The sequence below is a fragment of the Tamandua tetradactyla genome, chromosome 11, assembly GCF_023851605.1.
Source record: "Tamandua tetradactyla isolate mTamTet1 chromosome 11, mTamTet1.pri, whole genome shotgun sequence".
NCBI classification, from domain to species: domain Eukaryota; kingdom Metazoa; phylum Chordata; class Mammalia; order Pilosa; family Myrmecophagidae; genus Tamandua; species Tamandua tetradactyla.
The window spans coordinates 16,959,187-17,031,275 of record NC_135337.1 but is presented as its reverse complement, the minus strand read 5'-3'; the positions used below and the strand labels follow the sequence as shown (position 1 = coordinate 17,031,275).

The following is a 72,089-nucleotide window of genomic DNA, read 5'->3' as shown; positions in this document are numbered from 1 at the left end:
CTGTAAAGAACTCAGGTAATCTGAATTAAAGCTTCCCCTGATTTAATTGAACCACACGTTAACTGAAGTGACACCTCAAAGAACTCTTGTTTCCAGTGGATCCGCTCTCAGCAGAACACTTACCAAGATCAAGAACATGCGTAAAATCCAGCGTGCAACTCAATCCACATCAATTTGGAAACATGCAAATCTAAATGGATTCATCTCCATGATCAATTTGTTTTTGTTCATTTTTAAGGAACCACAGTCAATAACAACAATCTCGCCTCCCCAGTGTCAGACCCTAATTCCAATATTCATAAGCATCTTCATCACCCAATTCATTCATTGGAAATTTCATGAAAACCACCACCCAATTCTAAATATTTTTGCATATTCTGACTTTTTAAACTAACTTCAGGCATCTTTTTGACAAGAATTAAAGTAATTACTTATTCTTTTCTTTCATATTTCTATAGCTTAGCACCTAGCACACAATTTTAAAATGTATGTATTTTAAATACTCTGCAATTCAAATCACTAGGGATTTAGGTATAACATTCTCACCCCTTATCCAAAATTAGTGATGAAAGAGTGATGTCATCAATATGTCAATGTAAGACATATAAAACCTCCCTAGAGATTCAGCAAACAAAACAACAAATTGCATTTGTTTAAATCCCTGGAGGATGGTAGAGATGGAAGAAGGATCTCACAAATTGCTGAGTTGGAGAAAAACTGGGAGCTATTGGAAGGGGAACTTCTGTCCCAGACTACCAGTCCTCTTCCCTCTCCATCAGCTGGTCCTGTGCAGTATGGTAATCACTCAGAAACAGTGGCCCAGATTCCACCCACTTCCCACTAGTTGTACAGATACAATGCCACTCACAGCAGTGAGTTAGAATCCACACATATACAGGCACAGAGGGCCAAGTCAAAAGGGATCCAGAGAGGAAAACAAGCTGCTGAAGAGTGATGCATACACAAGAGCCCCTTGGGGGGATAAAAAGAGAGGTAGAACCTCTGGTAAGGTGAAACTCACCATAGATGGCAGGGTCATCTAAATATAAAATGGACATTCCTATAGTGCCCCACCTTTCTGGGTGGACTCCATCTGCCTCCCCAGGGAGGAATAACCTAATGGGGAAGAAACCATTAGCAGAAAAGCCTCACAGGGTAAAAGGACGTGGGGCTAATCTGAACTGCTCTAAGACAAGAGGGCAACAGAACTGGAAAGTGTGAGGAAAATGGGGTACTGAGTAAGGGAGATAATTTAAATAAATCTTAGCAGCAAGGGAGAAAATTCTGCACAAAAACAAAACAGAACAGATCAAGATTACCAGAGAAGAAACAGAACAAAGGAAGATTACTCCTGGAGGTGAAACAATTGCCCCAAAAGTGCAACCTTAAAAATTGTAACACATATCCAGGGCAAGAATCAAATGAATAAGAACTGAGAAAATCTGATTAAACTTGGGCTATCATAGGATCAAAGAAGAGTCTTAACACAAAGCCAATCAATAATAAACCCTAGGCAAGAAAGATAAACTGATCAGAATATATCTAAAAGAGAATATGCACATCAAGATACCTAGCAAAAATTACAAGCCATACTAAAAGAAAGGATGATATGGCTCAGTCAAGGGAACAAATTAAAAGTGACACAGAATTTTGAAAAGCTAATCAAATAAGTTCAAACAAGTCTCATAAATCAATTCAAGGACATAAAAGGAAAATATGTATGAGATAAAGTATATTAACAAGATAATATGTTAGCATAGAGAAAGTATAAAAAATTTTATACTGCTTTTTAAAAAGTCATATATTTTCATCCTCTCAGCTCCACTTCTTCCCTCACTCTCCTTCCCCCAGCTTCATCATCCTCCTTCCTAAGTTGATAGTGAGTCTTAATAAGTGGTACTGTGTCAGAAACTGTTAAATTGTGCTAGCTGGAAATGGGACATGATTAAGTACATAAAAGAGCCTCAGCCTTGCCTGCCACAACATCATGCAACAGAAGTCTTGGCAATATGCAAGCATGTTTCCTTTGTTTCTTTCCTTCCTGGTGTTCAATGAGACCTGCCTCTCCCTGCCTGTGTGGGTCCTAATGCTGGTTCTTTGGCTGGACTCAGAAAGATACCCAATTTTGTTAAGCAAGGAGGAGGAAGTGGTGGTGGTGGTGGTACTATGGAATATGGTTGGCAGGCATTGAAGCTTTGGCGGCTAGAATAAAATCAGGCCATGGCATGTCTGGTTAGCCATACTCCATAGCACAGAAAAAGGGTTTTATAGGAAAAGTGTCTCCTAAGGCTGACTATAGTTCATATGGGCTTGTGCCTGCAGTTCTCTTCAAGCAGGGACATGTCCTTTTTTGCCCCCAAATACTTCATCAAGCCTGGAACAGCAGGAGGAAAAAAAAAAGAAACATAGAAATTATGGGAATGAAAGGCATAATAGTAGAGATTAAAAGTATACTAGAGGCATACAGCACAGATTTGAACAGGCAGAAGAAAGAATCAGTGAACTAGAAGACAGGACACTCAAAATAATAAAGTCAGAAGAACAGATAGAGAAGAAAACACAGAAAAAATTAAGCGGTGCCTCAAGGATTTAAGTGACAGAATGAAGTGCACAAACATACATGTCATGAGTGTCCCAGAAGGAGAAAAGAAGAAAAAACGGGCAGAAAGATTATCTGAGCAAATAATGGCTGAAAATTTCCCACCACTTATGAAAGACATAAATGTACATGTCTAAGACACATAATTTACTCCAAACAGAATAAATATCAACAGATCCACTCTGAGACACATATTAATAAGAACGTCAAATGCTAAAGCTAAAGAGAGAACCCTGAAAGTAGCAAGAGAAAGTAATCCATTACATACAGAGGATTCTTAATAAGACTAAGTGTGGATTTCTCATCAGAAACCATGGCGGCAAGAAGGCAATGGTATGATATACTTAAGGTACTAAAAGAAAAAAGCTACCAGTCGAGAATTCTTTATCTGACAAAGCTGTCCTTCAAAGGAAGGAAGAGGGAATGGATAGCAATGATGATAGTTCATTTGTGGGTTTATAAGTAATATTGCCATATTAAAGGTGAATATGATTGAAAGGCATTATATAGAGTCACATACCTCACTGATTAACACTACAAATATAAATAAGTTTTATCATGAACCTCTTCAAAGGTATGAGTATTGTACAAAGAGTCAATAACAGATGGGTATATGAGCTAAACTGCAATTGCATGGTATGGCCTATATTTACAGGAAGACATTGCCAGTACCACAGCAATACTAGAGGTATATAATTGTGCAGGTAAGAGGAAATAGATAAGGGGAATTTGGGATTTTTTCTTTGGTGAAGGTGTGTTTATTTGTTTTTTTCTCTTTGGAATAATGAAAAATGTCTAAAATTAAGAGAAATGATTATATAATTAAGTGAGGTTACTGTGAGACATGTATTTGTTTATTTTGAACATTATCCATGATGTCCAAAGGATGGAAGTGGCCAAATGGCAAAATGACTGAGAATCAGAAAGGTGAACCATGGTGTATACATAAGATGGAATGTGGGGTGGCTACAGAAAGGAGTGAAGTCATGAGGCATGCAATGAGGTGAATGAATTTTGAGGACACTACGTTGTGTAAAATAAGTCAGAAACAGAAGGACAAATATTGAGTGGTCTCTTTTAGAAAACACTTATAAGAAAATTGGGGCCTATATTGTAAACTTTTATAGCAGTAACTTTTATTCCTGATCTTATGTATTTCTAGATTCTGAGATATTATGCTATTTATGTACAATCTGGTATTCCCCCTGGAAATTTGGGTACAAAGTCAGCATTGCTGCATACCATAAGGGCTTCCTTAGAAATAAAAAGATATCAGGCTTCAATAAGAGATTAGAATGAAGTGGATCTGGTTGGGACTGAGATAAATCAGAATAAATGGTAAAGGATGGCAGTGTCTGTATTTTAGAACATCATCTACTGTATAAGACCAAAGGAAGAAAGGTTTATTTTGTTCAAATCCCAAATTTTCTGTAGTGCACAATTTAGCTCAACCTGTATGGATAGTTCTTTTAAACATCCCAAACACAAGGAGTTCAAAATGGGAATGGGGGCTTGTACATCATTATAGCTTAATATAATACCCAGATACATCCCAGAGCATGTTGGGAAGATAATTAAAAGGCATCGGTAAAGTCTCTTGGGAACTGAAAAAAAATATATGGAGCTATTAAACTTTCCCGCCTGGGACACCCCTGATACTCTCTCAAACACTAGGAATTCTCAAGTTAATAAACCAAGCCTCAGATCTCGAAGCTCTCTCTTATGAAACTTATTTCTGTAGCAGAGAAGGTAAGCCTACCTATGATTATGCCTAAGAGTTAATTCCAGAGAACCTCTTTTGTTGCTCAGATTTAACCTCTTTCTCTCTAAATCAACTCTGCAAGTAAAATCATTACTCTCCTCCCTATGTGGGACGTGCGGTCCATGGAGGTGAGTCTCCTGGGCAACATGGGACATGACTTCCAGGCATGAACCTGGCCCTAGCACTGTGGAATTGGCAACACCTTCTTGACCAAAAGGGGGAAATGTAACAAAATAAGGCATCAGTGGCTAGGAGAGTTCAAATACAGTTGAGAGGCTATTCTGAAGCTACTCCTAGGCTAGTTTCACTAGGTATCAGTAATTGACACAGTTTGTCAAATCCCAACCAGGGTTTATAGTTCCTATTAATCCTAAAAAATACTCAGGGGTCTGTCTGAGATTCTACAAAAATTGCATGCACTAAGTTTACTTTTCAGAAACCTAAAACTTTCAGGTTGTTTCTAGGCCAAATAAGTCCTGAAACTCACAAGTTCCAGTCTTTCCAAGAATATTAACAAATTCCATGCCCCTATCCTGTTTTGTTGGCACCCCTTTTATAACACGAAAAAGTTAGAATGGGCATAGCCCAAATATCCTTAAAGATTGGGAAAAAGACCAAAGGAGAAAGAGGAGTTATAAAAGAGCAGTTAGATTTAGCAAACGAGTATGACTACTGAATCATTTTATTTATATTCCTCTTTATTCTCCAAAGTCTTGGAGCAGCTAGCAGAAAAAACTGAGAATATTGAACTGTAACCCATAGCAAACATTGAAATCTGTTCTAGACCTGCTTGGTAAATAACACTTTGGAATTTAGTGTTTTATTTTGAATATGTTATATTTCACAATTTAAAAATATTTAAAAATGAAAAAAAATGAGAGTTTAAAATAGTCACAGATAAACAAGAACTGAGAGCTATCATCAATAAGAGACACCCTGCAAAGTAGTTCTGCAGGTTAAAGGACAAGGGAGCACAAGCAGCTTGGAGTAGTGTGAGAAAAGGAAGATAATCATTAAGGACAACTAAAATGGTAAATGTAAACCCCAATATTACTGTAACCTCAATATAGAACTCTATTCTTTAATTCCCATAATAGAATACAACTGACCAAGAAAAAGGCATATTCTTTAATAAATGGTTTACAAAATGCAAAGTAGTAAAATGAGACAAAAGCAACATAAAGAAGAGAAATAGAGGGATATGGCACCAGAGAACACACATCCTATTGAACTTAAACTGGTATCTTTTCAAATTCATAGGTTATAGATACAGGCTATGAAATATAAACCCCAGGGTAACCAACCACAAAGAAGGTATTTTAAAAATACACTGAACCAGAAGTAAGAAAGAGATCAGTTCAAAACATCACAAAAGATCAACCATATAGAAAATGAGGTTGCAATAAGGGAAAGAGAGACAAAAATAATAAACATATGGCATTTAAATACCACAGCACAAAGTTCTGGGGAATAAGTCAGAGATACATTATGGATTAATACACATTGATTTTATATTCCACCACCTTACTGAATTTGTTTATTGGTCAATTGACATTTGGCAAGTTTCTCAAATCCATTCAATTGGAACAAAACAATCTCATCAATAAATGGTGTTGGAAGAACTGGATATCTGCAACCAATAGAATGAAAGAGGATCCTTATCTCTCATTATATATAAAAATTAACTCAAAATAAATTAAATAAAGTTAAATATAAGAATCAGTATCATAAAATTCCTAGAAGAAAATGTAGGGAAACTTTCAAGATCTAGTGATAGGCAGTAATTTCATAGATTTTCTTCCCAAGGCACAAGCACAAAAGAAAAAATAGATAAGTGAGAACTCCTCAAAATCAAATACTTTAGAAAGGGTGCATGGGTAGTTCAGTGGTAGAATTCTCACCTGCCATCCTAACTATTTGACAATTATATTTTATTTGCTAATCACTTGACTTAACATACATTGTTTCTCTATCCCTTTGTTCAAGTACATTTTTATGTACTTGCTTCAAATTATATCTTTGTGCTTTGAATATCAAAACTATAGACTCATTATTACACTTTATGCATTTGCATTTTAATACTGTAGGAAGTAAAAAGTGAGCTTACATACCAAAAACTACAATATAGAAAAAATGTCCTCAAAGGCAAAAGTGCCTACGGTCCATGAAAGTCTAAATGGGGTCCTGGATGCAATTACCATAATTAGCCTAGATTAATTAGCATGTAATCCTGAATCACTTGAAAGTGGGATAGACATCCCTCAAAACTGATATTCTGGTAATATGGAAAAAATGGAGAATGCCTTTACCACAGGAACACAACATAGATTTTGAGAGTCAGTTAAATAAGACCATTCACAACTTAGTCCTAAGGAAGTATACTTATTTTTTACTTTTTCACCTCTAAGCGGCTCACACTGGTTGTGTGAATTGGAGAGGAAGGTCTGTTTCTCTAAGGAGGAAATAAGTTACCTTTTGGAAGGATAGGGAGGAGAGACAGTACAGATTTTTAGAAAGCATTTAATGTAATATATAATATAATTTATTTTGTATTATAAATTATAGAATATAAGGCCTGACAAATTATTTTCTGTTAATGAGCACACATAGTAAATACACCTATTTAAAAGGAGAGTTAATAGAAAAATGGATTATGCTTTATTAAATTTTGGTCTATAGTTGAGTGATGTTCATAATTCAAACATGCCTGATATTAAGGCATGTTTGCATTTGAATGCACAGAACTATAGATACTTCCTAAGAAAATTATTTTTGCACTTTACTGGAAAATTAACTGGATTCAATTCCCAGGCCATGCACCTCACCAAAACAAACAAACAAAGAAGAAAACAAACAAACAAAAATATCAACATTTGACATTCCCACCAACAGTGGATAAGTGTGCCTCTTTCACCGCATCCTCTCCAGCACTTGTCATTTTCTGTTTTGTTGATAATGGCCATTCTGGTGGGTGTGAGATGATATCTCATCTCATTAAAAGACAAATACTGTATGGTCCCAATGATGTGAATCGACATTTGAGAATAAACTTGGAATGTGTCATTGGTGGCAGAGTCCAGCAGGAGTTAGAAACAGGGTAAGATGGTGGGTAGTTGGAGCTGGGGGGATGCAGACTGTGCAACAGGACTGGATACAAAAACTCAAAAATGGACAGCACAATAATACCTAATTGTAAAGTAATCATGTTAAAACACTGAATGAAGCTGCATCCGAGCTATAGGTTTTTGTTTTGTTTTGTTTTGTTTTGTTTTGTTTTGTTTTTACTACTATTACTTTTATTTTTTTCTCTATATTAACATTCTATATCTTTTTTGGTTGTGTTGCTAGTTCTTCTAAACCAATGCAAAAGTACTAAGAAACAATGATCATGCATCTATGTGATGATGTTAAGAATTACTGATTGCATATGTAGAATGGTATGATTTCTAAATGTTGGGTTAATTTCTTTTTTTCCGTTAACTAATAAAACAAAAATATCAACAAATGGTGCTGCAATAACAGAATACTCACATGGGAAAACCCTTCAGACACACCAAATAACTTTCTTTTAAAAATTGCGGTATGTAGTGTCTTTAATTATTTTTTTAATTTCCCACATTATGCATGTTCCTGGATCATCCATATATATATGATCCAGAAGCATGCATATTGAATAATAAAACAACACATAACATTTGGGTGGTAAAGTCACTTTTCAATGATTAAAGCACAGTAGATAGTATTTAACGTAGATTGAATCTGGGGACTGTCTTTCGAATCTAGGCGATCCCTAAAGTATCAACCTGTTTGGGCGACTGTCATTTACACTCCTCAGTTTCCTCTTTTATAAAATGAAGAATGTTTTAAAGTTCCCTTCCATTTCTGGTAGTCAGAAATCAATAAAAATAGAAACCAACTAAATAGATGGGGAAATTATAAAATGAAGTATTTTTTCCTTTTAATAACGTTTTCTTAAACCCTTTTTCTTCCTCATGTTCACATTTCTTTAACTTTGTCATATTTCAGATAGTTCCTGCACTTAACGTCAATTGTTTAATAAGGTTGTCTTTAATCTATGTAAAGCAAAAATGGATTTTTTAAAATAAAGTATCCTATCTAACAACTTTTATCTATCATTTAATGGACATGCAGTCTGTTACAGACCAGTGACTTATTTCTGGCCATTTTTGCAGCCCTTACCAGGAGTTAGCATCTTCCATCTCTTTGTATCATTCAATTATGCAGACTATGGCGGTTTCAATTCTCTCTCCTCCTAGGAGCAGCACTGTCTCTAGCACATCAGCGTGACAGGTTTCACATTTCTAAGAGCCATGTTCTTTGTGACTGTGGTGTAGACCACAGCATGAGGAAGTTAACTTATTTAAGATTGATTGGACAAATAAAATGCTTTTCAATCTGTGTTGCTTATTGCAACAATAAAGAATGTTAAATCATCAGAGCACCTATAGTTTTATCAATACCTGTTTTCAAAAGGCAAGGGTTTGGATTTTTTTAAAGAAGTTATGGGATATGATTTGAGGAGTTCCTTTTCTCTCTCTGGGAATAAGCTAGCTTGACACAATTCTTGAATAATTCATGAGACAAGAATAAAAATTTTATCAATAAAAACAGGGTCAAGTTCCTACTGCAGAGCCTTAGAATATAAGTACATGCTGAAGGAGCATCAGTGGAAAGTTATACACGTGAATGGTCAATTTATGCTTTCATCTAGTACATGTCTTTGTTAATAACTTAATATAGGAAATGCCCACCCCACCCACAGCCTATGATAGTTCAGAATCAATGATTTTTGAATATCACTCTTGAGAAAAATCCTCTCATGCCTCTGAAATCATTTTCAGTCTTCGGTTTTTAATGACCCCTTAAGCATCCTTAATGTAATATGAGAAACATTTCTCTCTCTACAGAAGTACTTGTATAGCCTGATGTAGTTTGATGCTTCAAAGACACTGTCACATTAATGTCTTCTGTCTACGTGCAATGTGCTGTTTGAGTCATATGTATGTATGCAAATAATATATGTATGCTACATATTCTCATATTTGATGAGCTGTAGGCAAATGAGGGCTAATGCAAGCCAGTGTGGGTGTCATGAAACTGCGGACTTAGGTTTACCAGGAAGAAGAACTGTCAGATAATACCTCTGCATGCAGCAGTCATAACGGTCTTGACAGGCTGCTGCCAAGCAGGCAGGGACAGTCCAGAGATAGCATAACTGCCAAAAGCAAGACGAATGCTTTCAGAATTCCTAATAAATCATATCAGCTGTCTCAAACTTCTCCTTGGTGTATTGATTCTAATTAAAATGAACTAATTAGCTAGAATTATAATCATGATGCACATAAGTGTTGAGCTCACAAATGAGAGGGAAATGACACTGTGGATTGTCAGGGTGATGTTTAACAATGATAGTGATGGACTGAATTCAGAAAACCTTACCTGTTAAGCTTGTATAAAAATTATTCTGACCATAACAATGTCCTACTTACAGGCTTCTATTTTTTTTTTTTTTTTTGGCCTTAAATTCTTCCCTCAGGAAGTCATGATATGATGTTTATTAGTTAGTTACTTTTCATTATATTGTGTCATAAAATGCCATAGAAGAAATTATTTAAATCTTACAAACTTTTAGCAATAATAGTTGACACACATGTAGGGATTCCAAAGGAAAATACTTCATAAGCCATATAAAAAAGAATTATAAATGATTATAAAAGATATAAATGATAATTTTCCTCACATATTTTGTACTTTATTGCTCGTGGACTGTAATGATGAAAGAACATCCCTTGAGAGTAGGATTTATTGAAGTCCCTAAAACAATTTGCTACTAGTCTTAGTCATGGCATCATGACTGAAAAAATTTCAGGACTCTTTAGGCATTGTGCAATTCACTAAATAAAAACCCATTTAATAGGAGCAGGATATAATGATCAATACTCATTTAGACTTGGATTTCAGTAAATATCAAATTAAAATAGAAACACAATATCATTATGAGTGGATAATTTTTAAAAACTGGATCTTTTTCTTCTTGGGGAATGTTTTCATGAAGTTATAACTGATTAGGAATGCCACACATAAAAAAGAAATATCAAATGAAAAAGAAATTCCAGTCTACCTTGCAGAAAATTTTTTTTTACGGACAGGGGATTGAAAGACAATGAGCTAGATACTTACCATAAATAGTATTTCATGAGTTATACCTACAAAATTTGAGAGATCTGTTCTTAGAACTTTATTGTAGAGCTGATACATTGTCAGCAATGGAAGAAAAGTGTGGTGGCGTGTGTACTTACGTAAAGCATGTTCTTATATCTAATCCATTTCTATGGGTGTGAACTCAATGTGAGCAGGAACTTCTGATGAGGTTACTTCTGTTATGGTGTGACCCAACTGAATCAAGATGAGTCTTAATCCTAATACTGGAGTCCTTTATAAGCAGAGTGAAATTCAGATGGAGAGAAAGTCACAGGAAATATGAAGCTGAACATCAGTGGAACTCAGAGAAGGGAGAGACTGGGAGACACTGTCATTGCCTTGCCATGTGACAGAGAGCCAAGGATCTCCAGCAGCCAGCACCAGAATGCAAGATATCAGAAGAAAGTATTGTCTAGATGAGGCCTTGATTTAGACTTTCTTTTTGCCACAAAACTGTGAGCAAATACATTCCCATTGTTTAACATCACCCATTTGCCAGGATTTGTTTGAGCAGCCCAAGAAACAAAAACAAATAGCAATTTTAAATTGACTAATTTGTAGGCAGAATTGATTTCTTAATTCAGTAAAATCAAGTAACAAGATACGAAAAATTCATAACTTCAAATGAGCAATGAAATTTTTCTAACATCCCAGTATGTATATCACCATTGAATTAAAATATGAAGCTTTATAAGCACCCATAAAATGCTATTACATTCAGTTTTCTTAAAATATCTTCCAATAATAATAATATCTGATACTCATTATGTGCTAAAGACTGTGTTAAGGGATTTACCTACATATTATCCTTTTAATCCTTGCAATAATCTTGTACAAAACATAGATATTATCTCTGATACACTTGGAGAGGTTGTGACAGAGAGTGGCAGTGGCTGGTCAGAATGTGGATGCAGCACAAAGCAGGCATTGAAAGCAGTCTGGTTTAAGTATTAAAACAAGGATTATGAAAGATTAAGGATTACAGGATGATTTAGCCTATTATATCATTAATCCCCAAATGTAGCCAAGAACAAAGCTGCAGCCCTTGAATGATGAAAGCAGTGATTCACAGATGGTTTAGGTGTGAAAATAGTCTTTATTAAATACATTAGCAATTGACCTAAGGGCTTCCTTATAATTAAACATCTGCTCACCTTACTGCTATTACATATATGAGCCCTTGAGGATAACAGCATTAATACTTTTAGACTTCCTTGGAATACTTTACTTTAGAAAATAGATTCTTGGAAATGTTTAAGTAACCACATGTTTGTAAAGTGACTCATTCAATTCAGCATGCATATATTGTGTCATTAATGTATAAGGCTCACCAATAGTCTATTGCAATGGAAAGATAAATACAATAAAACCCATACTCTCACATTACTCCCAGGGCAATAGAGAAACAAACAAAGACTTACAAGACAATTTGATCAATGTCAAGATAGAGTTATGGCTAGTTTATCACTGAAGTAGAAAAAATGGCTCAAATAGGAGCCATATGCCTGTTTCACTTCAGGTTGATCAGAAACAGAAACACCAGGAGTTAAACAAGATGAGGTGGTCTGAAGGAAAGATAGACATGAAGGGTGGAGAGCAAGGAGAACTTAGAACCTTCAAGAGTGTGGGGGAACCCACCAGAATGGACAGAGATTCCAGTATCTGACCATCTAGCTTCAAACCCCGATGATGGGAATGATCTACAAGCGAAGCTGGTGCTTCCATGGCCAACATTTTCAGCAAAGTTGGAGAAAGAAGTTCAGCCAGAGCTGGCAAAGCTATGATCCTGGTTGTTACCCCAAACCAACAAAGTGAACAGTTGATGAGAAACAATGTGTGTGAACTGCGGTAGGGCCCTGCTCCCCTGAAACAGTGATCTCTATCAGAAAGAATACGCAACTGCTTCTTTTCCACTCTCTAATTCCCTCATAAAGGCTCTCTGAGTCCCACTGAAAATGGAAACAAAAGAAAGGGAGTTCTGGAAAAGGTAATGCCAACTGAGCTTAATTGGTACAAATCCACAGCACTGCCTGTATATTCAGCAAATTTACATATCAGAGATGGTAAATCTGAATGAGTATGACACTCGCAAGCTGACAAGGACTTAACTTATTTGAACGGTTTAACATTTTTATAGAAACGTATCAGGCACACATACAGGTATACAAAATATCTCAATTTATCTGAGAATTTTCATTTTTATTTTGTGCAATATGTTTTTAATGTGAAACCTTACCAAGTGAACTATTCAAGGAGTGCCTACTTTGCAAATATAAAATGGAACGTATGATTTGAGGTTTGTGTGGATTTTAAACAGATGGATAAATGCTTAATCTGAAGGTGGCAAGATGCTGGTCAGATACTAGAAGGTATTGAATATTTAAAAATTATAATACAAATAAACTCTTTAAAAATATTTTTGAAGGGGGTACAATGTAGTTCAGCGGTAGAATTCTAGCCTGCCATACAGGAGACCTGGATTCAATTCCCAGGCCATGCACTTCCTAAAAACAAGCAAAGAAGAAAACAAACAAAAAAATCAACAAATGGTGCTGCAATAACAGAATAGTCACATGGGAAAAGAATGAAATGTCACCCCCGGCACAGAGCATACAAAAATACATATACTTCTTGAAAAACTGCCCATGTCAGAATATGTTTTTATAGTGAAAATTATAACAAAAGGACATTGCTTTTGCATATATGTTTCTTATCAATATGCTAGTCATGGGGTACAGGGTGGTCCAGTGGTAGAATGCTCCCCTTTCATGCAGAAGACCTGGGTTCAATTTCTGGACCATGCACCCTCCCCCCCCCAAAAAAAATGCTAGTCAGGAAATTTTACACTCACAAGTCATCTTATTTCAGTTATAATAAAAAATAAATAAATAATGATTCTTGAGAGAAAGCTCTCCCACTTAGGTAGGGGAACGTTATTGCAAAAAAGCTCAGACCAAGAATTTGAACAGATTTGCATTCACGCCCTGACTTTGCCACCTACATATTTTTAGCTTGTTGTTAAGTCCTACTTGATGTTACTAAGTCTCAATTTTATTTCATCTATAAATAGGAGCAATAATACAACCTAGGACACATAGCTTTGTAAATATAGTGGCTAAAATACTTCAAGTAAATGGAATCTGTTGAGTATTTACTAAAGTTTATGTAGGGAGGGGAGCCTAGGGCACATTAGTTGGGCTTCAATCATTATGCTTCTACCATCACTCCAACCACTTCTCCATTATAAATCTTGCATAATCTGTTCCTTCAACTTCATTTCATGCTGTAGACCAATTACCTTAAATATAGTACGCTTTGTTTTAGATTGCTACTTACCTTGATGTGAAAATCGCCTTAATAATTTAAAACACCCACTCCCTATGATCACATCATTATATTCTGCCCTTCCTTCTTCATAGCATTAGCACCTGCTTTGCATTTACCTCTGTGTACTTCTCTTTATCACCAGTCTTCCATTTTGTTCATTTTGCTTTTTCTATAAACTCCAGAGAACTGCACATTCCCCAAGACACTGTTGTTGCCACTCATTCCTTACATCCTTTAGCACTGCATGTTCTTATCTGCACTCTTGTGCTCTACAACATATACTTGTTGCTAACTGCTAAATCTATATCTTGCAACTTATATAAACAAATAGATATATGATAAATGACATAAGTATATATTAAGCATATATTTACTTTAGAGTCTATAATTGTATCTATATCTATAATCATATCTATATATAAATGCATTATCTTTTCTATAATCAAAGATCTGCCTTTCCAAATATCTACTGTTTCCTAAAGTTTACATTCACAAAACTAACTTGCTTATTTTGGCCTGTCTACCAGAAAAGTCTCATTGGGAGTAGTTTTATAAGCTTGAAGATATGAGTCCCAGAGGAAAGAAAAAATCTGTATGAAACACATTAAATATTAATCTATATATTCCATACCTATCATTGATATTGCCATTGCTGTCATTGATTATAAATTTTATTTTTGATTTTATAATCTCTTTAAAGATATTTTTCATTCAAAGAGGTATTAAGAAGATCTCAGATGATTAAATATGATGAAGCACCAGAGTGAGAAGATTTGTGATTCATGTTTTTTTAGGGCTGTCTTATTTTATAAATGTGAAATGACACATTTAGAGGTTCACAGGATAATGTCATAAATTAGGTTTTATTTCTTTGTTTATAATATATCATAGAAAATATTTTCCAAACAATCAATAGGTTTTCATTTCAGAGGTACTGAAAGATGGTAAACAAGGTTCCTCCATGATGGAAATGTCCTAAGCAAAACTATGGGGGAAGAATGTTCTTTTTTTTTCTTTTCATATGGCAGGCACCAGGAATTGAACCCAGGTCTCTGGCATAGCAGGTGAGATCTCTGCCCCTGAGACCCTGTTACCTTCCCATGCTGTTCCTAATGTGAAAAAATCCCAATCTCTCAGAACACTAATATCCCCCTCCTGAAACCAGGTTTCCCTTGGTAACACATTGTTAATGCTCTCACAGGATTTCTACCATGAAAATTAGCTAAAGAAGGAGGAAATGGAAAATGGGAATCTTATGGGAAAACAAATCCAGTAGATGTTTTTTCCACCTGTAACTTCCATTTCTTAAAATTCCTTCAGGAACTGTTTACTCTAAAGATCCCCGTGAGCGCAAATACCACAAAAATGACTGCTAAGACTTAGCAACTGTGTTTTCCAAAAGTGTTTTGCAAAACTTTCAAATGTTAAATATTTCTTTTCACAGTGCTTGCTTAATCAAAATAAATGTGGGAAGCTCTGTATATGATGCCTCTCATGGCTATTCAAAATTAATTTTAATATTTTGAAGTGTCGTGTTTAATTGATTTGGCTCCGTTAAAGCTAATGTTTCTCAAGTTGATTTGAGCAAAAACTGCATATTTAAGGCAGTATAGATAATGATTAAAATCACAGTCATGGAGTCATACCGCCTGACTTTGAATCCTACCTTGACTGCCCACTAACTCTGTGAAATAGGACAAATAGTTTAAGCACATTTTAGATCAATTTCTTCATTTATAAAATGAAATAATAGCAATGCCTACCTTCCAGAGTTTTGTGATTGTTCTGGGAGAATAATGTCTATACATATTAAGCTCTCACAAAGCATTAGTTATTACAAAGAGGAAAACAATCTTCCATAAGAAGACATTTGGGAAACTTTTTAAAAGGATATTCAGTGCTTTTAATACATCCTTATAGTTTAAATTTCATCCACAACTGAATTACATAAATTTCGTTCTGAACCATAGATACCATTTCCCTTTGTGGATGAAGAAAGTGATCCCTGGAAAGACCAAATGACTCGCCCAAGGTCACTGTCACTCATTTGTAGTGAAATTGGGTTAAGAAAAGAGGTCTTCTAATTACTAAATTGAACTGTACTTTTTTTCTGCACTTGGCTGCCTCTCATATACTCAGAATTTCACGTATTGATTATCTCTCAATCTAAGGGAAATGACACTATGTGAAGGAAAAGGAGTTAGGAAATCAATTTCCTATTACATCGGTTGTTAATGCTATCGAGTATCATGCTTTTTCATCACCAGTCATGCCTTATCATTGAAGCACTTCAAGGTTATGATCAACTATGATGCAAAGATTATTTTCTCCTCGAAAAACTTGGCTAACAAACTTTACATTCTGGCTTTTAGATTGTATTTGTTTCACTAGTATACTATTCATTAATTATTTTTTTAAATTATTTTCTTAGCATATTATTATTTTCCTTTTTGAATATGATCTAAGATTCAATTTTAAACTTATTTAACCAGGTTAAGCATGTATCTACTATTTTTAACATCTGTGTTTTGCAATCCCTTCAAATATTTGGGTAAACAATAAGCTATGTAATACTGATATTCATTAGATTATTGCAGGCTAATATTAATATCCATAGCAGTAGGTTTCATATAAGATTCAAGTCACTTTTATATGACTAATTCTTCTTCAAGAACTTAAATCTGATTAATTCAATATGAAATATGTCACATTGCCCAGGATGAAAAATTTTCCAGAAATTAATATTTATTTTAATATATAAAGGACAGCTAAAAATTCATTAAAACACTACAAATATGCCAATAGAAATTCACAAAAAAGACATTTATTTTTTAAAATCCAGTAAGCATACTTCAAGGCTCCACTTTAAAAATAAGAAATGCAAATTAAAGCAAAATCATTTTTAATAGGATAATGAATGCATGCAAGCAAATAGACACTTACATGAATTGCTCAGCACAAATTTTCTGAAGTCCAAATGGCAATTATGTCAGAGACTTTACAAAATATGGAAGGAAAGCTGTGCTGAAATGATTTATCTAACAAAGTTGTTAATAAAAATTCAGATTTAGAAGTTATTGACACTTTCAACATTAGGATTTTGATGAAATACATTTTTGCACATAGGACACATAACATAAAACATTAAAAACACAATGGAAGAAGATATATTACAGAAATTTCTGATAGAGTTCTATCAGAACCTATCAGAAGGACCTATAAAAATGTTTAGATTAGGTTGTATCGAGTCTTATGTTAACAATGCTGGCCTCTGGGTACTGAAATTATGAATATGTTTTATTGTCTTAAAGTATTATTTTACTAAAGAAATACAAGAGAAAGAGAGGGCATATGCTCCTTTAAATCTGCTGTGTACCCCAGAAAAGCCATTTCCTTTCATCTTATTTCAGTATTGCTGGGTGGTATCTTTTTATCGTTTCCATAGAGATATGACCCTCCCAATTGTGGGTGGTAACTTTTGATTAGACGGTTTCCATGGAGGTTATGTCTCTACCTATTCAAGGTGGGATTGCTTACTGGAGCCCTTTAAAAGGGAAGCATTTTGGAAAAAGCTTCAGAGCCACCAGAACCAACAAAGCCCACAGTGCCAGAGACTGTTGAAAATGAAGAAAGGAAATGCCCCTGGGGCAGCTTGTGGTGAAGCCTGGAGAGAAAGCTAGCAGACGTCACTGTTTCCCATGACACTTTCCAGTCGAGAGAAAAGCCATGAACATCATCGGCCTCCTTAAACCCTGGATGCCTTAATTTGGACACTCATATCTTTGCCTTAATTTGGATATTTTCATGACCTTAAAACTTAAAACTGTAGACTTGCAACTTAGTAAATTCTTTTTAAAAGAATTTTCTGGTACAGTGCATTCTGGCAGCTTTTTCAAACTAAAACAGAAGGTATGTGGACAGAATTTCCTCTTTACTATTTTTTAAATATATAATCATAAAATTAGAATACAGAATAATTTAATCCAAGTCATTATCTTCATTATCAATTTTATACAATATTAAGTGAATAATAAAGACTATATTTATTATTTTGTTTGCAGTCCATGACTGCTTCCAACTATCCAGTTGCTATAAGTATAATCTGTGTTATTTCTTCTTCTTTTTCATTAATTTCCCCTAAACACCATGATGTTAGTGCTGTAGAAGATATTTTTCTTAATAAATGCTGTCTAAAATCAATCGTTGCCCCCACAATAAATTGTTCACTCTGATTCTACATATACAAATGAAATGAGATTGCACCTCATTTTCTATGCCTAATAACTAAATTTTTCTTTGTTATTTTATTTCATGCAAGCCTTACATAAAGAGAAAGTAATGACTTTAGTTTTCATTCGATAAGCCAGCAGATTTTTGCAAATGATGTACTGCTATGGATTCCATAAGCAAAGAACCTTAAAAATGCAGAGGGAGCAATAGCATGACCAATAACCCATAGCAGCATCAACACCTAAGGAAATCAAACATCAAAGATAAAGTCCCTTATTTTCCTTAAAAAGGGACTGATTACTAATTATGAAGTAATTTATAACAGTCTAAAGCAATAAATGGCTAATATACCTATTGTAACCATGATTTTACATCTATAATATAATGGACCCCAGTTACAAATTGAGAAATGACCTTTATACTTCAAGACCTTTCTTCATTTCCAAAAGGGTGTTATTCTACCTAATATTTTTTATAAAATATCTTATTACCTAAAATTAGGAAAGAGAAACATTCTTTGCTTATGAACTATGACAAACACTTTTACCCCAAACAATGAGGTCTCAAATTATTGGGGAAAGGGCAGAAGTAATTCTGCTAGCAGGAATTTAAACATAGAGGCTACTAGATTGTTCTTTCTTTATGTAATCCATCTTCCTGGGAGTTGCTGACCTTTGGAAAGGGCACAGAGTTGCCCAACTTAAAAGAGAAAATTCTGTCTGTAAATACCTGTGCATTACAAAAATTAGAGTTGCCAACATGTTTTCTGTTCTAATCATCAACAAATCTATACATCTTAACATATTAAAAGGCCTTTATTTACCCTTCAAAGTTCTTAATTTCATTCCTATTAGGACATTATACTTAATCCTTTTTCTTAACCATATACACATAAAAAATGCATTAAATCAACATTCTGTTATCTGAATCTATAAAATTTCCCAAATTTATCCTTAAGAATTAGTTAAATCTCCTTCCAATTCACATTTCTTATGCTTGAACATACTTCAGATAGAATGCATTCACAACAACAATAAAAGTTCAAATATGGAATAGATACGTGTTTTACAAAATCTTTAGCCTTTGATTATTTTCAAGAGTATTTTCAGTCTACATGACAATCTCTCACAAAATATTATTTTGCTTCAAAATAATACAGTTTGGGGTTTCGTGGCTTAAATTCAATTTCAAAGGCACAGCAGCAATATATTTGTATAAATAATATTTACTGATATTTCCATCTCAAAATAAATTGTTAGCAGATTTTAAAGACAAGTCAGAACCTAAAGGGCATGGAATTACACTCACCACCTCCACTTCTTATCCTTTGTACTCTCACTTTTCGCTCAGTTCTATAGAATATGCTTCTGTATAGACTATGCATTTGTATTAATGCTCTACAATGCCTCTTTTAACCTTCAAATTTTTCTGCGTTATTTTACATTGATGACCACTTTCTCACTATTAAATTTGCTTTCTGTTTTCCATTTTTTACATGCAGTACTCTCATCTTAATTCTCAGTTTCTGATTCTAGCCTTTTTATATTTTTTACCACCAGAGCAGGTTTAATAAATATTTCTCAACTTTCAGACTGATTGACAGGTGACAGCTGTCTGTTAGGAAGATTTAAGGCTGTATCTATCACTTTCCAGAAGTTTTCTATCACTTCCTCTAACAAAGTTGCCTCTTCCGTATGCACTCCATAACAACTTACATAAACCTTTATTATTATATACATGGCATTGTATTCTGACTTTTAATTTGTATGTCAATCTAACTCACAAGATAAAATCTTTGAGCTAGGGTCTGTATGTCTTCCTATTCCTTGTTCTTGCCAGTACCTAGCAGAGAGAAGCAACTTAAGAAATGCTTTTATATAATTGAATAAAATGAAAAATAAACAAATTTGTGCCAATTTATCTAAGGGCTTTGATTTTTATGCTGAGAACTTTGAGCATTTGGATGAAGGAACTGATTAGCAAAAAGAAAAAAAAATTACTCCATATCATTATATTGATCGACAAGAACTATATTAGTTTGAATTAAAATGAAATAAATTAGAAGGTTCCCCTAAATTTGTAATCATTTCTTCTGAGAAGAAGATAATCATCTAAAAAACAAAAGAGAACAACAAAAACTTCTGCTGGAGGTATTGGTAGCTCCCAATAAAATTTGTAACAAGTTATTTAATCGATTATTATGCTACATATATTCTTAATCATATTTTGAGATGAGAGATTCTATTTTGCCCTTCTGTATATTTCCCATTAAAACTAATGTAGGGTTCTGGGTAGTCTGAAAATTCAGAAGGTGTTTGTTAACTTGCCTCAATACAGCAGACATTCTCCTGATTATTTGCCCCATTTCTCCTTTAAAAAAATAATAATAATCTCCTCTAAGGATTTGATCATTATTGGGAAATAATCATGTGAAAACAAGTGAGTACTGGAAATCTCACACCTTCTTTGTATCTTCCCATAAGAAAAAAAAAGGAAATAATGCATGATACTTATTGATTCTCACATCTATATATGCAACTACAACGCGTCTTGCAAAAGGTTTTTAAAAACCTGAGGCTTTCCAGGAAAAAACAAAAACAAAAAAACCAAAAACAGCTCTAATTATAAAATCTCAATATTTCAGGTTTTGTAATATGAACAAAGTTTCTGGCAAAGTAAAGCTAGTGCCATGAAAAAATGGAGTTAAAAGTTATTCGAATGGTGTCACTGTGAATTTATACACAAACAGGTTTATGAGAAGTGTTTTGGAACATTATCTGCAATTAACAAGCTACTATACCCTTGCCCCATTGCCTTAAAAATGCATCTATCTAAACCAGAAACAAGTAATATTCCAGATTAATTCAAATAATTATTATGAAAATTAAAAATAAAGAGAAAAAGGTGTCCTGTCATTCATTGTCCATTGCATATGTTGCTGCCATGCCTGGGTTATGGGAGGTTGTTATTGGTGTTTTTGATTTTCCTGCTTATGTAATTTAGACTTCTTCAGTTAAATTGCACTTTGTATGCTATCGTTTTTGTTCTGATGATAAATTCCAATCACATTAAATTTTTTATGTTGCTACATAACCATATTCATAATATTTTCTTTATCAGGAAATAAATTGAATTGTTATTTCCTAACTGAAAGTATTTCAAAGTAGTTCAAAGTAGTTTTAAATTATTCAAAATAGCGTATTTGATACTTGTGATCATAAATTTGACAATAAATCTACACCTATCAAACATCATTCACGTAAAAGCAAATTTTGGAACAAATTTCCAGTGATGTGTCTGATTTTAAGATCATCTGAGCTCAATTGTATAAAATAACAACAAATTCAACAAAGTAAATATGTTTTGGCTGTAGAAATGATGAGTATTATAAATAATTATTTTATTTCGTTTAAAAATCTAAAGATGAGAAAAAGGCAATAAAATGCCTGCAGTCTGACACACTTCTTTTTTTAAACGTGTTAAAGAAAAAGAGTGACATTGGTTCCCAGAGACCTTCAGTTGATCAAATGAATGCAACCTTTCAAAACAGCCTAGGGTGACAGCAGGCATTTTATCTGTGATCTCAAAAGACACATTCTGGAAGTTATATTTCTTTTCTTCTTTTTTGAACTTCTTATTTTCAATGTATTCTCTGTGACAAAATATACCTACTCTTTTCTTAAAAGTTAAACAACTTTTATATCTCCTTAAAACAAGAGAAATTTAGAACTTTATGTCAGATAATGAATTTACTATAACACCTAGTTTTTCGACTGAAACCCCAAATCAAAAAGTCATATTAATAAATGCCAAAAGTCACTTGACTGTCTATGCCATAGTTCATTTTGTACTTTAGCATTGTTTTTCAACTTGTATTTTACATACCATGCTGTAGCCCCTCTGAGAAGTTTTAGTGATTTAATCATTTTAATTTCATTCCTGTGCTTGTCTTAAAATAGTAGAAGTTTTAATAGAAGTTGTACATTTAATGCAAATTTCAAATCTCAATTTATGGAGCTTTTGGCTCAATTTTATTTTATCTAATTTTTAAAAATTTTAATTAAGTTTGCCATATTCACCATATTCATTTTTTTAAAGGGTTCTCGATAACTCCCAATGTACACTTGCATGAGAGTAATGAGAGTTTACCTATTGTCCCTTCTGGAAGGCCAATATATTCACTGATTGCTGCATTGTCATTGCCCAGCTATTCCATTTGTCACAGCTTTCCCACCTTCTTAGAATTCTTTTTCATTCCATCCTTACAGCAGGATTTACTGCTCTGGCTTTGCTAACTTTCAAAAATATCTGAGAAATTCTCTCATTCTCTCTTTGAACATGCTCCTTTTTTATATTGTACACACAAGTAGCTCAAAGCATCAATATCAAAATTATATCTTCTCCCCCCCAAAAAAATCCTGTTATATGGTTTATCATCATTTACGTATTTCTCTATTTCTATTTATCATTTTTAATAACATCAATGTAAAATTTTTTGCATACATGATCGTACTTTATCTGCTCAATAAACCTGTGGGTCGTGTTTTGTTGATCCTGTTACACACGTACAGAAACTCTGAGAAGTTGTTTATTCTGCTGGTAATTGATCAAGTCAGAACACAAACCAAATCAAGTCGAGGTTTTGATAGAGTGCCATAGTTGTTGTCTGATTAAGAGAATGTGTATCTCCACTGGTTATAATTTGTATGTTTTACTTGGCTTGCAATGTTCTCAGATCGTCTCATGTGTAGATGAGGACTGTGTTGATACTGAAAACTATAGCTGACACTGACTTCATTGTGTGATTAGTAAGCTGATTAATTGATTGGTAAACAATGGAAAGATCCCACAAAGAATGTTGTCTGTAACATTTCACAAAGGGTACTTGGCATTATTGGCTGAATATGCATTTCACTGATCCAATCACTAGCACACTGCAAGAGCTCATGTCATAAATTTAACTCTAAACTTTTATTTCCAATTATTTATCTACTTATGATGTTACTTCCTCATTCTCAGTTAATAACTTATAGAAATCTATAATTAAAAATAAACCACAAATATCACTTTTACAATGCTGATTATAGCTAAAATATGAAATTATAATACTATGGATATTAGCCAAATAATTAACTTTCTATAAGCCTCAGGAAAAATGTCCATTTTCTTCAGAATTGGAACATTTTTATTCATTTCATCCATTCTACTATGATAGCAACATAGTATTATCTTATTTTTCTAATATTTTCCAAATTCAGTGGAGTGAACAGAAACATTTTTTCTATTCTGTGAACTCTTACATAGAGTGAATTCTAATTGGAACCATCAGTCCTAGTCAAAAAGCATTAAACAGAGTTATCAGAAACACTAATTTTTTCAATTTAGTTTTTATATAAAATTTACACCCTTACTTTCGATTTAATTTGTGAAACGCTGGAGATTAATAAGAAAATTATCCAAATTACATTTTTCTGTTTTGCAAGTTGGGTTGTGATTATTCACTCTGAATCTTTCCACAGTTATTTCATGCACTGCAAACTTGGTAAAATGCCTTTTCAAGTCTTTATCTGAAATTGATATTCTTTATTCAATTTATCCTTATGGAGATCTTTTATACCAGAACTTAATTTATCAAGTTGAATTAGTGATCACTAGTGTCTGCACAGAAGAATCCATCCCATTAATTGCATCCTTAGGATCAAGGATTTTGAAAATAATATGAATATATATCTTATTATATTATATATTATATGCATATATATCATAAGTATAAATTTATAATATATATCTAGATCTTACATATCAAATAATATATATAATAGTATCTTATAAAATGTGTCATTACGGGAACATACATTTAAAAATACCAACGTTGATGAATTTATATTTTTTTAATTCAGTTTCACTGAAAATCAATTAAACAAATTAGAATAATATAATCCCTTATTGGTTACACACACACATATGCAAATACCCCCTCCACATGCACACTCTGAAAAAAAAAGGGGGGAGAAACCCAACTAAAGAGGAACAATATGATAATAGGTAAAAAAAAAGTCTTAGAAAATTAATAAACAAGGATGTCCATCACTGTATTATTTATGATTACGTAAAGGGAATATAAGCTTAATGTCAAACATAAGGGATATATTAGATAAAGTTATCTATGATCAGAGCTTTAGAAATGACATTTTCAAACCGAAGAACGGTGGTGTGAGGCTGGCTTAGCAGCGAAATTCTTGCCTGCTACGCTTTGGAGACCCGGGTTCGGTGCCGGTGCCTGCCCAAGTCAAAAACACAAAACAAAAAAACCTAAGTAGCATACGATATATAGTCAAGAAAAATATATAAATTAAAAAAACAATAAATACAGTCATATAATATAAAACATCAATTTTCTAAATAAATATACATATGAGAAAAAAATTGTTTAAATTGTCTTCTATTCACCCCATTGTCAAGGATGGGGTCTTGCCCTAAAACTCTGCAGATGATGAATACACACCAGTCAACACTGGACAGACGAGACGGCAGCAGGTTGATTGGTCACTATGCTTAAGATCCACTGCGCGCCATCCAGCCCACACCGGAACCACGTGATCAACCAGGGGCTGTGGCAGAAAAACCTCGCTGTATCAGGAGGGCGGTGTGCCTTGTGATTGGCTTGTTTGAATAATTCCACAGGCGGGCGAGGAACGCAGCCGGCTATTCCAGCATACACAGCGACACAGTTGCCCCCTTGATACCCAGGGCTCTTTTAGAAAGCTTTACCTACTGGAATAGATCGGGGAGGGAAACTTGAAGTTAGACCACCCGAAGCCCTCAGATTCTGCCAAATTGTCAAGGCACACATGATATTGGGCCTTATACCACAAAAATATACCTTATTTTTTATAGCTGATGTTGCTGGGCAATAACCACACTTTTTTTCTATTCACTAAATTATATTTCTATGTATCATTTCAAAATCATTCAATGCATATGTATTATATTAATAATTAGAAAAAGGTAGATGTTAGAAAAGAGGTTAAACATATGCATTTTATATGGAATAAAATGAAATGATTTCTAATGTATAAATGAACTAAATCAGATAAGAAATGTTGATAAGCTGCATTTAAATCAATTTTTTATGTTAACTTCTGCATAAATGAGTGCATATTACAATGAATAGAAAAGAAAAAGTGGAGAAGGATAAGAACAGGCAGGCATTCCATCAAAAACTTTAAATAACGAATAAACGTGAAAATTGTTAATAATTGAAGCAATTAAAAATAAATGCAACCATTACAAAATTTACAACTCTGAAATTGACAAATACTAAGTAAAATGCATATGTATGTAACACACAGTGTTGGAGAGATAAGATGAGATGTGTAGTAAGATGTTACAATGTATTTACAGAAACTAAATTTATAGAAAGTAATTTAAAAATGAGTGCTGTAAAGGCAGGCCACAGTGGCTCAGCAGGCAGAGATCTCGCCTGCCATGCCAGACCGGGATTCGATTCCTGGTGCCCGCCCATGTAAAAACAGAAAAAAGAAAAAAATGAGCACTAACAGTTTTCTTCTTGATACGTGCGTGTGCGTGTGTGTGTGTGTGTGTGTGTGTGTGTGTGTGGCGGGGGGTGGGGGTGGGGGGTATGTTTTTCACATATTGAAAGGTAGTTTATTAATATTCGGCAAGAGCATGGGCATGCTTTCTGCAGCCAGACATCTGGAGTTCAAATCCAGCTTTTTTTTTAACTGATCATTATGGTGTTCATAAGTAAGTAATTGAAACATTCTTTGTTTCAGTTATAACTGTAATATAAGAATTATGATCATGCTTACTTCAAAAGTTTGTTTTGAAAATCCGGTGAATTTATATATGTAAAATTCTTAGAACAATTCTGGTAAATGGTAAGCACTCAATAACTGTAAACTATTATTACTATTATTGGTAATATTATTGATGTTATTAAAACATATTTAAAATGTATGAGGAAGGAGGAGAAGGTAGGGCCACTGGAAGTATAGCTTGGCTTCTAGTTTTAATATCTTATTTAAAAACACAATCATCACACACTGGTCTTGAACTGAGCACTGTTTACCTGTAACTTCTCTTGCAAAAACCTGTTGTATGAGCATTCATTGATTTCCCCATGACTGCACTGTTATATTCTAGTGAAAACAATATGAAATAAATGGAGAGTAAGATGGAAATCTGTATTAAGCTTTAATTTATAAAAATTACTTATCTATAGTTTACAAGGACATTTCACTCTCTTGCTTCTGTCTTACCTCCACAAAGTAGGGTACTCCTTTCCTTCAAGTACAACTGTATTCTTTTTGCAGGTTTTATACATTTTATTGAGAAATCTTCACACATATATACAGGGTGTACAATCAAATGGCTCACAATATCATCACATAGTTGTATATTCATCACCATAATCATCTTTTAGAACATTTGCATTACTCAATAAAAAGAATGGAAAAAGGAAAATAGCTCATATATCCCATACCTCTTGCCCCTCCTTCTCATTGACGACCAGAATTTCAAGCTACCCAATTTTTACCCTTTATCCCCCTATTATTTATTTTTTTCTCCTTATTTTTTTTTACTCATCTGTCCATACCCTGGATAACAGGAGCATCAAACAACAAGGTTTTCACAATCATGCTGTCAAATTTTAAAAGTTATATCATTATACAATTATGTTCAAGAATAAGGGCTACTGGAACACAGTTCGTTTCAGGTATTTCCCTCCACTTATTCCAGTACACCATAAACTGAAAAGGAATATCTATATAATGCATAAGAATAACCTCCAGGATAACCTCTTGACTCTTTAAAATCTCTCAGCCACTGGAATTTTATTTGGTCTCATTTCTCTCTTCCTCCTTTTGGTCAAGAAAGCTTTCTCAATCCCATGATGCTGGGTCCTGGCTCATCCCAAGAGTTCTGTCCCATGTTGCCAGGGAGATTTACACCTCTGGGAGTCATGTCCCACATAGAGGGGAGGGCAATGAGTTCACCTGCTGAGTTGGCTTAGAGAAAGAGTCCACATATGGGCAACAAAAGAGGTTCTTTGGAGGTGACTCTTAGGCATAATTATAAGTAGGCTTAGCTTCACCTTTGCAGGAATAAATTTCATAGGGGGGAACCCCAAGATCGTGGGCTCAGCCTATTGATTTGGTTGTCCCCAATGTTTGCAAGAATATCAGAAATTCCCCAAATGGGAAAGTTGAACATCTCCTCCTTTCTCCACAGTCCCCCCAAGAGGACTTTGCAAATATTTTTTTATTCACTGCCCAAATTACTCTGGGATATATCGGGGACATCACACTAACCTGGACAAACAAACAAGATTTCACACCATATTCAAGATTCCATGTACTTAAGGTGTTCACCTAAATTGGCCATACAAGTTAAATGTGCAATTTTGCAATACTCAAAATAGAAATTTTGCAACAAAAAAACACCTCTCCCCTTGGTCTCACACAGAAGTAGAAGTTTTAAAATATGGATGATGTCATCCTTTACACTGTATTCTGATTTACCTCAGTCCTATCCAGATCACCTTTATTCATATCTCGAGCCAAAGTCTGATCATTTTTTCAACTTTTTAAATAATTCTTATATGTTGCTGACATTCAAAGTTTCAGAGCTCTAACTCTGAGTTCCAGGTTTCAGATAAATATCTGAAGTTTCTTGGAATGACAAGTTATATACAAACAGCTCAGTGTCTCAGAATTTAGAAATAGTAATTACAACTCCTGACTATATATGACTCCTTACGAGCTGAAAATCCAGGACGCTTTCCAGTAGGCCCTAACCTGATAACGCATGCTCTTGACTTCAATTCGTTGACTATGTACACTGTAGTTTGACTATATGAGCGAGGCATGATAGCATTTATTTTTGTTTCTGTCAGCTCATTCAACATACAGTCCTTAAGATTCATTCACCTAGTTGCAGGCCTCACAACTTCATTTCTTCTTGCAAATGTTCCGTAGTCCATTGTATGTATAAACAACACAACCCTTTCCTTTCCTCGGTGGGGTTTATATTTGGACTGTGATTTTGTAATGGGAAGTGATTTTTTTCTCTGTTATAATTTCTACATTTTCTAAATTATTATTTTAATGGAATATACTGAAAAATTTTAAATTATCTATTCTCATATTTCTGTTTTATGGTTCAAATGGGCTCTCAAAAACTTATGTGCACATGAATTTTAAAAATGTATTACCCACGAAAATTGTCAGTGTTATTAATAAGTAAGACAATTACAAAAAAGTATAAATAATATAACATATGCATATGTCAGATTGAAAGAATTAAGAATATTTTTATTACCCATTTACATGAGAATGTGGTGAATAGGCTCTCAAACAATTGCTTGGAGTATAAATGGATGCAGCATTTTTGAGGGCAAGCAGATAGAAAAATCAGCATCTGAATATTAATTTTAGGGTTAGGGTTAGGGTTAGTTTTTGCCTAGAATTCCTAATGTTAGGAATTTATAATTTTTCTAATCATGGACAAATGTTCAAATACAAATATATATGGATATTCTCCCGATTTTTTTCCTAATATCCAAAATAGTTCACAATAACAATGTAATACTCTGTGGGCATAAAAATAAACGACCAAAGGTATATAAACAAAGAGTACACCTTCCAAGATATTTTGTTGATGAAAAAATCCGATTTCAGAATTAAGTGAAAAATGTATTTACAACTGCTTATAAAATACAATTTACACATTCTTTGAATCGGCATAGATAATTTAGGATAGAATATATAAAAACCTGTTAATGGTAATTATCTCTGTATAGTGTTAATTGGGATTCCTGGATTTTTTGTTTTCCTTTCTTTTGCTTCATGGATATATACTACTTTTACATATTATTATAGTTAATAATGGTAAGAAAACAACCCTAGCATATACACTGCCTGTAAAGTCAGAGTTGATTTAATTTAGCTTACTTAGTATGCTGAACCTGATATTGTCTTTTGAGACTGTAAAATTATAAATGCCTTTTTTTTTTACCGAGGGAATAAACATTTTCACTTTCAGAATAATGACCTACTTTGTTCAGTCATACTTTATTACTGTTAGGTCAGGTTTCTGTAAATCCTCCCGTGTAATTTGGATATCATGTAGAATCATAAACATTTTATTGCATTTAATTATTTTAACATTTGAAAGTGTACTAATGATTTCCAGTTTTACTGATCTTTGGGTTTTTTTTTTTCCACAAAATCATAATTTTTATCTGTCAGAAGTTATCCTTAATAAGATTAAGGAAAAAAAAACAAAACAAAAAAACCCTACAACGCTGATATTCTATAGGCAATCAGGTACCTCGAAGAAACTGATAATATAGCCACCAAAAACAAAAAGAGGGCGGGCTGTGGTGGCTCAGTGGCAGAGTTCTCCCCTGCCATGGCAGAAAGACCCGGGTTCGATTCCCAGTGTCTGCCCATGCAAAAAAACAAAAAAATAAAATAAAATAAGAGAGAGAGAGCTAAAGGTACTGGGCAAATGTTAATTCTGTAGAAAATAAGCCCAGATATCTATTTCAAGAATGTCCAAAATCTAAATATGTAAATCCTTACATTTCAGTTAAGGGTCATGAAGTAATTATTCTAGTAATAATGAATTAGGTTACATTAATTAAAATATTGAACTCAAATAATAGAAGCGATGCCAAATACAGAGTAACTTTAAAATTGCAACCAGAGCTACTATTTTCTACCACTACTAGTTTCAAAACAGAAAATGTATATCCTCACTGTACACAAATATATTTTTAAGGTATTTTAAGTATTAAAGTACTATTCTATGGATTGTATGATGCATTCCTAAAAAATAGGCAAATGAATAATAATACAGTTCTATACACTAGAAATCCTACAAAGTCTCAAAATAATGCATTAAATTCTCAGATGCTTCACATCTAAATTTCTCCAAAAATGCTATCTGTTAAAAACTAGTGATTGCTTCCCCAAAGTGAAATTTCACTACTTCATATTTCTAAATCTTACCACTAAAGCTGTGTTGAGTGTGTTGTACAGAAGGCATTGCAGATAAAGGATACAACAGGGTGACTGGATTCAATTGTTCAATGAAAGCTTTCTGAGGCATCTAATTCTCTCCCCTTCTTTTCACCGTCTCTCTAGTTCCTTTACTCCCTTACCGTGAAATGTGATTTGCCCTCCACACTTTGAAAATCCCACCCAGGTCTTCAAAATAGCTTTCTTCTTAAGTTAGACCTGATCATTCGATTGTTCTTTTCTAAAATCCTAACTTTTAAGAAGAAGTGGTAAAAGCTAATGATGACTGCTTATGTCTTATTGTTGAGGAAATTCTTAAGACAACAGAAAGATATCTCACTGAATGAGAATCTCTTTTTTTTTTTTACATGGGCAGGCACCAGGAATCAAACCCGGGTACCCTGGCATGGCAGGCGAGCATTCTTGCCTACCCAGCCACCGTGGCCTACCCAGAATCTCATTTTTTAACAAGAGCCCTTGATTACATCAAAGACTCCTCACTGTGTGTGTGTGTGTGTGTGTGTGTGTGTGTGTGTTTCCCTGGAAGTCCTAAACTTTCATTGACTTCAGAAAGCCGTATAGAAATCCCTTCTACAAAAAAGTTACTAGCAGGTTAAACAATCACAAATTATCCATTATTGTTATTTTTTTTCTATACTCAAAGTGGAAACAATGATTGCCAGTCTCCACAGGTAGAAAGAAGTTTTTTTTTTACAGTATTCATCTATATCAAGTATTGATTATTATTATATCTCATTCAATATGGTGTTGCTTAGATTTTTTTCTAATTGACCCAGAAATGCATTATACATTTTAAAGGTTTTCCAGAGTTAAGGAAAATAAAAGAGTTAGGAGTTTACTTCAATATTCAATTAACAAGGCAGGAGGTGATCTAAGATAAGGAATAGTTGCAATCTAAGAGTGGCTTTTTATTCTTCAATTCCATTTTACCAACTGAAAATATTGATTAGAAAATAATAAAGCTAGTAACCAGTGCTTCATCTATCTTATTGCGTTAAAAGGACAGCACAGCAAGAGAAGCTCCTATTAAACAGAAGTGTTATTTTTATTCCTTACACACCTCTTTGAATTCTGCACAATTTCCTGTGGAGTGTGAAAATAAACACACTTAAGAGATTTCACAAGAACTGTAAGTATTGTTTCAAGGTGATATGTTGCAATTTGATCCTTCCTGCTGTCTTTTTCTGCCCTCTAAAATAATTCAGATCTTTTTCATTGTGCCATTTATTTATGTATTGGTCTTTTAATCTGAGATTGTGATTGTATCAAGTGCACAATTACCATAAATAGTATGAAAAGATTCAAATGGATTGGCAACCAGTGTTGGTGAAACCTGAATACTGTTCTGCATGCTACAATGTACATAAGCAGCCTGACATGTAGAAGTCTGAAAAAGCAATAGTGTAGAACCCTAACCACAGACAATAAAGGTATAGATTTGTGATTTAGGGGTCATGCAAAATGCGTGTTTTCAGTTATCACATATAATGTGAAGGAGATTTAGATATTGTTAATTTGGGGCTAATAATTTTATTGCATTATAATTAGAGAATAGAGTTTAAATAAAATTGATTTACCTGGGGTTTTTAAAACATCTTCTGTGACCTAGTACATAGCATGAACAGACTATTATCTGATTTTTAGGGACAGGTATTATCTATCTATCTATCTATCTACACACATTTAAATCAATCATTTTATTTTTTATTCAACTTTTCTATTACTCTACTGATTTTGATTAATCCTTCAGACTCTGAGAGAGATGTGTGAAAATCTTCCACCGTAGTTGTGGATTTGTCAATTTATCCTGTTAATAGCATTGTTTAAAAATATTTTTTAGGATATGTGTTCAGAGGCATTCTAATTAATGATTTAAAGGCTTTTTCATGCATTGGATTTTTGCCTTCATAAACAGTTGTCTTTTTTACTACATCTGCATTCTTTTTTTATAAGTGTTGAAGTCAGAAAGGGTTTATTTTAAAGAACTTACATTGCTGGGTGGTAGAAAAATTAAAAACTAAAATCGATTATTTTATAATATTGGGTAATGACATCTGACATAAAGAAAAAAAACTAGGTAAGAAGATGGTGTGCGATGGCAAGCCTCCTTGAGGAGATGACTTTGGAGCAGAGTCTTGAGAGCACATGATAGAGTAAACCATATCAGTTACTGAGGGGAGGACAGTCTCAGGAAGTAACTGCAAGGTTTGGGGATGGAAACATGAAAGAAAAAAGTTCAAGTATGGGAAGAAGGCTAGTTGGGTAAAATAGATTGAGTAATGGGAATCCTGGGGGAAAATGGTGTCATACAAAAGGCAATGCACTTAGGGAATTATTTTGGGGTTTTATTAATTTTGCTACTGAAAGTTTTAGAGTTTTATATTAATTCTGTTCTAGTAAGTTTCTTTTAGTTGGTATTTAGTAGGTGAATTTTCTTCAATCCTGTTTTAGTTTGTTAGGCTGCAGGAAGGCAATGTACCTGAAATGCAACACCTTTTAAAAAGGGAATTTAATAAGCTCTAAGTTTACAGTTTAAACCTATGAACATGTCCAAAGTAAGACATCCAGAGAAAATACCTTAATTCAAGAAAGGCTTATGGGTCTGGAATCAGCTGGGTAGGCAAGTGACTGGCATCTACTGGCCCTTTGCTCCTGATCTCTGTTGCTTTCAGTCTCAGGTCTTGTGGGCAGTTGGTGTGGGCGGGGGGAGGTCCCTCACTTTGCTTCTCTAGGGCTTGCATTCATCTCTATTTTCCCTTAGCTCTCTCCATGCTCTGGCTTATTTAACATCTCATGGGAAGGCACGTGGCAATGTCAGCTGGTCTCCAAGCATCTCCAAACATCTGTGTCTCTGTTCTCCAAGCGTCACCATCTGTGCCACTTTTGCTCTGAGCTCTTTCCAAAATATTTCCTCTTTGAAAGGACTCCAGTAAACTAATTAAGGCCCACCTTGAATGGGCAAGTCACATATCCCTCTAAAAGGCCACACCCACAGTTGAGTATGTCACATCTCCATAGAGATAATTTAATCAAGGTTTCTGCCCTATGGTGTTGAATTAAGATTAAAAGAAACAGCTGCCCCCACAAGATTGGATCAGGATTAAAACATGAGTTTTCTGGGGTGCATAATATTTTCAAACAGCACAAATCATTTTTTAATATAGCTTAGTTTATTTTTTATATATCTCTTATAAAGAGCAATTGTTCATAGTTGTTGTTTCTATCTATTCTGCGACTTATTTCCTTTAAATTGATGAGATAGAATAGAATAGCAATCAACAGAGTGTTCTGTGGATTCTGGTGTGACCTTGGGCAAATGTACGTAAATTTTCTAGGCTGTAGGTTTCTTTTGGTGAAATAGGCAGAGATTTGCTTAGGGAAGCAAAATATTTAACATATGGGAAGCCTTTAGAGCAAACAGTGACTACTTTGTGGAAAGAGTTTTGACATTAGTGACATATGCACAAGTATATGTGTGTTTGTGTTAAATTATTTGTAAAATCTTATTTTGAGTTTTCTTTTCCTGAGCTCATATTTCTTTATGATGTCTTATATTAAATTAACACATTTCTTGTAGCTATTTTGTTTGCATCTACTCATTTGTATACCTATCCTTTAATGGTCATCCATCCAATGAAGGGCTTCTTAAAGTTCTGTTTTTAGGGATAAGGAGAGAAAAATAAGTAATGACTAATTATGAACTACAAATGTAATGAAAAAAACAAGCAAAATATGTGTTACACAACTCTAACTACTGACACTAATATCTACTACTTATTAATATACTCAATTATTTTCTCACTGGACAAATTAAAGCAACCAAGACAAAAACAATCAGGTTGCTGCTTAATGAGTTAGCTTTAGAGTAAATAAATATTTACTTTTAGAGAAGTAAATTATTGCTTTTGATATAATAACCTTTTGTGATATGGACTATTATAAAATTTCAGAAACAAGAATTAGGGGAACATCACAGATGAAATGGACTTTTAGTTACTGACTTGGAAAAGACTGATGTGTATCTCTTTTATTTGAATAATGTTTTGAGAATAAATAAACTATTTTTGCTGGCAAAAATATATAAAATATAAATTTGGATCCTGTAGATCCAAAACCTGGTCCAAAAGGGGCCATCCAAACAGTACCCATTAAAGGATACCTGTGCCTTGAGAATGTCCTGTCTAGGAATCGTAAGTGGGACTGGCTATTGCTGTTCTCCATAGCACTCATCAGTTAATCCCTTTTTACAAGGGTCGGATTGTGTACTTCATTTACCGGCCCATGTGAACATGGGGAAAGGTGATTGGACCACAGTGCTTCTTCCAGCACTAAGATCTCAGCATCGCTCTCACGAATGTGAGTCAGAAGCCGCATTTATTAAAGAACCCTGGTGCAATGGCATACAAGAATGGCATATTTGGTGCCTCGTCCACCTGCCAGGCCTATTCATAAGTTCTCCTTTACAGTGAGCACCCTGTTAGGTCGGGAAATGGAGAAGCGCACTGCAACTGGAGCTCTGGAGGCTGTATCTCCCCTCCCAACATGGCTTCTGGAACCGCCCCTTCCAGACACCTGACTTTTCGGAACTGAGGAACCGCCCCTTCTGACCACCTGACTTCCGGGGAACCGCCCCTTTTGGCCACCTGACTGCCAGAGACCCGCCCCTTCCAGCCCTCACCTGACCCCCTTGCTTAAAAACTGCCCAGGGCATCACCCAGGCGCTGAGTCAGCTCTCTCCATCTTGGGTTCGGTGAGCTCAGCCCGGGAGCGCAGAAATAACCCTTACCCCCCCCACCCCTACTCCCACTTTAAATTTCCTGGTCTACCGTCCTTTGTTTCCACCCTTTCACCTCCTAAACCTTTCACACCCGGCTATCCCTGTCTTGGTCTGAACTGCGACTAGCAAGCCTCCATATGATTTGTATGGTAAGAGCCACATCTGTTTCTCTGAACAGCCCCTGCACGTCTCTGAATAGTTCCTTGCTGCTTCTAGCTTTTCGTGCCACATAATTTGAAACATCCAGTCCCTGGTATCGGTTTGAAAACCCTACCCTTCCTTTCTGGATCACAATAAAGGCAAGAGCCCAGGACCCACTGTACTTCACCTTCTGACTCTTCCTTGGGCACTCTCAGGAACCTAGGTTAGGTAAGCCCAGTGGGTCTCTCTACAACTTCATTGTCCCCTCTCTCTCTCTCCAGGGCCTGTGATCTAACAAAGCTGTCCTTTCATGCATTCTTGGCTGGCTGACTAGGGTGTTTGTACCTCAGAACCAAGGAACTTCTATATGCAATCCAAAACAGTTAGTACAAATTAGAGAAACCAACTGAAACTAAGCAAAAGAAGTTATATTTATTATGGGGATGCCGGGATCACATGTGAATATAGCGAGATACCTTTTACCATTTTCATTTCTTCTTTTCTCTAAATATTTGATTGATTCTTCTGGCACTCTGTGGACTAGTTTTCTCTCTTTCTAAATTCACATAATGGCAATTTCCAGTCTTTTACATCTTCTCTCTTTAAAATGCAAGCGCATACTGAAACTGAAATATTTTAGTGCCAATTCTAAATTCCCAGAGAAATTAGTATTTGCTGGAAAATACCTTTGGGCCAATTAACTGGTATAAAATAATATTATTTGTGTTCACTGAAAGTGAGTCCTCGAAGGAAAATTTTGATAAAGGAGAACATTTGGCAAAAAAAAAAAAAAAAATAGAAGAGATGCTTACCTTTTAAACATAAAAATGTGTATAAAAGATCACCAGTGAGAGAATAACCCTTATTTCTATATGAGCATATGCTCCTGGCTATTCTAATTATGGGCGACAGTCAAGATCTGATACTTATTTTGCTATTTAATATTAGTGATTAAATAAATTCCCTCCTTATTTTATTGTTCAAGATATGCTTATATGGCTCAACTACAATCCTATGATTGACCTGAACATGATGTCTTTACAGTGGAAATATATAATTTAATATGAGGCGCCTATGGTGTACTTCTTAGTAGGTTATCACCTGCAAATATGTGTGGCTACCTTCAATTAAATATAGAATCTCTATATGCTGAATTATCTATGAAATTTTAGGCTACACTATTATCTAAACTATTTTGTCTTTAAAACAGTTATCAATGTCATGAGAAAGAAGCAAAACCACTAGATGATACATGAACATATTTTTGTCTACCATGGCGTTACTGCTAACTAAAATGAGACTAACAAAAAATTGTTAATAACCTCCTAGGAAAATAAAATTTTAAAATTTTTTCCCCTTATTTCCATCTGATTGTAAAATATCGAAGTTGCCCTTTCTAGATCACTCCCATGTCTTATTTAAACACTGGTCTCCTATAATTCGGCAGCTGAACTGCTTTATGACTGCTGAGACCTGTGCTGGTAGGTAACCATATGTAAGAGAGGTAGATTTTACTCGTTAAAATTTTCCAGTAAAATTCATTTGAGAATATTTCAATAAAAATGAATTCAAATCCCCCTTTCAACATTTGTGAGTAAGAGAGTCAAGCCAAGAAGGTTTAAATTGTCATACTTATTTTTGTTGTTGTTTCTTTGTTTGTTTGTTTGTTTGTTTTGCATGGGCAGGCACCGGAAATCGAATCCACATCTCCCAGTACAGCAGGCGAGAACTCTGTATAATGTTATAGTCTTAGAATTCCATACTTCCGGTTTCTCGAATTATGCAATGTAAAAGTCAAGAGAAACATCAGAGATTTTCTAATAACTGACAAATAGGATAGATGGAAAAAAACGGATGTCCAAAGTGGAAAAGTGATTTTTCCTAGGCCACACCTATAGTTCTGGTAAAACTTCATCTAGAGGTCTCAATGTGTACTCTGAGCCTTTTACACACACTCAACACGTTGGATTTCTGTACTTCATTTTGAGTGAATTACTGGCTTTTCATTTGTTACCTATTTTCAGTAAAATATATTTATTGTTAGTAAAATCGATAATTTATACCAGCTGACTTGGTACTGGGTGAGATGGCAGAATTACTAATTTTTACAGGGCTCCAATCACAGCGCTCTAGACACTTTGGGGTTGAAGAAATTTGGTTAGAAACAAGTTGATCATCTCAAAAATGTGAAATGATAAGTGGGTCATTCAAAGAAATAGCCTACTCTTGCATACTGAGTTGCGTTCTGAAAAGCTCCTTAATTTCGAACATGCGTTTCTCACTTCATTCATGGCAATTACTGAAGACTAAGAATAATCAATCAAACACATTATTTTTTAAAATAGGCAAACACTGAAATATCCATTTGCAATAATACATCATGCTTATTATAAAATTATGAATTAGACCTAAGCTTCCTATAACCTAAAATCCTTTCATGGAAATTACATGTAGTTTTATCATTTAAATCATTTCACTGGCTTCTGTGAATACTGTACCCTATTATTATTATTTGAAGATCAAAACATCTATTTCCTCCACTTATCAAGTAAATTTATATCCAAAAAGATGCTGTGACCCCTCATTGTAAACAAGGCAAGCAGTCAATGAATTTGTTGCTGAGAAGAAAACTATTATTTCCATCAAAATAACACTTTCTAGCAGTTTATGTGGTTCAAGTTGAAAGCTGAGGATGCTCAATGCTTTTTAAAAGGAATGACAGAGGGGAAATTTCATAACTAAAAGCAGACAAATCTCTTTTGTCCAAATGTAAGGAAGTGGCTTCTAAAGAAATTCTACTTTTGGAAGCCACCAGAGCATTTTCATTTTTCCATCTGAAATGACTCTCCCATTTCATTTGGTGATATTCCGCAAGTTCTTAGGAAGTAAAGAAATGCCTTTAAATCATCCCTAAGATAAGCTTTTATATGAACCCTTTCCATTTTATTGGAAAATGAGTTTAACCTTCAGACATTCCAATCATTTGTCTGTATTTTATGACCAGCTGCTTCAAGAAATGCTTAAGATTTATCCCGAGTGCTCGTGGTCATTCACGAAGGCAGTGCATATTTATTGAATATCAAGATAGGTAAAGTTGTTTTAAGCATTTACTTCAAAGCAGAGAACTTAAATTTTAGGACTTTTAAACATATTTACTATGAGTAATATAAATTATTCCGCCTTTACTTTTCTTAGGATAATAACTTTATTAGAAATGCATATGCCTATATATATGTAATGATATTGGTGATAATTATATTTGAGTAATAATCTCTTTCTTGAAACAGTGTTATCTTGGATGTTTAATGTTTACAACATTCCTGGTAGATTTTACAATTAAGTCATTGTTTATTGAACATCTCTGAGATTCAGTTAAATAGAATATCATTAATTATAAACTAGCTGATTATAAATACCCATTTGCAGTTTTTAATTTTTCTTCCGAATTGCTTGTACCTTTCCAATGAAAAACCGCAGGAATTTTTAACTTGGTGACTTTTCTTTGCAAAAATATGCAAGAATGTCTCCTTTTATTCTTACTATTTTGGAAAACCAGGATTTTGTTTTGAAAAATGAAACTTCCTCACAGGCTGTGACCCTGTTTGTACAGTAAAGTGTCAGTAGCCAGACTCAGAAATACATATTGATTCTTCCTGGCCTCGTTAGTGAATAAGGAATATGTCTGTCATAAACCCAGTTGGGCTCCATCAGCAACAGCACATTTAGCAGCAGATACAATTTGCACATTTATGGACTAATATTCTTAGCATTTATGAAGACTCATTTTTCTATTGCCTGAAAAGAAACAATACTAATAGTGAGTGCAATTAAGAGCTCCAAAGAATAATGGAAAAATTGGTGACCTGTAACCAATTTTAGTACCATGTGCTGTCTTGAAAGCATAATGAATTCTTCTCTATTCTCTTCACAGAACATCCATGCAGATTAGATCATCAAAAAAGTGAAGGAATCACCCAAGAGGGGATGAAAGAATGGTGATTAAGGTAGTCTCTAAAGATGCAGCCTTTCTTCCCTGTACATCTCCCATCCCCTAATTTACTGATTCCCCTGATAAGTCAGTTCAATTCTGAAGGCATTTACTAATAATCCCTTTCTCTGATAGGTGCTCTAAACATAAATAGGAGTCCTTAGTCTCCAGGAATAATAAAGCACATTGAGAAGAAGGGACACAAACATTTAAAAGTTCAACAGCTTGATAAGAAAGAAAAGTGTTAAGGAACAAAATAAGTTGTGAAGTTAATATTTTAAGAACTCAACGAATGATGCAATCACAGGGAATGGAGAAATTGGGACAAGTCTTAATAATGCAGTAAGGGCATTGATAAATATTAATGTATGGATGTAAAAGTGATGAGAAACAGAGAGACAGAAAAATATAGAGAGAGATAAAAGATTTTTTAAAATGTCTGAATTTGATAGGTTATATTGACATTACCATAAAGTCATCTTCCATTCTTACTCTGGAAGTGTGGGCCTTTTTGGGAAAACAGTGGTGTATTAGAAGTCACCACTACAGCCATAGGAGAAGACAAAACAGAAACAATAAGTACTCTTGGGTTGTGGTGATGCTTGGAATAACTTTAATTTCATAGGGAACAATACAAGCAGGGGTGTTCTATTTGACAGCTTAAGAAAATGAGTTCTCTGAGAAAGTGTTGGCCCGGGAACTGTACAGGTCTTTCGAGGTCTATAGACACCATTTTCCACATAATTTATTAACTCAAACTCCTCTTTATCTCCCTCCCCTGAAGAGGATATGATTCTAAAATCATCTCAAAATTGTAAGGATTTTTAAAGGTCACTCATTTCAATCCCAATTATTAGAACAAGCTTCATGGTCACATATTGGATATTGTTTTGTCTAGGGATTATCTGATGTCCCAACTTTTTTATTTTTTGTATGCTGTATGGTAGGGTCACATTTCATTCTTTTTCCATGTGCACATCCATTATTGTAGCACCATTTGTTGAAATTTTGTTTGTCCGTTTGTTTGTTTGGGAAGTGCATGGGCCGGGAATCGAACCCAGGTCTTCCACTTTGCAGGTGAGAATTCTACCGGTGAACTTCCCTTGCACCTGTGATGTCACAACTTTAATTCCCCTTCTATGACCACTAAGTCTAGCCTGCCTGCTTTACTTGCTTCCCTTGCTCCAACTTCATCCTCTCTCTGATCTCATCCTAACCACCCATTTTATAATTCTTCTGTTTTTTTCAGGTTTATCATTAGCATCCTGGCTTCATGTATTCATTGTATTAATTATTTTCTTATGAGCCTTCTTAATTTCTGGACTTAATGTGTCTGCTCTGAAAGCTTACAATCTAGGCCCCTGCTTTTTATAAGCATTTTCTAAAGGTGACCATACTATTGTTGTTCTTGTTTCTGGCTTATATTGTCTCACCAAATGTCCCACATACTCATTCATATCGTTGCATGCCTAATGACATTGTTCTTTTTCGTAGTAGCACAACCTTAGGTCATAAGTATACCCCATCATTTGTCAATCTCCTTTACCATCAGTGCATCCTGCAGCCACCTGCATTCATCGGGCATCATGTAGAGGGCCCAAAGTCCACAGTCCATCAACATTCTCAATTTTAGATAATTGTTCCCAAGAGAAAGAAAACCAATAAACACACCCTTGCCAAATAAGAAATCTAAACCTTCTCTTAACTCTCGTCCCTCCTCCCACTCTTTACCTCTGATGTTGCTGTGGTAGTGCTAATGGTTTCCTTTTGAACACAGCTGATAGCATGCAATAGCAGTTTTCCCCTGTACCCTGGACTTAAACGCTCTTTATACAAGAATCATATCTTTGAAGTAATTCATGCAAAAACTAATTCATATTTCTACTATGAATCAGTGGGACACATAGTTCTATACAACCTCTTTCAATCTTGTTCATCTTCAATATGGTAATATTACTTCTAGACCCACTAGAGAATCATGTTCACTCCTATCTTTTCCCTTACATTAGGGCTCAACATCATTAGCTAACGGTTCACCCATTTCTAGCTTTTATGTATCTCTAAGACCCTGTATTCTGTATTATAAGCTTCTGATTATACCTTTATGCTGGTCACAAAAGTGGAATCGTACAGAATCTATCCTTTTGTGTCTGGCTAACTTCACTCAGCATTGTGTCCTCAAACTCATCCATCTTGTCATGTGCTGAAGATCTTTTTTAAGTGGGACTTAATGCATATGACTGAAGTCCTTATAAGGAAATGAAATCTAGACAGAATTACAGATAATTGAGCAGAAGTAGAAGCCAGAAGGGAAGCAATGCAGCAGAAGCCGAGGTACAAACCAAGGAATCCCAAGGATTCTGGAAAGACAATACCAAAGCACTGCAGACTCTGGGGGAAAGCGTGGACTAGCAAGATCTTGATTTTGGATTTTAAGCTTCTAAAACTGTAGGACAATAAATTCCCATTGTTTAAGTCATCTCGTTGTGTGGTATTTGTTAGAGAAGCCCTGGCAAACTAAAAGATCTGGTAAACTAGTTCTTAGCAGTGTGGGCATTTTGGAGCCTGGATGACAATAAATACAACTTGTAATGAAATTGGACAAATATGGATGGAGTCTGATGTCAGTGAAAATGCAGCTTCAGAGCATATACAGCTCAGAATTCCTGGAGAATCTGCTTGTTTTACATATATTCCACCATTTACTGTTGCTGCAAATATTGATGAAAAGTCCTTGAAATGAGAAGATGTTTGTATAGCCAGTCATCCTAACACTATGATATTGGTTGCTGGAATCTTACTACAAAATATGTTAAAATTTCTGTTAGATTTTGGGACTCTAGGTTTTTACCTTTTATACAATGCAGTGCTTTTTTTTCCCCTACTGTGTCCACAGAGAGCCAAATCCTTGGTACCATGACAGAATTATAGAAAACAGCAGCAAGTATATAAGAAAAAATTAGCAGCCCTGCCCAAACAGGAGGTTGTTCAAGAAGAAGAGATAATACATGAAGACAATGAGTAAGGTGTTAAGTTGGCTGTAACTGATATTTTAGAAGAAGAACTGAAAAATTCTTCATGTACAGTTCCAGACTTACCTGAAAGAATCACACTGGCATATACAATTCCAAATAAAGCAAAAAGATTCTCTACGAAAGGTAACTGGCAGATTTCAGTGACAGCTTAGAAGACATCATAGTCAAAATGGCATATATATATTTTTTCCTATGTTTAAGCCTATTCCCTTTCAATAAAAAAGTCATTTTTGACCTGTTAAACTTAGAGCAATATCAATTTTTGTATAAACTTTACTGAATGGTTATGTACTTTTGAAAACACAGTGACTATTGCTTGATGACTCTCCTCCAATGCCGAACAAATCAAGAACTCTCCTAAAACCCATGGTCTACTCTAGTAAATTAACTTCAAAAGATCATGGTTCAAAAGGTACAGAGAAAGCTGAACTATTAGCAAAAGTGAAATGATGTTGATTTCTGAAGGGCTAAGCAAGAATTGCTTCTATTCATTTTCCCTAAACATTACATTTGCTGTCATTTTCCAATGTGCTATACTAAGATCTCTTGTACAAGAATCATGAAGCTACTTAATAAATATGAATAATCCTGAACTCTACCACAGACCTAAAAAGTTATCCAAGTTATAATGAAGCACAGCAATATTCAAGAAATATATCCTAGAGTTTGATGCTGGACTGTTACAATTCAAAAACCTCAATTTTTTACCAGGATTGCAGAATCTGGGGACAGATCAGGACCAGAAAGAATCAGTGAGATAGAAGACGGCCTTTGGGTACATGCATTAATAACTAGCATCTAAAATGTTTTTGTTAACTGCGACTAAGCCATAGGCTAATCAGCACAAAAGAGGTAGTCTATATAGTTATCATTTTCTTGGTGAAAGGTGAGGAAAAGTTATAGAGAGGAGAAGCATTTTATTTGGAGCTTGGCTGCTAAGTGGGATTTTAAATCTTAGGGAGAAAGGGGTAGGGGAAAGGATGTAACAGAACAAGGTATTAAAGTCCAATCAGGCCCAAAATGCCACAAAGTACATGGTATTTTCAGACAACATCAAACTGCATAAGAATGCAAGATGACAGACAGTAACAAGTACTGCATACATTCTCAAAATTTAGGGATGACAGTTTGAACTTTATATTGCAAATAATAACATTAAGGAAGATGTTCTCTTTATAATGTTTTGCATTGATGCTCCTAATCCACTGTCAGCAAGTTATGATGAATCTTACTAACAGATGACTTGGCATTAATGGGATGGGTCAGAGAAATTGTGGCTATATTAATGAACAATTAGTAACTTGGCTTCTTTTCATTTAATGGCAATATATTCATTAATTTAGAGCAATTAAATGCATGCATACAACACCTACTCATATTGAAATAGTTAATAAATAAAATTTTAACATAGTACATTCCAAAATGAATTCTGCCAAAATCATGTAAATAGATACTAATGTGATAAAATAGTTCTATTGTCCGAACAAAATGAGGAACACATTTTATATACAACTAGAGAACTAAAGGCCATCTCAGGGATTTTATGATACTACTACTAATTTTGACATTCATAGGGAGAGCTATAGCATAAAATATTTTCTAAAAACATTTGTTAGTGGAGCAAAACTTTTCCCATACTAATCATGCCACACAGATACTGATCTATGGAATACAAATTGAGAAATACAGACACAGATTCTTTGAATTTGAATACTGTCAGTGATAATCAGGAAATTGAAAGGGAATTATTTCTTCCAGGGGCAGTGGTGTACCTGGCATATTTGACAGCTGGCATAATAGTTCAATTTTTAATAACCTACCTCCTTTATACAGCAAAATTATTTTCAGTACTAATAATGGATTAAAACAAATAATAATAACAGTCAGACATTGAAAACACAGTTAAAATTTTAATGCATTATATATAAAATGCATATAATCGAATGTATAGGTGTATATATGCAAATCATGACAGTAACATAATGAAAAAATAAGGCAAAAGTAAATTGTATAATAAAATATATGAAATGGACTAAAACTTTTTAATAACTTTTTCAATAAAAAGGAAATCACTTATATATAACACTGGTCTTTTACATTAATTTGTAATATTGTAATTTACATTTTCTTAGTTCATTATTATTAAAGCAAAGGATAATTAAAATAATATTAAATTCCAAAGTTAACTATATTATTCAAATTCAGTAGAATATTTAATGTATGACCCAAAACTCACATATACTAAGCAAAGACATTACATATCACAGTTCACACACTATTTTCAATGCTTTAAGTTCTACACACACATAAAAAATCAAGTGTAAAACTGAATGACAGACTGGCCCTGGAACCATGGGATCGATAACACCTTCTGTACCAAAAGGGGAGAAAGAAGTGTAATAAAATAAGGCATCAGTGGCCAAGAGAGATCAAATAGTGTCAAGAGGCTATTCTGGAGGCTACTCTTATGCAAGCTTCAGTTAGATAGTGCTAACCGCTAAGGTTTGCTAAACCCCAACAATTATCACTCCCATTGACCCCTAAGAACACATAAGACTTTAACTGAAACTCTATAAAGGTTTCATTCACTGTTTCCTTACCAGAAACCTATAACTCCCAGAGGGTTCCTAGATCAGATAAATCCTGAAACTCAGAGGGACCAGTCTCTCCGAGATTAATGATTGAATACATCCGCCTATCCTTTAGTGTCTACATACCTTTGCAACATGAAAAAGTCAGAATAGCATTGCCTAAAGATCCCTGTAGATTGGAAGAGGGATCAGAGAAGAAGGAGGAGGTATAAAGAGAAAATAGGGTTTAATAAATGAGAATGACTGCTGAATCACTGTGTTAATATTCCTTCTAGCACCTAGTGTTTTGGAGTAGCTAGAACGAAAAATCTAAGATGGTAGAACGGTAGCCCATGAAAAACTCTGGGATCTGTTCTGTAACTACTTGTTGAAGGATGCCTTGAAAATTATTTATTTTTCTTTCTTTTCTTTGTATATATATTTTACAGTTAAAAATAGTTTAAAAAAATTTTAAAACCTGAATGACAGAGATGAACTAACTCCTGATTTGTTTCTTCATCTTCAAGTCACTCGGACATCACTCTTAGTTGGCTCCACTGTTTACATGTACGAAGATTGAGTGCCACAGGATCAGAGATGCAATTTGCTCTGGGAACAAGCTTGAAAAGTTCTGAATTGTCACAAACTTAAATCTCAGATGGAAGACGTGTAGCTGAGTCTGTGTGAGTCAAGGGCTGACTGTATATCATAAATCTAGAAATGATCTGATTTAAGTTCCATGTAGAATACAGAGGTAGTTACAGAATAAGTATAAAAAAGTGCACTAAATTTAAATTAAATATAAATTACTAAAATTCTACAATAACCACAGCAATTTTTAAAACACAGCACAACAAAGCACCGTTTTTTTTTTTCAGAAAACAGTATTGTTTTCAAATTGTAACAATACCAAAAAAAAAATATTTAGCATGTTGCGGTATTGTTTTTACCTTCACTATAAAAAATTCTCTCCCTGGGGCAAATTCCCCACCACTGGAACATCAGGGGCGTGGTGTTATGAAAGTCAAATGAAGAGATTAATCCAAGGATGACTAACAATCAATTATGTTAAATTCTGTTGGTTAATTACAATGGGAATAAGAATTGACTGCAGTCATTGAACACCATGTACTGCATTGATGATCTTGACTGGAACAGCTCATGCTGGGTGGTATGGAGGAAAACCTCACCAAAGAAAGTTCATGAAGAAAAGGAAGTGGATTCATGAGCATTATAGACAACTTCAGAATTACTTTTGCTGTAAAGGGTAGGAAAGGAGTTGGGCAATAGCTGGACAAGATGTAGAGTAGAGAAAAGTTTATAAAGATAGGAGAGATAGCAGGATGTTTCTATGATTATGGGAAATTTAGTAAGCAGAGATAAAAAGAAAGGAATAAAGAAGCATGACAAAGACAGAGAGAGAGAAAGAGAGATTAAAAATACACAGCAAATGTCGGATCCATTGGACAATTGGACTTGGTGGATTCAGATAGGAATTGCAACCAGAGGGAAGTAACAGACGGTAAGGCATAGTATCTGGACTAACATTGAAGAAAGGTGGGTAAATGTCTTGCTGTGATCTTAATAAAGTTTCTTATTATGTTACCTTTTATTTCTTCCGTGAGGTGAGAGGCAACACTATCAGTTAAGTATAAAAATGAGATAGAAGAGAGGAGAAAGAGTAAAAATCGTGCATGCTTTTTTCCAGCCATGTTTCAGCTGCCTGAGTCAGGTGCAGAATTAATGGAGTTGGATTTAACAAAAGCTGGGCTTTTGCCAGTGAAGTCATTTGTACGAAACATATAAGAAATTTTACAGTTTGTGCTTGAAAAGATGGAAGAGCAGACATAAGGTAATTGTCAGTAAAAAGAGGATGGGAACCACCAATAAACAGTGTACAACTTTACACTCGCCTAAAATATTTTTACACAATCCACATTCAACTAGTGTTAGAAGTAAATTTTCCTAAAAAATAGGGGGCATATTAATTATATGTAAGTAAATATGTGGGTCTTATCTATAATGGAGTTCTTGTGAGAGAAAAATCATTGCAAAATGATTCCAACTTTAAATTAGGAGACAATGTTATAAATAACAAATGACCGCTAACATTCATTCAATTAATTAATTAATGTCATTTTATTGTTCAGTTTTAATTTCAGAAAAAAATATATATGTATATATATTTTGCACTTTAGCAAGTATACTAGGCTTTGAAGATAAAAAAGACAAAAGACAATTAAGACAGCCTTATTACATGTGGGATAAAGGATTAGCCTTACACTTAAAGTAGAAGATACTAAGATAACCAAATAGAGTTGGCATTATTAGGGCCCAAAAGAAGAGACATCTAAACTCATCAGATCACAGCAATGAAGAAAAGTCTCCTCGATAAAGGTAAGTGGAGTCTAGCACAGCAGACAAGTATCAATGAGAATTTTCCATGCAGTGGGAGAACATGAGTGAAATGAAGGAATGAAGGCACATGATAAAAACGGAACAAATTCAGTGTGCATGGAAGGAATGACACTGGTTGGTGAATGGTAGGGTAAAAAGTCAGATGTAAAAGATAAGCATCAGTTTGCTAATATGCTAAAATCAGAGGGAAACAGGTTATCTTTCGAAATTACAGTTGCTCTTTATATGTTTCGTACCTACTGTAAAATGAGCCAAGGAATGCCAGAAGATAGGAAGAAAACACCGTCTGCAGGAAGGGTAATTGCAGATGTTTGAACTAGGTACCCCAGGAACAAAGATTAAAATGTTCCTAATCAAAATACTGTTCCCATGGGTATGAGCCCATCGTAAATAAGACATTTTGAAGATATTTTATTTTTGCAAAAGTGTGGCCAATTGAGTCAGGGTGGATTTTAACCCTTTACTGGAGGCCTCATAAGCAAAGAGCCATGAGGAGCAGCTGAAACCCACAAGTCAGCAGCACTGAGAAGATAAAGGAAAGGGTACTGCCATCTGGTGGGAAGAAGCCAAGGAACCCAAGGATTGCCACCTAACCAAAATGCTACCAATCGTGGGAAGAAGCAAGGCTTCTAGCTTACAAATTTGTAAGCAAATAAATTCAAGGTGTTTAAGCCAACCACTGTGTAGAATTTGTCGGAACAGCCAGGAAACTAATCTGGCTCATAAAGAAATATTAGACAAATGTCCATTACCAATGGTAATACTCTCCATTTTATACACAAAGAGATAAAGAAAAAAATGAACAAATGTCCTGAAATAAATATTTTCTTTCTGAAATTAAAACTGAAACAAATAGATTATCAAATTTCTTAAATGAGGATACTATGTACTTAATTCTTAGAAATTATAAGTCTTATGAAGCTGCTGCTAGTTAGTCCTAAAATAACCTTTCAATTCTCTGATTCTACTGATGAAAGGTCAGGACCTGTCAGCATGTTCTCCATCAAGCTGAGGAAGGCAGAACTGAAACATTCCTAATGTGCTGGAAATAACAGCATTGTCCTGATTTTACCTGCTGGCAGCCAAAGTCCTTCAGTAGATTGGTGTTTGTCTTCTCTTGGGAAATCACCAGAATGCAACTGCTCTCATCAATGTTCCTTTCCTGCTCCTCTCTCCTCCTGCCATGCTTTAGTGACAGGCCTCCTGAAAGATGGTAATGTAACAAGACTGCTACAGAATTAAAGCCCAAGCTGTTTTAGTGAAGCAATGTATTCAGTTAGATGTCCTGCCTGCTGCAGTAAAATAACTTGAAAATGAAACACTGACATTATAGGAAAGATTCTTAAAGTTGGTAGGTCAAGGAACCAAGGTGTTAAACCTTGGAAATTCAATATTTTTTTGAAAACTTAAGAATATGGACATTTGTCTAAAATTTCTTTATAAGCCAATGTAGGATGAATCTGAAGACTATTTTAAACAGAAGACTAGAGCATATATTTTTTAATTTAAAAATATAATACTGTTTTGTGGGTGAGAGGGTAGTTCAGTGGTAGAATTTCCACCTGCGATGTGGGAGACCCAGGTTCCATTCCCGACCGATGCACTTTCCCAAAACAAACAAACAAACAAATGAAAAACCAGCCAAACAAACAAATAAAAATTCAACAATTGGTGCTGCAATAAGGGGATACTCACATGGAGAAAGAATGAAATGTGACCTCTGCCATAAAGCATCAAAGAAAAAAATATATATATATAATACTGTTTTCAATATATGGTAATCATGCTAATATACTAGGTGTAATGGAAGAGAAAAGTAGACGCAGCAACCTTTGGAGATGGAGAAGGAGAATGCCTCCCAGGGAGCTTCATGAAACTGGAGGCCAGAGAGAGGTCTGGGGCAGGTGACACCATGCTCACCATGTGCCTTTCCAGCTGGGAGAGAGGCCCTCACTGTGCTTGCCATGTGCCTTCTCACTTGAGAGAGAAATCCTGAACTTCATCCCTGGATGGATGCATTTGATTGGACATTTCTGTGGACTTGTTTTGATTGGGGCATTTTCTCAGCCTTGGAACTGTGGACTAGCAACTTACTAAGTTTCCCTTTTGGAAGTCGTTCCATTTCTGGTGTGTTGCATCCCGGCAGCTATCAAACTAGAACAGCAAGAATTCTAAGTTATTCATATAGACATTCTGCCTTCAAGAAGGGGGACCAGACTACTCTATTCCACAGGTATGGAATTGTACATAATGAGTTCCTTCAAAGAGAACAGTGTGGAAATGGGAAGAAAAAGAGCAACTTTACTGTGAAGAAACTTCCCAAATGCTACTTCAGCCAGGTGATCAAGGTCACCCTCAATGGTCATAAACCATGTTGACAATATGTACTCTTGGTATAATGTGATGAAAGTGGCACCTTGTTCTGTAGTGTTCTTCACAAAAGCTCATAACCCCAGTCTAATCATGAGAAAAACATCAACCAACTTCCAGTAGAGGGCATCCTACAAAAACCTGACCAATGCTCTTCGATTGGTCATCAAAAATCAAGAAATGTCTAAAAAACTGTCACAATCGGGAACCTAACATTGTGTTTAGATACAATTCCCTTTTCTCTGAAAAAATCCACCAGCATGATATAGTTGACAGAATTTGAGATTCAAAGGACAAGCCTGTGTTTAAGGGACAGCTCACATCTCTACCAGGGAGTAGGTCTGTGACTTTGAGTTAATTAACCTCAAAAAGCTTCAGTCCCATGGATCAAAAATAAATAACTAATAGGGGGAACAAACGTTAAAATAAATTGGGTAGAGGGAAATACTAATGGTCAATGAGAGTGAGAGGTAAGGGGTATGTATGAGTTTGTTCTTTTCGCTTTTTATTTCTTTTTCTTGAGTGATATAAATGTTCTGAGAAATGATCATGGTGATGAATATACAACTATATGATGATATTATGAGCCACTGATTGCACACCAAGCATGGAATGTTCATATGTTAAGAATGTTCATGTTGTATGTTGATTGATTTTATTAATAAAAATTAAAAAAAAATTCTGTCGATGAGGAAGCTGTACTTATTGAAATGTTATGAGTTCAATGAATGAAAATCTGATATGCTAAATTCTTCCTGAAGACACATTTTTCATCAAACCTATGCTTTCATAATAAATAATATGCATTAAGTATCCAAAAAGAAAAACCAAAGCAAACAAAAACAGTTTAGGAAATATTCTATTTTTCATTTTGCTTTTTAAAAAACTTTTATAGAAGCCCTAGAAAATAGTTTCTGACCATTTGTCTATCCATATTTATGTATCTGAAACCAAACTCCTGGGAATGAGCTATTTCAAAAGGTCTCGCAATCTGAAAATAATCTCATAGATAAAGGAAATGTATTCTAAAGTAAAGACAATGAGTTGTGTCACGTGATAATTTCAAATTCTCTAGCTCTGTGTATCATTTCTGTAGACTCTGTACTTGTAGAGAAATGTTAAATTTCCTGAGTGCATACAGTCTTTTTTTTTGTCAGTACTTGGAGAAATACACTGAGGCTTCCTTTAATAAGTTGTAAATGTGAGTAACAGAACATTCCGTAAGTGTTAAATTTTAAAGGCAATATATTAATAACCAAGCAAGAGCATCCCAAGAAAACAAACTCACAGGCTTATGAGAATTGACTACATCCAGGTTGAATTCCCATAGACAATGAAAAATAGTGGGGAATAAACAGAGAATCAATCATGTACCCATAGACAGAGAGTAAATGAAGTAAAAATCAAAAGTGCTTGCTTTAAGTGCCAGCTGTTAAAAAAAAATAACATAAAATAAGTTGATCTAACAACAGGAATTGATTTGCTCATGGTTTCAGAGCCTGGAAGGCTTACCCCCCACTCCCGCCCCCCAGGGATTAGTATCTTCTAACTGGCCAGAGAGCCTTGGTCCTTGTCTTTTCCATCACGTGGAAAAAACACGGACCTTTAGATGTGCTTTGCGGCATCTTCTCCTTTCTCTGAAGGATTTCATTACTTTCCAACATCTGGCTATTCTCTATGGCGTCGCCTTCTGCATCCATTTCCCTTGCTTATAAAGACTTCAGCCATAGTGGATTAAGGCACACCCTCGTTCAGTTTGGGCATACCTTAGCTGACATCTTCAAAGGTCCTATTTAGAAATGTGTTTAGAACTACAGGACCACAGGTTGGAACCTGAACCTACCTTCTGTGGGGAACATGCTTCAATCCCCAAAAGTGCTCAAATAAGCCCTTTCAGAGAGAAGAAGTCAAAGGGAGTAGACAAAGACTAGAGACTCAAGTGCTAATGGTATGGCTTTTGGTGTCTTGGATATGGGGATATGGACATTTAGAGTATTCCACTTTTGATGATTAGATTAATCAAAATTGAAATAATTTTATAAGGCTGCCATTTGACTAATTTAACTTATAATTTCCTCACCAAAATCTTCTGGTTATGAGTTAAGTTTCCATGCAAACAGAAATCACTATTTCACATGTGACAATGATATTGAACACTAAATAATGTAAATGCTTAAGTTTTCCATTTTAATGCCTCAATCCCTTGGCTACAGTTAACATGAGTCTGTCTGAGAGAGAAGTTGATTTCTTAGTTTTCTAAATTAATGGACAAATTGCGGGCTATGATAAGCAAGGTTAACAATCCACATTTTAAGATCTCCTCAGAACAGTCTGTCAGACTTTTTCATGAACAGCTCTGCACCAATTAGTTAATTGTTATTTAAATGGTTGATTTTCAAGATTCACTCAAAATAATGTGGTGATAAGATTATTGGGGTATTATAGTTATTGAAAGCAAACACTATAAAAATGTTCAAGTGTTTTGTACTTAGCTAAGTTTCTAGTGAGTTCCTTATATCTGCTAATCATTTAATATTTAATTACATAGAGTTCTGTGTCCAATAGCAGAACCACTAGCCGCATGTGACTACTGAGCACTTGGTCCATGGATGACACTGAAGATCTGAATTTTTTAAGTATGTATAATTTTAATTCATTAAAATTTAAAAAGGAAAACAGTGTAAAATATTTTCCTTTAATAATGTTTTTATTATTTTTATAGCGACTACATTTCACTTGAAACACTGCATTGTGTAAGATGCTGTAGTTGCGTTGTAGTGCATGACACATGCGTACGTCATTTCTAGTATTATACGTAAATATATCACTGGTATAATCGGTATTAACAAACAGGTTCATTTTGGATGTTTTTATCTATCCATCGTTGTAAACAATGTAAGGTATTTATTTTAATATTTCATGGAGACAGTATGAGTTACAGAACACCTATGTAAACCATAATTGGCAAATAAATAAAAATGCCTATGTTATTTTAATCGTAATATGTATTTTAATGGTAATATATTTTTCCATGCAAAAATTATATGTGGACAGAATTTTAAATTTACTATGAAGGGAAATTAGCGAGGTAGATTTAAGTGGAAATTCAAAGCTAGTACTATGATCAGAACAGTAAAGAAAGACTGGCAGATGGTATACATAGAAATTTCACAATAGATGGCAATTGCTATTTTCTGTGGTAGAACAAGATGAAAAAGATGTCTGTTGTGTAAAACTGATGTTAACTATAATAAAGAGGATAATATGAAGAGAAATTTGATTAGAGAATGATGTTGAATTTTGTTGAGTGCTTTTTCAGTATCAATTGAGATGATCATGTGATTTTTCCCCTTCAATTTGTTAATTGTGCTGTATTACATTAATTGATTTTCTTGCGTGAAACCATCCTTTCATTCTTGGAATAAACCCCACTTGGTCACGGTGCAGGATTGAACTCTCCTACTATTATTGTTGAAACATCTGTTGCTCCCTGTAGTTTTGCCAATGGTGGGTTCTCATGTACTTTGGAACTCCTTGATTGGGAGCACAAACAATTATGATTGTTACTCCTTCTTGTTGAATTGCCCCTTTAATTAATATATTGTGTCCTTCTTTGTCTCTTATGATGTCTTTACGTTTAGAGCCTATTTTGTACAATATTGATATAGCTACTCCTGCTTTCTTTTGGTTACAACTTTCATGGAATATCTTTTTCCATCCTCTCACTTTCAATCTATTTGTAATCTTGTGTCTAAGATGACTCTCTTGTAAACAGCAGATAGTTGGATTATATTTCTTAATCTATTCTGCCAATCTGTATCTTTTAATTGGTAAGCTTAGTATGTGAACATTCAAAGTTATAACTGAAAAAGTATTTCTTGAATCCACCATCTTATCTTTTGGATTTTATTTGTCAGATCTATATATTCTGTTCCCTCTTTCTCTTTTGATCCTTTAAATTACCCTTACTCATACTCTTCAATTCTGTTCCCTCCTCCAGACCTCCCTGTTCTGTTTCTGCCCCCCCCCCCAATTGGCAGAAGTCCTTTTAGTATTTCTTGTAGGGCCAGTCTCTTGTTGACAGATTCTTTCAGGATTTGTTTGTCTTTGAAATTTTTAATTTCTCCCTAATCTTAAAGGATTATTTGGCTGTGTATAGAATTATTGGCTGGAAGTCTTTCTCTTTCAGGATCTTAAATATATTATACCACTGCCTTCTCACCTTCATGGTGCCAACTGAATAGTCTGAACTTAACCTTATGTGGTTTCCCTTGCATGCAGTAGATTGTTTTTCTCTTGCTGCTCTCAGAATTTTCTGCTTCTCTTCAACATTTGACAGACTGATTAGTATGTGTCTTGGGGAAGGACTATTTGGATTTATTTTACTTGGAGTTCATTGAGTTTTCTGACTTGTAAATTTATGTCCTTTAAAGGGTTAAGAGTTTTCCTCCATTTTATCTTCGACTACTCTTCTTAGTCCTTTGCTCCTTTCTTCTCCTTCAGGGACACCAATTATTCTTATATTTGCATGCCTTGTTTTGGCCATCATTTCCCTGAAATCCAATTCAAATTTTTCCATCTTTTTTGCCATTTTGCTGTTTTAAGTGTTCAAAATCAGTTATCCTGTCTTCTAGATCACTTGTTGTTTCTTCTGCCTCTTCAAATCTGCTGTTGTATGTCTCCCGAATTTTTAAACTCTCATATCTGCTATTTTTCTGTTTATACTTTCAAATTCCTCCTTATACTCTTCTAGTGTCTTCTGGATCTCCTTTATATCATTAGCCATCCCACTTATTTTATTTAGTAGAGTCATATGAACATCTTTGATTAGTTGTTCCAATGTCTGTATCTCCTCTGGTGTTTTAATTTGGTCATTAGGCTGGGCTATATCTGTCTGCATTGTGATATGCTTAATGATCTGTTGTTTTCACCACATGTAAATAAATATCTCAATTGACTTACTTTGGAAGCACAGGTTGGGGATACTATGCTGGTGCCTGTGAATGTGAGCACCCAGCACCAGGGGAAGATGTGGCTGTGCAGGTGCATGGGTCTGGTGGGGTCGTAGGCCCTTTGTGTTCATGCCCAGAGCTATAGCAATGGATCGGTGTTATGACTGCATGGGTTGGGAGCAGATGTGATTCCGGCTATGCAAGTCAGCACTTTTCCAGAGCTGTAGGGCGTGACTGGGGGTCATGCATATGCACAGCTCTAGTAGTGCAGTAAATGCATGTACATGTGCTGAGAGCTCAGAGGCGCAGGGTGGGGCTGTGCAACTCTGTGGACTCAGGGGAGGTGTAGCCTAGGTATGGAAGTAAGCACTGCAGCCTTTATGCACTGGAGACAGCTTTCAGGGAGCAGGTAGGGGGAGGTAGTGCTCAGGAGGGGAGCAGGAGAGATGGGCTGGGCTGCACTTTGGGTGGGGGTGGTGCAGGTACATGTGCAAAGGGGTGGTGGGGCGGGAGTACATTGAGTGTGGGGTGTGGGGGCAGGTGACGGGGTTCATGTGTGTGGGGTGCGGAGTGAGTTGTGGGTCACAGAGTTGCACTGTTTAGGTTAACACATTCAAGGAGCATGATCTGGCTTACTTCTTTGAACCCGTCTCCCTGTCCATGCACTCCTGTTCACTCTGGACTTCTGCTTTAGGCTCCAGTTCTCTGCTTCTTAGCTTCTCAGCTTCTGCAATCTGGGACACCCTGTGTGCCACAGAAGATTCTCCCAGGTCAATTACACTCTGGAATCGCTGTCTCAGTCACCCTCTCATCCATTCTTCAACTTTGCCTTGGAGCAAGGCTAAACTTGAGCTATACTATTCTACCATCTTCCCAGAACTCAATATTAGCAATTTTAATAAAATAAGTAGTGAATTTTATGTTTCTCCTTAAAAGTAAAAAAAAAAAATCAACAAAATGTGTTATCTATTATTAGAATTAAATAGTCCACAAAATTAAAAATATAATAATTATTAGTGTCAAAGCTTGCAATTGGGCTGGTATAAAATGACAGAGATTTTGTACAACAAAAACTATCATTTTGTATGAAAAATGGTAAAATAAGTAATTGCTTCAGTTATGGCAATATTGTTGGAAAAGCATTTTAAAAAGAGAAACATTTTACAAAAAATGAAAGATTTTCTAAGTCACTGAACAATTGCCAATATAATGCAAGGTCTTTCTAATGAAAGCAAAGATAAGTTCATTTAAAACTGTAAAATTGCTTATTTTAGGTTTATATACTATAAGACACACTGACACAATTAATATTTTCACTAGGTTTTGTCTCAAAAATCTTCCAAAATTACAAAGAAATGTCAACTTGTAAAATAAAATAAGTTAAATAATAGCCTAGATATTAAAATCATTCACATGTCAGAAAAGAATTACTACTATATTTGAAAAAAATTCTATCATGACAGATTTTGTTCTTTCTGTTTTAGGTTAAACGTCCTGATTTGCTGGCATTTTAAAGCAAGCAACTGGTGTTTCCTTTGTGTCTTCATTTCATTGTATGACACATATTGAAAATATTGGTGCTTAATTCTTTAAAACAAACACCATAAAAATGTCAGCAATGCAGTTGTAGAAGTTGTTCAGTATATATATGCAAATTGTCTATTTTGGAACCATTGATAGAAATATTGAATGACAAATTTCATAATCTTGTGTACTCATGTCATTGGTTAAATTTGTTGATTGAATTTTGAAAGAGTTTTACTAAGATTTAATGTTTGATTAACTCAAACTCAAGATTTTCATGAAACTGAAATCCTTGCCAAATATTCAATAATCAAAGTAAAAAATGGCAATGACTCATATTTTCTCATTAATATTGCACTCCATATAAACAAGCTAAATTTGAACACAGAGAAAAGGAAAAGTTTATATGTAAACAAGAAGGACAGATTGAGTTGTGCAATATGAGTCAATATTTCAAACTCTTGAAGTTGAAAAGATATAGAATGTGGATCAATAATATTTATTCTATACAGTTTTCTAAAATGAATCAAAATACAGGATATTATAATTGTAGTTCAAAGGGTTATATACTTTTCTTACAAAAGAACAAGAAAAATTTGAGGGTGCTTTGTTGAAATTAATCAATTTGTAGTTTCTCTACAGTGAATACCCCTTTGTAATCCATGAGAGTAATGTTGAGCTAACATAAGAATTAGTGAAATAATACAACTAGGAAAGATTTGAAATTGATTTGCTTTACCTTCAAAGTCAAATAAATTATCTCTGTTAATGAGCATAGTTTTCTCAATAATTCACAGATATCAAGGAAAAATTTATTTTGGTGGCCTAGATCCAAGTTTTAGAAAATGTTTAAATATATTTGAAACAATTAGAGTATATAAATCTACCTTTTGATATGTAAATCTTATGAAATCTATATTCAGATAAAGTATTTCCAGTGACAGTGTTGTGCTTGAGTACACAAGATGTTCTCAATTGTAATATGACACTGGATTTTGAAGATTTAGAAAGAAAAATATAAGGTAAAATGTCTCAGTAATAATTTTACATTGCTAACATGGATATAGTGTGTTAAATAAAATATATTAATAAAATTAATTTTATGTTTTTCTTATTTTTCAGTGTGACTACAAGAATACTTAAAATTATATAGGTAGTTTTACATAACAATTTTTTAGCACTGGTATGGTTTCTCAGTCTCTCTTCTATTTTTGTTTTGAACAAATTATATAAGTTTTACATTTACAGTTAAATGTCATTTATGCATCCTTTATCTCTAAATAGATTATAAATTTGTGAGAAGCTGGGATTCATTTCTTCTTAGAATCAAACCTATTGTTCTCATCAACAAACACTTGTTGCATTGATTTGGGCAGTGGGTGAGATTATCTAATAGCAGTGGGAGGCCCTGGTATCGAAAGGATATTAAAAAGATAGAGGAACATTGTCCCTGCCTAGCATAGACAATGGAAATGTATAAAACTTTCCCAAACTCAGTTCATTCATTGAACAAATATTTATCAAACTCTACCATGTTCCCAGTATTGGGTATATTCAACAACATTCAGTAGGTCATAATATTTATGCTCAAGAATTTTATCATCTAATAGAGGAAACTGACAAAAAGTAAGAAGTTCCAGGACAATTTGATAGAGCTATTTTAGAAGTATGCAAAAGGCGCTATTGTCCTTACCTCCCCATTTCAAATACTTAACTTATTATGAAAGAACCCTGGGTAAAGCTGCATTTAAGGACTGACAGAGAAGAGTAAAGCTACGGAGGGTAGAGAAATAGTGGCCTGAGAGGAAGTAGCAAAATCAGATGATATTGTCAAGAAAGTCCACAGAATAAAATGCTTACATAAACAGAAAGGACAAACTATGGGCTAATAAAACAGGGCAAATAATATAAGAATTGGAGTATTGATATTAGATTTAGTAACAATGAACTTCCGGGTTACTAGAAAAAATTTGCATAAAGTAATACAGAAAGAAGTTAAATTGTAGTAGAATAAGGAGAACAGGAGAAGTAAGAAAATGAAGACAATGAATAAGGAAAACTTTGCCAACAAACTTAACAATAAAAGAGAGGAGAAGGGTGTTACCTAAAATGGAATGTCGGACTGATGAAATGTTTTCTTAAGCTATAAGTATCTAGAAATCAAAAAGGGAAGGAGTGAGCAGAAACACAAACCATGGTTAAAAAAAGAATGAAATAAGATAGTTTCTGAGAAGATTCCTGAAAAATTTGGTTATGTTGTTCAACATTTAGCTCAGAATAGAGATTGGAGGGAAAGATACAAATAAATGTGTTGAGATACAGATGGTAATTGAATTATGAAACTCTCCTAATAAATTATTACAGAGTAAAAAAACAAAGAATTGAGGAACTCTGAAATTTGAAGCTGTAGAAAAGGAGGATAAGCCAGCAAAGAATAATGGGAAGAAATATCTAGTGATAGAGCAGAATAGTTAGGAGACTGTGGTGCCATGGAAGTTAATTGATAGATTTTAGGAGATTAGAAGCTGAAGAGATAATAACTGCACAGGATCATATATTAGAATATCAGAAAGAAATCCTGAGAATGAAGTGCAAGAGAAACAAAAAGAGGAAAATACAAAAAAAACAGGTTGAAGAGACATAGGAATACTATGAGAAAGCATAATATATTTCATTTGAATCCTAGAAGGAAGGGAGAAAGAAAGCATGCCTGAAGTAATAGGTGAATCCATAATGGCTGAAAACTTTCCAAAACTGGAGAAAGCTATTAAGCCTGTAAAACCTCAAGAAGGATAAATATAAAAGAAACCACACCTATGAGCATAACTATAAAACTGCTGGTGTCAAAGCCACAGCAAAAATATTAGAAACTGCAAGAGAAAATAGTTGATAGATTACTCCAAAGGGGCGACAACTTCATGGATAACTGACTTCTAATCGGAAAAAAGAGAAGCCAAAAGCCAATAGAATGATTTCTTTAATATGCTGGAGAAACACTTAAAACCTGCAACCCAGAATTCTATATTCAGTGAAAACGTCCAGCAAAAATGGAAATCAGGTAAGTGTAATCATAGTAAAATAAAAATGGAAAATACTCACCACCATCGGAACCAACCTAGCAGAAATTGGTAGAGAATGTTCTTCAGGAACAATGACAATAATCCCAAAAGCTAGGTATGAGATGAAGAAAAGAACAAAGGGCAATAAAAAGGATAGATGTGTGGGCTATGACACGCTATGGTACAATGGCGTATGAGTTACAGCAAAAATACGTTGTGGAGTTTAAGTTGCCTGTCCCCAAAGCATGCAAGTTGGGAAGTGTATAAATAAACTGTTATAAGATCCTTGTAACATCAAAGAGGTAAAAGTACTAAAATTTACATTATATTTTGGTAAATTACGGATGCAGATTGTTATTTTTAGAAGAATCACAAAATGGATATTAAAGGAGCATTTTCAATATCCTAAATAGAACAGTAAGAAGAAATAATTAAATGTGCTCAAGCAATCCAAAGAATGCAAGAAAAGAGGAAAAAGAACAGAATAGATGGAACACATAGAAAGCAAATACTTAAGAATATAGATATAATACAAAATATACTTGTGATTACATTAATATAAATAAACAACATGCAAATATTATCTCCCTGAATTTTTAAAAATCAACTACATGATGCTTAAAGAGAAACACTTCATAGTAATACCATGTTCAAAGATCAGTAAGATCTAACACATATACATTTGTATCCAACTAATAATGTAGCTTCAAAATAGATTAAAAATAAGTAAAAATAAAATGAAAATGGACAAATCTATATGCATAGTAGGTGATTTAACACATATCATGAATACTTATACAAAAATCACAAAAGATATAGAAGTTTAGAGAAACATGATTAATCAAAAAAAGTCTAATTGAGGTATATAAGACACTGTTCCCCATCAGAATTAGAATACATGTTCTTTTCTAATGTCTTTAGAACATTAAAAAATAAGCACAGCCTGAAAGTTGTCTCACCAAATTTCAAAATATTGAAATTATACACAGAATGCTTTCTGACCACAGTGAAAATAAGTTAGAAACAATAACAAAACCCCCATAGTGTTTCCAAGTAAGAAATAAACTTTTAAATAACTCATAGATTAAAAAAGAAAGTACAATCTGGGTTATGAAATTTTTGAGCTGAATTACAATGAAAATACTACATGTTAAAATTGAATTGATTTGCAAAATTCAAATTAAGGAGGAGATATATAGCTTTTAATTTAAATTTTAGGAAAGAAGAACAGTTTTTAAAATAACCAATAAATAGCCATTTCAATAATTGGAAAAATAATAGAAGGTAACTAAATCTTTTGGGTCAGCATTCTGCTTATGGAGAAGTCAGAGTTTTTCAATTTTTTAATCTGGGCAAGTCCTGCTTTGCTCTGAATTAGTGTTTTCAAAATCCCAACAGATTTTAATCTTCACAATTTTGCGATATGGGAACAAAAAATCAGAATACCTGGGAATTATCAGGAATTGATTCTTTTTCTCTATGGGAAAAAGTTTTATTACTATTTTTTCTAAATAATGCCCTTGACATACCGTGAAGTTGTGCTCGTTTTGTTTTTTTTTTTTTTTTTTTTTTTTCTTTTTCTTCTTCTTTTTTTTACATGGGCAGGCACCGGGAATCCAACCCCAGTTCTCTGGCACAGCAGCAAGCGTTCTTGCCTACTGAGCCAACGTGGCCCACCCTGTGCTTTGTTTCTTAAAAGTAGTAGGCACTAGCTAAAAGGATTATTGCCAGAGTTTTCATCCTTTGGATGTCGTCAGTATGATCAAGATGCCTGCGAGATGCACTCGTCAGTGATGCTTTCCATTGGATTGGTTTAAAGCATAATTGCTGGCAAGTTCATTAATTTGCTTTATCTTCCTTAAAAGTATTCCCACTTATTCTTACTAATTATTAGAGACATACAAATTTTTTAAGTAAACTAATCTTTAAGTTAAGTGGTTTTTAAAAAAGAACTCTTACCTGTAGTGAAAACACCAGAGGAAAACACCCCTGAACATTTTTGGGTAGTATCCAAATAAGAATTCAAATATCTTAAGAAGGTTAATAACAGTGTTCAGGGTTATGTGACTAAGTAATGAATTTACTAAGTTATTTTGCTTTCTAAACTTTTTATTCTTTGAAACACAATTCATAGAAATTATATTAAGTATGTACCTATTATATTTCTCTATTAAGATATCAATTTTTTATTCCAAAAAATGCCACAAGCACACACCTAATGCATGGCAATGTGACAACACTGGATGATTAGACCCCTATGGCTTCTTCCTAGGGGATCTTGCACTTGTTCCCCCCAAAAAGGAAACCTTAACATGTGAGCTCATATGTCAGCATTTATTATCTTGTTTCCAGCTTAAGATCAGTGGGTTCCTTCAAATTGGTAAAGTTTATTTGTCGTTTAAGCTTTAATTCTCCCAGGAGAATTATAAACTTTTATGTGTTTTCCCACCAAATAAAAATGGACTTGATACAAATATGCATTACCACCAATTATACACATAGTAAAGCCTGTGGAGTCAGACCGCCTATTCTCAAATCATAGCTCTGCAACTTACCAGTTCTGTGTTCTTCAGCAAGTTGCTGGAGTTAACCTCACTATCCTCATCGGTAACATGGGATTCATAGTGGAATCTTATTTCTGAGGCTTTTGCAAATGCTGTTGAAATTATTAAAGGAAATAATATACACAAAACCCCCAACTGGTACATTAGGCAGTCAATACACTTTAGTTATAATGATAATGATTATTCCCAAATTCAGACTTTAATGGGAATAATAAATTACTCTCTCAAATACACATTTTCACAATTGTCTTCCTTGAGGAATATTGGCAGAATGCTGAAATATATCAGTGGGAAAAGCCAGAGAATATAATTTAGGGATAAAATAAATATTTTCATATTCAATAAAAATTTATTGTGTGGGAGAACATGGCTACTAAAGCGAGGTAGATTTGCAGCCTCGCACTCAATTTATCTTATAACACCACTTTACCAAAACCCAAAATTGGTATACACAATACAAAAATTATCGTGAAATGTATTTTTTTAATTATACCAGAAATCATTATATTACTGTTAAATAAGAAGAAATGTTGCAATAAATTTTGCTTCCTCAATGAAAATGTCTGAAATATCCTTTCTGTAAATGGTTTAAGTGAAAAATAATATTGTTAAGTTTACAGGTCAAATAATAAATTTAATATTTTATTACAGCCAATAAAAGAAGCATTATTTGAATTATAATTTTACTGAAGAGAAATAATACCAGAAAATAGAAATAATTTCTTAAAGCAAAATACAATAATTTTAAGAAATAATGAATTTAAATAGCAAATAATTTGATTTTTTAATTATAATAATAAATTATTAATTTTAAGAAATAATTTCTTAAAGCTGCAATAAAAACTTTAAAAATAAATTAGATATTTGGTGATTCTTAAGAAAAAAAATTAAGCATACAACTTTGCAACAGTGAGCTAACCAGAAAAGCTCCACCACACTTCAACTCCTGGGGATTTCCCCTGAACAAGTACTTGGTGCTTGTTTTAACAATTCCTACTTAAAGGTAAAAGCAAGAAAAATTATAATTCTATTATTTTATTTTTTCTTATAGTTAGTATTTAGATTTCATAAAATGACATTCACTCAATGAATGACATATTTTGATTTTTTCACAAAACATTTTTTATTTTACTCTCACTAGAGAAAAATATACTAGTTTTGAACTTATTGGGCATTTCAGGTGAATTCATATGTATGTGCTATAAATATAAAAAAAAGTTCCAGGAAATATGAGAATTTAGAAAGGATGAAATAAAGTTATTTTTCAGTAAACATTGTGGTTGTTTCATGTTTCTTCCAAGTGAGTTTTAATACCAGCATGGGTTAAAAAATGACTAAAAATCTTTTAACATCTGAAAAAGAGGACCAGGGGCTGGATTTATCCTTTGGTTCAATACAACTAAAGCCATGGAAAACATATATAAAACAGAAATCTTCAAGGCATTGGACATTAAGCAAAAGTGAGAATGTTTCCTGTGAGATGGGGAACAAATAAAGTGATCCCCACATTTGTCTCAGCTTATTGTCTTGAGAGTTTCTGGACTGTAGTACAAGAAGTGTAAACCCAAGCATAGTCTGAGAGTGTCCTTTAGTTAAAGATAAAAGCTGGGAGTCTGGGAGGTCAAGATTGCTATAGTTTGCAAGGCAGACTGCCAGAGAAAAAAGCCTACATAGAACAAAAGCACAAGAAATCTGCCAAGAATCTGAGTACCAACTGAATCCTGAGTCCCCAGCTGAGTTCTGAGCAGTGCAAACATGTGCACAAACTAAGCAAGGCCAAAAAAGGGGAGGAATAGTGCCTATTTCTTCCATTCACCATGGAAGCCATTATAAATAATGGGGTATTTGGTAGTTTATTTAAAAAAGGCTTTCCTCAGTGGTGGGGTAAAAATAGCCATTGACTAAATATTGCTCTGGTTCTGTCAAACTGAGCTTAATGGTAATAATTGAAATAAGGAAACTTTTTTCAAATAATTAAATTGAGCCCTTGTATTCTCAATATTATAGGAATATTATAAGAATATTATATATACTATTACGGGAATATAAAAATATTCAGAATCTTATAAGAAAAAATTCGCAATGGTTGACATCCAGGCAAAAATTACCAACAACGCAAAGAATATATTTCCCATAATAAGGAGAAAAACCAACCAATATATCAATCAATACCAACTCATAAATGAAACAATTGACACAACTAGTAGAAGAGGACTTTAAAACAAACATTTGAATTATATTTTGTATGTTTAAAAAAAAACTCTAGGAAAAATAGAGCATATTATTCCCCAATAACTTCAAAAACTCAGATGAAATAGACAAGGACAAGTTCTTTGAAATATGAAATCTACCCAAGCTAAATCAAGAAAAAAATGTAACAAACCTATCACCCTAATAAACAGAGATTCAAAAATTCTTACCAAAATTTATAAAAATGATTTTAGTAAAATATCAAACTATAATTCACCACAACAAAGTGAGTTTGATACAAAGAACACAAGTTTGGCTTAATATTCAATATTCATTTATTGCAACTCACATATTTACAAAATTTAAAATGAGCATAAGAATATCTCAATATGTACAATACATATTGTGTTTGTGGATTGAAAGCGTAAATGTTTTTTTTTTTTCTAATTTCAATATCTCTTCATTCAATTTTTAGAATCCCAGACTGCATTGAGTAGAAATTGACAAGCTGAATCTAAAATTTCATGTGGAAATGCAAAGAACTTTGAATAGGAAGAACAAATTAGGACAATTATACTACTTGATTTCAGGGGGGAAAAAAGTTAGGCATCTACCATATCGTGTGCCCACTCTGTTTCTATATATTTCTCCTAGATAAATGAAAGCAGATGGCCACAATATGACATACAACAGAATTTATAACAACTTTATTTATAATAGCCCAAACCTGGAAATAGCATAGTATCCATTTACAGGTGAATGGATAAGTACATTTTGATATAGCAATAAAATGTAATACTTCTCAGCAATACAAATTCATAAATGATTGACAACCTGAATGGCATGGATGTATCTCAAAATAATTTGATTGAATGGAAAAAAAAACTAGACGTAAGATAACAGACAATATAATTCCATAGGTATCGTTTTCTAAAAAATGCAAACTTATGAGTAACGACAAAGTATAGTAGTTGCCTAGGGAAGGTGGAGAGGGAGAGAGAGATTAAAAGGAGAAGGAAAATACACAGAGCAGAATTAAATTGGGGGGGGATGATACTATGTTCCTTATCTTGATTGTAGTGATTTTATACGTGTATATATATTTCAAAACTTACTTGTATAATTTAAGTGTGTTTATTTTATATCATTGGATAAAGCAATAAAACTATTCTTTTAAATCTTGACATTCTCACATGTATCTTTTTAATACTCTGTGAGATGAACTGGGAAAGTCCTTTGTTATATATGCAATGTAGCACGGTTGTCTTTTGGAAAATCATTTGTATAATTTTATGAGAAACTAATTTCATAAAGTTCCACAGAGCACCATTTTTATTTGAAAGAAGATAAACTGTGATTATTCAGATGGGTATTTGGTAGATATTTCCTAGAACATAAGTGAATAAACTTGTCAATTTAAGGAGAACAAATGATAGTACTTTTGTCAACGTTAAATATAGAGCTACCATGTGAAAAATATAATTTAGTCAACTTGTATTTCCGTGAGTTTTGCCTCTTTCAAATACTTAAGGATTTTTCTGATGAGAGCAGTTACATTAAGAAATGTGTTTTTCTGATATTTAAATGAAATGTGTCCATAATTTGAAGGTTAAAGGGCAACCATTTGATTCTAAGTAACTGTAAAATTTCATTGGACCATCTCAGCCTACCATTTGCCACAACACATAAGGGTAGCAGATACAGCGAAGTCTTTTCTTCAATCTGTAGGTGCCACATGTACAAGAAGAGACCAGACATGACTACAAGAAGAGATCATAATCTTAGAGAAACATATGGGACAAAAGCATGTCTAACCATAATATCTACCATAGCCAGCTGGATCTACATTCAAATATACTATTTTAAGCAAATTACCCTGAGGGATTAGAGTGCCAATAATGAATGGAGCTGACACAAAAAGGGGTCACTAATGGCTACAAAATCTCTTCAACTTTTCAGCTATATGGGTATATACATGCAGGTGCGGTTAAGTTAATACAAAATGGCTAATTATTTTACTGAATTGAAAATTGAAGCTGAACACATCCTCCAAAGCTTACTCAGTTATGAGCAGACTTCTTAGCCCTTTCAGAGGGGGAAAGAGAAGAAAAAGTCCATATATAAATACATATAAATATATATATATTTATAAATTAGTCTGGTAACTTTTTTACAATACAAGAAAGAAGGTTATTACCACAATACCTCAGTTTATGCAACCAATACATTCCAAGGCCCTTCAGTTTGTTAAAATTGCACATAATAATGAATGCCATTATTTAACATTTATTTCTCTATGAATATGTCATCATACATTTTTTATAAATAATGCAAATAAACACCCTAGTAACAATAAATAAACAAAATTAAACATAGAAATATATTTTTAAATCTTAAAAGTTCTCTCTGTCTTTATTTTTCAAATACCAATTGTGCCTACCTGAATTTGCATATATATATATATATGTTTCTGAACACCAATACTCTTTCCTTTTTTAATTTGCTTTGATTTCAACAAATGATATGAAAGTACTACATGCTTAAATTAAGGACAACTAGAAGAACACACATTTTGATGCTCTTTTGACTCCAGGATAGCACCCCATAAGCATGGTTCCCAGAGAAGTAACTTTGACTTCATCTTTGCCTAGAGTGATACCATCATTTCCCAGCCATCACAACTCTTCTGAGAGTTAAGTTTCTTGCAGAAATTCTTGTGACCACACAAAATTGATCCTTTCCATTTTACGGCCACTGTTCTGAGACCAGAAATCAATCAGATGGCAAAGCTACTGTGAACAGGAAAAGACCAACAGTTTGGCTCATCCTGAAGAGGATGATGGAACTAAGACTGTCTTAAAATCTCCCCATTCAATAAAAGTATTGATGCCTAGACCAGGCAATATACCAGTTTCTGTTTGCTAATTTCTGCACTATAATATGGTCATTTATTGTATTTGAATAATTTATTGACTTAAACCAGGTTCCTAGGTTTCATTACACTAGGAATATTTTCACCAAAATGAATCAAATGTTTGAGAAATGCATGTTTATGAAGATATTTGGGTTACTAGGTCCCTGTAGGCATAAATCCACCACCACTTCTGGAAAAAACAAATAAGCAAACTATAAGAATAAAATAAAGAAATATAAATACACAGACACTAAATAGTAACCTACCCTATAGAAGTTCTTAAATTGATTAGTGTAAAAGAATGCCCAAATGTACTGTATTCTGAAGAGCATAGTTTCACTTCCTGATTTTGTCAGTAATTGCATTTTCTTGCACAAGTTATTTACTCTCTCTGGACTTTAGCTTCCTAATCTGAAAGATGTGGGTGATAAAATTGACTAGAGAAGTTGTAACTATTTTATATATAAAACACCTATCACAGTGCCTGTAGTATAATAGTTATACAGTACAGGTGAGTCATGATTCCAGTAATTCTTTTAAAAAACATAATTATCAATTTTTAATCTTTTTATTTAAAGAAATAGTAGTTTAAAGGAAAATCATGCAGAAAATAAACAGTTCCCATATAAATCCCTGTTATTAGCACTTTAAATTAGTCTAATGATTTTTTTCACAATAAATGAAAGAAGATGATAGTATTACCTCATTTTATGCAATCAATACATTACAAAGCCCTTCAATAGGTTAAATTGCACATAATAATGATGCCATTATTTGATATTTATTTCTCTACGAATACGTCATCACGGACTTTTTTAAATAATGCAAATGAGCACTCCAGTAACAATAAATAAATAAGATTAAACATAGAAATATTTTTTAAATCTTAAAAGCACTCTCTCTGCCTTTATTTTTCTGCTACCAATTGTGCCTACCTGAATTTCCATGTGTTGAGCTCATGTAAAATAAGTTCTTCTTTAAATTGTACTATTACCTATAGAACATAATTTATATTAGTTTCACTGTTTGTGTTGTACAGCCCTATGATTTTAAGCTTTATTCTAGTAACATAATGTACAACCTAAAATTTCCTGTTTTGACTGAATTCAAATACACCATTCAGTGGTGTTGATTACATTCACACAATTGTGCTATCATCAATATACTCCATTACCAAAATTTTTCCATCGCATCAAAAAGAAACACTGCACCAATTAAGCTTTAACTCCCCAATCCCTAACCATCAGCCAATCCTCGGTAACCTATATTCTAGTTTCTCACTCTAAATTTACTTGTTCTAATTATGTCATACCAGTGAAGTCATAAAATATTTGTCATCTTGTGCCTCACTTATTTCACTAGACAAGATTTTTCCATGTTGTTGCATGTATCAGATAACCATTTTTTATGACTGAATAATATTATACTGTTTATATATACTGAATTTTTTATCTGTGGTTTAACATTTGGGTTGCCTCCATTTTCTGGCTATTGTATGATATACTAAATAATGCTGTTTGAACATGAGTGTACAAATATCTGTCTAGGTTTCTATTCTCCATTTTTTGGTATGTATGCAGTTTTGAAACTCTTGTGCACCCCAGAAAAGCCACAATCTTTTTTCCTAATTTAATATTGTTGAGTGGAGTCCTTTTGATTAAGCTGTATTCATAGAGACTTGACCCACCCAGTTGCGGGTGGGACCTTTTGATTAGAGGGTTTCCATGGAGATGTGTCTCCACCCATTCAAGGTGGGGTTGCTTACTGGAGTCCTTTAAAAGGGAACCATTTTGCAAAAAGCTTCAGAGCTGACATGGAGTCCTTTAGAGATGCAGAAACAAAATACCCCTGTGGAAGCTGTTTGAGACAAGAAGCCAGAAGAGAAAGCTAGCAGACACCACCATGTGCCTTCCCAGCTTACAGAAAAACCCTAAACATCATTGGCCCTTTCTTGAGTCATGGTGTCTTTCTCTGGATGGCTTATTTTGGACATTTTTATGGTCTTAGAATTGCAAACTTGTAAATTAATGAATTCCCTTTATTAAAGCTAACCCATTTCTGATATATTGCATTCTGGCAGTACTAACAAACTAATATACATACAGGGTATATACTCACAAGTGTTATTGCTAGGTCATAGAGTAATTCTAAACAACCTTCTAAGGAATCACCAAACTGTTTTCCCCAAAAGCTGCATCATTTTACATTCCCACCCACACTATAACAGTGCTCCTATTTCTCCACATCCTCTCCAACATTTTTTTTTCAATTTTTAATAGCACCCTCCCACTCAGTGTGAAATGATATTTCATTGTGGATTTTATTTGAATTTGCCTAATTGCTAAGAATATTAAACATCTTTTCATATGCTTTTTGTCTTTTGCATATCTTCTTTGGAGAAATGTCAGTTCCACTCTTTTTTCCCATTTTAAAAAAAATTGCGTTGTTTACTTTTTGGTTATTGTATTAGGATTTCATTATACATTCTGCATATTAAACCATTATCAGATATGTGGTTTCCAAATACTTTCTTCCACCTCATAGGTTGCCTTTCACTTTCATATGAAGTCCCTTGATGCACAAACATTTTTAATTTTAATGAGAACCCATTCATCTATTTCTTTTGTGGCCCATGTTTTGGTGTAAAGCCTTGGAAAGCATTCTCTAACACAAGTTCCTGAAGATGTTTCTACATATTAATTTCTAGGAGTTTAATAGTTTTAGTTCTTATAGTCCTTATAGTTAGGTCTTTGGTTAACTCTACTTTGAGTTATTTTTCATATATGACAAAAGGGAGGAGCCCAACTTCATCGTATTGCACATGGGTATCCAGTTTGCCCAAATTATTTTTGAAGATGCTGTTCTTTTCCAATCTTGTAATCTTTGTCTTCTTGTCAAAAACAATTGACCATGAATTCAATTCCATTGGTCAATGTCATGGTCAGTTTCATGTGTCAACTTGGCCAGGTGGTGGTGCCTGGTTGTCTGGTCAGGCAAGCACTATCCTGTCTGTTGCTATGAGGACATTTCATGGACTTAAATCATGAAAACCGTGGCTGCATCTGCAACTAATTGCACTTGTAATCCACTAAGGGGTGTGTCTTCTGCAATGTGTGACATGTAATCTAATCATCAGAAAGTTTTTAAGGAGAATTCAAAAGAGACAATCACTCTTCCTGCTTCAGCCAGCCAGCATCTCCTGAGAGTTTGTTGAGGACCATCATTGGAGCTGCCAGCTCACAACCTGCCCTACAGACCTTGGACTCTATGTCCCCACAGTTGTATGAGACATTTTTATAACTTTTATATTTACAGATATATCCTGCTGGCTCTGTTTCTCTAGAGAACCCTAGCTAATAGAGCTTGGCACCAGGAATGTTTCTGAAGAAACAGAATCTTAAAAGTAGGCTTTAATGACTGTTTTTCTACTCTGACTAAATTCAAAGGCACTAATGACTGTGTTTCCAGTGGTTTAGAGAGATTGGAATGTGAGAGTAGATTTATCATGGAAAGCCTTCTTATACACCCCAGGAATGTACAGAGGATTCACCTTTTACCAGAACTGTGATAAATAAATTTGTGAGACTAGCTCCATCATCTCTGAAGAGCTCAGTAGTCACCTGTGTGGGTTTGAAAGGATGTATGCCCCCTAGAAAAGCCATGTTTTAATCCTATTCTCACTTTGTAAAGGGAACTGTTTCCTCTAATCCTATTCAGTATTGAATGTTTGAAACTGCAATTAGATCATCTCCCTGGAGAAGAGATATAATCAAGAGGGCTTGTTAAAATGGATTTGATGGAGGCATGTCTCCACCCATTTGGGTGCATCTTGATTAGTTTCTGAAGTCCTATAAAAGAGTAAACATTTTGGAGAATGAGAGAGATTCAGAGAGAGCAGAGCAGAATGACATAGCCACGAGAAGCAGAAGTCCACCAGCCAGTAACTTCTGGAGATGAAGAAGGGACATGCCTGCCAGGGAGCTTCATGAAACAGGAAGCCAGGAGAAGAAGCTAGCAGATGACACCATGTTCGCCATGTGCCCTTCCAGATGAGAGAGAACCCTAACCGTGTTCACCATGTGCCCTTCCAGCTGAGAGAAAAACTGTGACTGTGTTCGCCATGTGCCTTCTCGCTACAGAGAAACCCTGAACTTCATCAGCCAAGGTATCTTGGCTTGAACCAAGGTATCTTGCCCTGGATGTCTTAGATTGGACATTTCTATAGAATTGTTTTAATTGGGAAATTTTCTCAGCTTTAGAACTGTAAACTAGCAACTTATTAAATTCCCCTTTTTAAAAGCCACTTCATTTCCGGTATATTGCTTTCTGGCAGCCAGCAAACTAGAACATCACCTTTCTCTATAGGTCAGATATGACTGTGGGAACTGCTGTAACAGAGCTGGAATCCTTAAATACAATGGGGATGGTCAGATCCCTAGTTGGCAGAAGCCAGGTGGCAGTGTTTAATCGCCAAAGGCAAGGTGGACATGGCTATCATAATGGACAGCAGACTCAAAGCAGAAATCAAAATAATAAGACTTACAGAGACTTGTGGCATTGGCTAGTAGATCATGGGGTACATAGAAGTACAATAGATGGGCAGTCTACTAAATTCTTGTTTGAGCTGTATAAGCAAAAGAGTCCTAGGTCAAGTAGATAGAAGTGTTACTTGAATTACTAAAACATAGAGTCATGGCCCCTTAATCAATTTACAGACTTGAGATACTTTACAGACCTAGAGCCTATTAAATAAGGGGGAAGCTAGGTCCCTTTGGGGGAGGACTCTGTTACACTGTCACAAAACTATGCTGTCAATCTTCTTCCAAGCCTTGCTCATGGAGACTTATGGTCTTTTACCAGAATAACTCTGTATTAGGGAAAAGGAAATGATCAGATGTTTCAGGGATTATTAGACACTGGTTCAGAAGTGACATTAATCCAGGGAACTCAACAGTCACTCTGGTCCACCACTCAGAGTGGACTTAATGGAGTTCAGATGACCGATTGAGTTTTAGCTCATATCTGTCTCATAGAGGGTTCAGTGGGTCCCTGGCCCCATTCTGTAATTACTTCCCCAGTTCCAGGATGCATAATTGGAATAGACATACTGAGTAAATGGCACAATCCCCACATTGGCTCTCTGACTTGTGGAGTGAGGACTACTATGTAGGAAAGGCCAAGTGGAAGCCACTAGAACTGCCCCCTACACAGCAAGATAGCAAATTAGAAGCAATACCGTATTCCTAGAGGGATTGCAGAGATTAGCGACACTCTTAAGGACTTGAAGGATATAGGGGTGGTGAGTCCCACCATATCCCTATTCAACTCTTCTATTTGACCAGTGCAAAAAACAGATGTGTCCTTGAGGATGACAGTGGA

At 34.4% G+C, this 72,089-nt stretch overlaps 1 pseudogene; it reads left to right on the top strand.

Annotated features, from left to right (window-relative positions):
* The first annotated feature begins 34,616 nt into the window (after nt 1–34,616).
* On the top strand, nt 34,617–42,429 carry LOC143649071 (ubiquitin-like modifier-activating enzyme 5 pseudogene; annotated as a pseudogene).
* Nucleotides 42,430–72,089: the final 29,660 nt, after the last annotated feature.